The sequence below is a fragment of the Tamandua tetradactyla genome, chromosome 4 (assembly GCF_023851605.1).
Source record: "Tamandua tetradactyla isolate mTamTet1 chromosome 4, mTamTet1.pri, whole genome shotgun sequence".
In the NCBI taxonomy this organism is placed as follows: domain Eukaryota; kingdom Metazoa; phylum Chordata; class Mammalia; order Pilosa; family Myrmecophagidae; genus Tamandua; species Tamandua tetradactyla.
This window is the reverse complement of record NC_135330.1, coordinates 102,750,684-102,822,772: the sequence shown is the minus strand read 5'-3', so window position 1 is coordinate 102,822,772 and position 72,089 is coordinate 102,750,684. Positions and strand designations below refer to the sequence as shown.

Genomic DNA, 72,089 nt, shown 5'->3' with positions numbered 1-72,089 from the left:
TTGCCTTTTGTATATTATATATCATATCTAATTTTCCTTCTTTCTACACTCTTCTCCACACCTCTCTCTTCTGTCTTTTCATATCTGACTCTAGTGCTCCCTTTAGTATTTCTTGCAGAGCTGGTCTCTTGGTCACAAATTCTCTCAGTGACTTTTTGTCTGAAAATGTTTTAATTTCTCCCTCATTTTTAAAGGACAATTTTGCTGGATATAGGAGTCTTGGTTGGCAGTTTTTCTCTTTTAGTAATTTAAATGTATCATCCCACTCTCTTCTAGCTTCCATGGTTTCTGCTGAGAAATCTACACATAGTCTTATTGGGCGTCTCTTGTATGTGATGGATTCTTTTTCTCTTGCAGCTTTCAAGATCCTCTCTTTCTCTTTGACCTCGGACATTCTAATTAGTAAATGTCTCGGAGAATGCCTATTTGGATCTATTCTCTTTGGGGTGTGCTGCACTTCTTGGATCTGTAATTTTAGGTCTTCCATAAGAGTTGGGAAATTTTCAGTGATAATTTCTTCCATTAGTTTTTCTCCTCCTTTTCCCTTCTCTTCTCCTTCTAGGACACCCACAACACGTATATTTGTGCGCTTCATATTATCATTCAATTCCCTGAGCCCCTGCTCAAATTTTTCCATTCTTTTCCCTATAGTTTCTGTTTCTTTTTGGATTTCAGATGTTCCATCCTCCAGTTCACTAATTCTAACCTCTGTCTCTTGAAATCTACCATTGTAGGTTTCCATTGTTTTTTTCATCTCTTCTACTGTATCTTTCAGTCCCATAAGTTCTGTGATTTGTTTTTTCAGACTTTCCATTTCTTCTTTTTGTTCATTCCTTGCCTTCTTCATGTCCTCCCTCAATTTATTGATTTGGTTTTTGAAAAGGTTTTCCATTTCTGTTCGTATATTCAGCATTAGTTGTCTCAGCTCCTGTATCTCATTTGGACTATTGGTTTGTTCCTTTGACTGGGCCATATCTTCAATTTTCCTGGTGTGATTTGTTATTTTTTGCTGGCATCTGGACATTTAATTACCTTAATTAGTTTATTCTGGAGATTGCTTTCACTTATCTTACCTAGGGTTTTCTTGCTAGATGAGTTTGTTGTCTGTCTGTTCATTGACCTTCAGTTCAGTTTTTTCTGGGCCTCTAGCTTAAGTTTTGTTTAACAGAGGGTAAATTTTCAGTTCTTATTTTCTTGTTTCGTGTCCTGCTTGTAAGGTGCCTTTTCCCTCCCTACCCGTAGGAGGGTCTACATAGGTATTACAGACTCCAGCCGGGTTTTCCCAGACTAAGCTGGCCTCCTTTCGGGGGGAAGGAATCACCTGCACCAGTTTTCCCTGAGTGTGAGACCCAGCAGGTTGAAAGACTTTCCTGTGAAGTCTCTGGGCTCTGTTTTTCTTATGCTGCCCAGTATGTGGCGCTTGTCTGTCTGCGGGTCCCCCCAGCAAAAGATGTTGTGGCTCCTTTAACTTTGGAAGGCTCTCCCTGCTGGGGGCATGGTGGAGACAGAGGAAAGGTTGTAGGCTGGTTTTAATGGCTTCAAATTGCAAAGCCCTGGGATCTGAATTCCTTGAGAGAGGGATTTCACCTGAGTTGTGTTTCATCCCTCCCGTGGGGAAGGTTCAGGAGGTTGACAGCCCTGAAAGCAGCCTGTTTCTGCATTTGGGGCAGTTGCAACCTGTGTAATCCCTGCACTGAATCCAGAGGCAACCAAGCCTCTGTAGAAACAGCCGCAGAAGGCTCTGTTTTGTCCCCTTTCCTCTTTTTCAGTTAGCCCATTAGGCGACTTCCGCCTTGATCAGTTTCGCCTGAACTGGGGGCCTATTTTTAATAGTCAGAATTTGTTTGTTAATGCAACTGTTGGTGTTTGGTTGGACTCAGTCCCTGCTACTGTTGGAGACTCTTTCCTTTCCCTCTGGGAAGCCACCTGTGGGGGAGGGGTGCCGGTCGCCAGCCACCGCAGCTTGGGGAACTCGCTGTTCTGAGACTCACAGCTGGTCCGGGAAGCTGCCTGTGGGGGACGGGCGCCGGCCACTGGCCGCCGCAGCTTGGGGAACTCGCTGTTCCGAGACTCGCAGCCGGTCCGGGAAGCCGCCTGTGTGGGAGGGGCACTGGCCGCCTACTCCCGTGGCTTGGAGAACTTCCTGTTCCAAGACTTGCAGCTGGTCCGGGAAGCTGCCTGTAAGGGAGGGGCACCAGCCGCCAGCTGCTGCGGCTTGGGGAAGTGCGTGCAGCTTGGGGAACTCTGTTTCCGAGTCTTGCAGCCAGTCCAGCTGGTCCAGACTGGGGTATGCTGTGTGTCGGGTCTCTGTTGTGGCTCCGGGAGCTGTTCTGTACTGTTTCTGGTTATTTAGTAGTTGTCTGGAGGATGAACTGAAATGTGCGCACCTTACTAAGCCGCCATCTTGGCCCCCTTCCCCATTGGCATTAACTTTTGATTAGAGGGAGTTGTGACTCCACCCATTCCAGATGAGTCTTGATTAGTTTACTGGAATCCTTTAAAGAAGAAACATTTTTGAAAAAACTTCAGAGCCATGAGTGCCAACAGAGCCCATGCAGCCAAAGACCTTTGGAGATGAAGAAGGAAAATGCTGCCTGGGGAGCTTCATTAAACAAGAAGCCTGGAGAGAAAGCTAACAGTTACTGCCATGTTCATCATATGCCTTTCCAGTTGACAGAGAAACCTTGAACATCGTCAGCCTTCTCAAACCAAGGTATCTTTCTCTGGATATCTTAGATTGGACATTTCTATAGCCTTGCTTTCATGTGGACATTTTCATGGCTTTAGAACTGTAAACTTGCAACTTAAACTGTTTAATATGTGATCCATATTTTTCTAAGAGAAAGATTAAATCAAACAGTGTTTCATGAGTAAATATTAAGTGAATAGATATGTGTGTAAGGTGTATTTAATTCAATTTCCAAAACAAATATATGTGATGCAAAATTTTCTAAGAGAAAGTTTCTTTAAACAGTGTTTCATAAATCATGATAAGTACATAGAAGTGAATGAAACATGTTTCACCGAGTTTCCAAAACTAAATAACACATGATTCACAATTATCTAATAGAAAGTTACAATTATACTGTGTTTCACAAGTCAAGATATGTGTGTATTCAACAAGCAAACTCATTGCCCTCCCCGTCTCTACATGGGACATGACCCCCAGGGGTGTAAACTTTCCTGGCAACGTGGGACAGAAATCCTAGAACAAGTTGGGACTCAGCATCAAGGGATTGAGAAAACTTTCTCAACCGAAAGGGGGAAGAGAGAAATGAGACAAAATAAAGGGTCAGTGGCTGAAAGATTTCAAACAGAGTTGAAAGGTTATCCTGGAGTCATGCTTGCACATTGCGTAGATATCCCCTTTTTAGTTTAAAGTGTATTAGGCTGGAAGGAACTGCCTGAAACTGTAGAGCTGTGTTCCAGTAGCCGTGTTTCTTAAAGATGACTGTATAATGATACAGCTTTCACAATGCAACTGTGTGATGTGTAAACTTGTGTCTGATGCTCCTTTTATCTACAGTATGGACAGATGAGCAAAACGTATGGATTAAAAATAAATAAATAATAGGGGGAACAAACGTTAAAATAAATTTAGTAGATTGAAATGCTAGTGATCAATGAAAGGATTGGTAAGGGGTATAAAAAATAACAGGGGAAAGAAAGGCTAAAATATATTGGGTAGATGGAAATACTAGCAGTCAATGAGCAGTCATACCCATAAGGGGTATGGTATGTGTTCTAGTTTGCTAGCTGCCAGAATGCAATATACCAGAAATGGAATGGCTTTTCAAAAGGGGAATTTAATAAGTTGCTCGTTTACAGTTCTAAGGCTGAGAAAATGCCCCAATTAAAACAAGTCTATAGAAATGTCTAATCAAAGGCATCCAGATAAAGATACCTTGGTTCAAGAAGGCCGATGAAGTTCAGGGTTTCTCTCTCAAGTGAGAAGGCACATGGCGAACACAGTCAGGGCTTCTCTCTCGGCTGGACAGGCACATGACGAATACGGTGTCATCTGCTAGCTTGGTCTCCTGGCTTCCTGTTTCATGAAGCTCCCCGGGAGGCGTTTTCCTTCTTCATCTCCAAAGGTCGCTGGCTGGTGGACTCTCTGCTTCATGGTGCTGCAGCATTCTCTGCTCTCTCTGAGTCTCTCTGAATCTCCAAAATGTTTCCTCTTTTATAGGACTTCAGAAACTAATCAAGACCCACTCAAATGGGTGGAGACATGTCATCCCCTAATCCAGTTTAACAGCCATTCTTAACTAAATCACATCAACCAGGGAGATGATCTCATTACAGTTTCAAATATACAGTATTGAATAGGGATTATTCTACCTTTAAGAAATGAGATTTATATTAAAACATGGCTTTTCTTAGGGGGCATACTTCCTTTCAAACCAGCACAGTATGTATGAGTTTTTTTCTTTTTATTTCTCTTTCTGAATTGATGCAAATGTTCTAAGAAATGATCATGGTGATGCATATACAACTATGTGATGATATTGTGAGTTATTGATTGTATACCAAGAATGAAATGATCATATGTTGAGAATATTCATGTTTATATGTTGTTATGCTTAAAAATAAAAATAAATTAAAAACAAAAAAGATATGTGTATAAATTGTTGATACAATAGCATGTATCTCATTTTTTAAACAAAGTAACATTTGATTCACACTTTTCTAAGAGTAAGTTTCTTTTAAACTGTTTAGTAAGTCAAGATAAGTTCATACAGGTGAGTGCAATATGCATTTCACTCAATTTCCAGAAGTAATATGTGTGAGTCACATTTTTCTGGAGAAAGTTCTATTTAAACAGAAGTGTAAGTCAAGAAAAATATGTAAAAGTGAATGAAATGTGGGTTTCTGAAACTAAGCAACATTGTGATTCTCAGATTTCTGAGATAAATTTCCATTTAACCGTATTAAATAACTGAAGATGCGTAAATAGATGTAAGTAAAAGACATGTCTCACTCCTTTTTTGAAAATAAGCAATGTGATTCTCACCTTTATAAGAGAACATCTCATTTAGAAGTTGTTCTGAAGTTAGTTTAATTGCATAGAAGTTAGTGAACATGCATTTCAATTCGTTCTGAAAGTATGTAATGTGATTCACAGATTAGAGAATCTTTCATTTTAAAAGTGCTTTCTAATTCAAGATAAGTCCCTAGAAGAAAGTATAAGACATGTCTCACTAAGTTTTTGAAATTAAGTTTTATGTGTGATTCAAAGCTTTCCAAAATGAAGTTTCACTTAAACAGTGTTTAGTAAGTGAAGTTCAGTGCAAAGAAATAATTGAATACTCATGTTATTCAGTTTTCAAAACTAAGTAAAAACACATGACTCATAGCTTTCTAAGAGAAAGTTTCCTTTAAAAAGTGTTGTCAATATAAGTGCATATAAGTTAGTGAGATATATACTTTATTCAGTTTCTAAGTGTAAGCAATATATGCAATTTACAACTTTCTCATTTAAACAGTGTTTTATAACTCATGCGCATAGAAGTGAGTGAAATATACATCTCAGTTTTCAAAACTAAATAACATGTGACTCATAGTTCTCTAAGTCAAAGTTTCTTTTAAATATTGTTTAGCAAGTTAAGACGTGAATTGAAGTAAATGTAAGATGCTTCTCAATTTTCAAAGTTAATTATTACCTGTATTCACTGCTTTCTAGGAGAAAGTTTCATTCTAAAATGTATAATAAGTGAAGATGAGAGCAGAGAAATAAGTGATGGACACATCTCACACCTTTTTTTTTCTGCATGGATAGGCACCAGGAACCGAACCCAGGTCTCCAGCATGGCAGGCAAGTACTCTGCCTGCTGAGCCACCATGGCCTGCCCTTTCACACCATTTTTGAAACTATATAACATACAAGATTTATGTTTTCAAGGGAAATTTAAAAAAAAATATTGTTATTGTAAACCTTAACAAACAAACATACAAACATTCTATACATGGTGTACAATCAATGGCTCAAAATATCATCACATAGTTGTGTAGTCATCACCATGATCTTTTTTTTTTTAACATTTGCATCTATGCAGCAAAAGAAATTAAAAAGAAAAAGAAAAACTCATACATACCATACCCTTTAACCCTTCCTCTCATTGACCACTAGTATTTCAATTTATTCAATCTATTTTAATCTTTGTTTCCCCTACTGTTTGTTTATTTTTATCCATTTTTTTACTTATCTGTCCATACTGTAGATAAAAGGAGCATCAAACACAAGGTTTTCACAATCACACAGTCAGACTGTAAAAGCTATATCATTACATAATCATCTTCAAGAAACAAGGCTACTGGAACACAGCTCTACAGTGTCAGGTACTTCCCTCTAGCCACACTCATATACCATAAACTGAAAGAAGGTTATCTATATAATGCATAAGGATAACCTCTCCACTCTGTTTGAAATCTCTCAGCCACCGGTACTTTATTTTGTCTCATTTCTCTCTTCCCCCTTTTGGTCGAGAAGATTTTCTCAATCCCTTGATGCTGAGTCCCAGCTCATCCCAGGACTTCCGTTCCATGTTGCGAGGGAGGTTTACACCCCTGGGAGTCATGTCCCATGTACAGAGGGGGAGGGCAGTGAGTTCACTTGCCATGTCAGTTAGAGAGAGAGAGAGAGGCCACATCTGAGCAACAAAAGATGTTCTCTGGTGATGACTTTAGGCCTAATTTTAAGTAGGTTTAGCCTATAGGGGTGAACTCCAAGATCAAGGGCTCAGCCTATTAATTTGGTTGTTCCCACTGCTTGCAAGAATATAAGGAATTCTCCAAATGAGGAAGTTGATTTTCCACCTTTCTCCCCATTCCCCCAAGGAGACTTTGCAACTACTTCTTTATACACTGTTCAAATCATTCTGGAATTTATCTGGGCATCACACTAACCTGGACAAACCAAGAAAATCTCATGCCCTTATGGTGCCATGTACTTATGGTGTTCAAGGTTCCATGTACTTATGGTATTCAATTAAACTGACCATACAAGTTAAATTAGGAAATGCACTAGTCAAAATATAAATTTTGTGCCAAATAAACATTTCCCCTTTTAGTCTCACACAGAAGTTGACCATCTATTTTCAGCACCCTGCAATACTGACATTCCTTTGTTCTTCCTCATGCAAAAGCATTTTTTAATTTGTACATTTAATCACCATCATTATACACTCTAGGCATTCCTAAATTAAACCATCTCACTTCCTATCATCTATCTTTCCTTCTAGTTTCATACATGCCCTCAGCCTTTCTCCCTTTATCATTCTCACATTCAGCTTCATTCAGTGTACTTACATTATTGTGCTACAGTCAGGTAGTATTGTGCTATCCATTTATGAATTTTTGCAGTCAATCCTGCAAAATCTGTATTCCTTCAGCACCAATTACCCAATCTCTACCCTATTTCTATCTCCTGATAACCTGTGTTATTAACTTAAATTCTCCATGTTCACTCGTTAATGTTAGTTCATATCAGTGAGACCATACAGTATTTGTCCTTTTGTTTCTGGCTAATTTCACTCAGCATAATGTCTTCAAGGTCCATCCATGTTGTTACATGTTTCATGGCTTTATTCTGTCTTACAGCTGTGTAATATTCCATTGAATGTCTATATCACAGCTTGTTTAGCCAGTCAGCCATTGATGGGCATTTGGACTGCTTCCATCTCTTGGTAATTGTAAATAGTGCTGCTATAAACATAGGTATGCAAATATCTGTTTTTGTCCTCCAAGGGAAATTTTAATTCACTTACTCAACAAGTGAAGACAGGTACATAGACCAAAGGGAAAGATGTGTCTCAGTTTTCAAATCTAAGAAAAATATGTGATTCATAGCTTTCTAAGGGAAAGTTTCCTTTAAACCTTGTTTAGTAGGTGAAGATACATTCGTAGAAGGATAGCAACTTCCCATTCAGTGTTCTAAATTAAATAACATGTACTTCACAGTTTTATAAGAGAAAGTGCATATGAAAGTGTTTCATAAGTCAAGATGAGTGCATAGAAGTGATTGAAACATGCATTTGACTCAATTTCCCTAAACAAATAGGCACATGTGATTCATAGTGTCCTATCACTCATCATGATGGCCTCAAGATTCATATATATATATTTTCACATGGACAGGCACTGGGAATCCAACCCAGGACTCCAGCATGGCAGGTGAGAACTTACCACTGAGCCACCATTCATGCCCAAGATTCATATATTTTATGGCATGTATCAGGACATTTCTCCTTAAGCCTGAGTAATATTCCATTGTATGTATATATCATCTTTTGTTTATCCACTTGTCTTCTGATGAACATTGGGGTTGTTTCCATCTATGGTCTATCATGAATAATGCTGCTATGAACATTGCTGTATAAATATCTTGTCTTAGTTTCTCCTTTAAATTCTTTTGTGTATGTGCTCAGAAGGATTTCATGAGTCACACTGTAATTCTGTTTAACCTTTTGAGGAACCACCAAACTGTTTTCCACAGTGGTTATACCCTTTTACACTCCCACCAAAAAAAAAGTACAATAGTTTATAATTCTCCATATTCTTGCTAGAAATTATTTTCCATTTTTAAATAATAACTATTGTAATGGATGTAAGGTGATATCTTGTTGTGGTTTTGACTACATTCCCCTGATGAACAACGATGTTGAGAAACTTTTTGTTTATTGCTATATATATATATATATATATATATATATATCTTCTTCAGAAAAAATGTGTACTCAAGTCCTATGTCCATTGTTTTATTTTGTTGCTTGTATTTTTGAGTTGTAGGAGTTCATTATATATTCTGGATATCAACCCTTATCAGATATGTGGTTTCCAAACAGTTTCTCCCATTCTATTTTCACTTTCTGGAAAATGTCCTTTTATGCACAAAAGTTTTTAATATTATGAAGTCCATCTATCATATCTATTTTTTCTTTTGCTCCTTGTGTTTGGTGGAAAGTCTAAAAATCCACTGCCTACTACAATGTCCGGAAGACATTTCCCTATGACTTTTTTATAGGAGCTTTATAGTTTTAGTTCTTAGATTTAGGTCATTGATATATTTTGAGTTTTATTTTATATGGTATGAAGTAGAAATCCAACTTCATTCTTTGCATGTGGATATCAAATTTTTCTAGCACCATTTGTTTAAGAGACTGTTCTTTCCCCACTCAGTGAGAAATGAACTTGCTGCTGGTCTGTCTGGCACTTCACTCAGGAGTGTTTCCAAGTATTCAGAAGAAAGAACAGTCACATCTGTGACCTCAGCGGCTTGGTCCTCAAAGCTGTAAGTGGTTGACTGCACATCAGGAAAGGAATCAAAGTTCTTTGTGTTCTGCAGAGGCTCTTCAGTAGTTGACACTGTGGCCTAAGTGGCTTCATCCTCAAAGATGGAGGTGGTTGGCACCTGTGGCAATTTGAAACTATTATGTACCCCTGAAATGCCATGTTTTAACCCTGACCCAATCTTGTGGGGACAGCCATTACATTTTATATTGATTTAATATTGTAGGACAGAAACTTTTGATTAGATTTTCTCCACTAAGGTATGATGCACCAATTGTGGATGTGGCTTGATTAGATGGAAATGTGACTCCCCACATTCAAAGTGGGTCTTGATTAGTTTATTGGAGTCCTTTCAAAGGGGAAACATTTGGAAGAAACTTCAGGTGAAGATGCTTGGACAACTTTTGCTTCAGAACTGACAGTGACATGTATGCTTGGAGTGCCAAAAGAAAGAGCAGAAACCTAGACACAGGTAGAGCCTAGCAGATGCCACCATGTGCCTTCCTATCAGATGTTAAGCAAGCCAGAACCCAGAGTTGTGTCCCAGAGGAGCTAAGTGAAGGTTCATAGACACTTAGAGAGGAAACCACTGACATCAGAAGCTGGAAGCAATGGAACCAGGAACAAGGACCAGCAGATGCCAGCCACATGCCTTTCCAGTTGATAGAGGTGTTCCAGATGACATCAGCCTTTTTTTGAATGAAGGTGACCTCTTGTTGGTGCCTTAATTGGGACATTTTCATGGACTTAGAACTGTATACTTGTAACTATTAGATTCCCTATTTAAAAGCCATTCCATTTCTGAATATTGCACCCTGGAAGCTTAACAAACTAATGCAGATCCATGTTAGGAAATAAATATGGGCCTTGGGCAGGGAAAGCCACAGCCAGGGCAAACAGTGCAGAGAAAACCAAAGCCTTCCTAAGCATGGTGCCGGGGGGGGGGGGGGGGGGGGGGCAGGAATTGGGTAGAGGGAAGCCAGCAGAGAGCAATTGCTGGAATGTCTAGCATTACTTTTTTTTAATTGTAAAATATAACATACATACACAGCAAAGAAAGAAAAGGCAATAATTTTCAAAGCACACTTCAACAAGTAGTTACAGAACAGATTCCAGAGTTTGTCATGAACTTCCATCCTACCATCTCAGATTTTTCCTTGTAACTGCTCCAAAACACTGGAGGCTAGAAGGACTATTAATATGATTCAGGAGTCATGTCATATTCATCTGTTATATCCTATTTTCTCTGTTCTAACTCTTCCTTCTCCTCTTATCCATCTCAGAATCTATAGGCATCTTTAGGCAATGCCCATTTTACTTTTTCATGTTGAGAATGGATGTCAACACTAAAACATAGGGGGATATAATCAACTGATAATCTTGGAAAGGCTGGTCCTTCTGCGGTTCAGGATTTATCTGACCTAGGAACCTTCTGGAGGTTATAGATTCCAGGAAAGCAAACTTAGTGCATAAAACCTTTATAAAGTCTGTTTGAGCCCTAGGAGTTCTTAACAGGAGTGATGTTGGTTGGCGTTTAGCAAACCATGGCAGTTAGAAGCTTGCATAAGAGTAGCCTCCAGAATAGTCTGACTATTTGCTCTCTCTTGGCCACTGATGCCTTATTTTTAACACTTCTTTTCCCCCTTTTGACCAGAGAGCATTTCCCCCTTTTGGCCAGAGGGCATAGTGCCAGGGCATTATTTGCATTTTACCATCTGTTAGAAGTAAAAAGTTGAGTTTCATACCAAAAAAATACAATATTGCTGGCATTTATAACTACCCACATGGTTACCTTTCTCAGAGATCTTTCTTTATGCCCCCTTGAACCACTGTCTAGTGTCCTTTTCCTTGTAGGTAGGGCTAGTGGTAATGAACCCCCTTAGGTTTTGTTTATCTTGGAACATTTTAATTTCTTCCTCATTTTTAAAAGTCTTGACAGCTATAAAAATGTTGACTGGCAATTGTTTTCTTCAGTACTTTAAGTACTTCAACCCACTGTCTCCTTGCCTCCATGGTTTCTGATGAGAAATTGGTATTTAATCTAATTGGAACTCCCTTGTGCATAACATGTTACTTTTTTTTTTGCAGTTTTCAGAACTCTTTCCTTGCCCTTCGCCTTTGAAAGTTTGGCCAGTATGTTTTAGGGCATATTTCTCTTCATATTTATCCAACAGAGGGATACAGGAGCAGAGACAGTTATGCTACCTAAGTTAATTTGCTATCTTTTTGAACTAGTACATTATATACTCCAGTTATTTATTACAAACCCCAGGATGACCACAAAGAAAGTATTTAAAATATATACAGAAATGGAAATGAGAAAGAGATCAATTAGTTACATTACAAAATATGAATTATATGCAAAAGAAGGCTGAAATATGGGAAAAGACTGATAAAAAGTTATAATGTACAACGTGCAGGCACTGGCTCACAGCCTTGCTCACCAACCTGCAAGTGGACAGCTACCAGGCATGGGTCTGGACATCTGCAATGATGGGAAATTCAGTTACCACAATTGTCTCCAAAAGAGAGAACCTAAAAGATATTAACAATGGATGAAATTGGGAGAGATATCAAAAAGTTACCGTCAGATCCAGATGGTGTAACTGGTTAAAAAGTCCTTCATGAAGAAGAAAGTTCTTAAGCAACATGATGGATTCAGAAGCCATGAAAAGAGGCCAGCAATCATAACATCTTCAAAATATCATATTACAGATGTTTGTGCAATGAAGCCTTACTTGTGTGGCTGCTGTGCAGCTTTCAACAATATAGCTATCACTATTCCTATTCAGAAGGTCCCCTTTCGACAACAGGTATATGGAATCAAAGCCTGGGATGCAATATTTCAGTTGAGGAAGTATGGATTCTGAAACTTGTATCAAAGAATCTTTCCCCCATTAATGCAGAAAACAACTGGCCCTTATGTTTGGTCTGTATGAGGATTTTTACTTGCCTTCTCTGTAAGCACATCAGCACTCCAGAGTTTGTAACTCAGAGCATGACAGTAGTACTTGCAGGGACAAGAGAAGCAATTTTCACTCCATGAATGAGTTCAATCATTGCTTCAAGACCACAAGCATCATGACAAATTTACAAACACTTACCAAGCTTTCAGGTAATTGAAATCCCACGAAATTGGAGAGTATTATTGAGGTTTGGTGACCATTCTTTTCTGTAATGGATTCATCAATGTTCTGTTTTTTGTTTGTTTGTTTTGTTTTGTTTTTTGGTCTTCAAGGTCCCATTAAGGAGTGTTTGCCCACCACAACAACTCACAGTGCTCATTTGGTCAATGATTTTATCGGTGAAAGGGTATTGGGTGCTATGGTGGGATTCTTGTTTTTTCCACTTAATGTGGAAAAGATTCACATGCAGTCTCAGATTGGTGGGGAATTTCAATCTTTCCCCAAGATTTTCCAAAAAATAGGCTAGAATAGGATAGGAAACTGACAAACCTTTTCAGAGGTGCACAACTGAATTACCATCATCATATCTTGGAGTATAATCAATGCAACTTATAAGTTCATGTTAAAAGTTATACGAAAGAATCCTTAGATAGGTGCCATTTATCAACCAAATAGACCTTAAGAAGAATACAGTTCTTGCTGGTCTATAATCAGCCACATACTAGTTGGTATCTTAAGTCCAGGGTACAGTAAACTATGGGCAGTACTGTTTCTTTCAAAACCAAAGAACAACAACATAAAAGGTTTCAATAGGAAGATTAATTTTTTTATTTGTTTAATCATTACCAAGAGCTTTAGGCTAATGGTCTGGTTAATAGTTGTCTATCTGAGGGCTTTTGACAAGAAACCTACTAGTCAAGATGATTCTTTTTCCCAAAACACTCTTATCCCTCTGTACTGAAACATAAGTGGCCCCGAACAGCCAGAGAAAAGGCTTTCAGAGCCCCATGACTTCTTAGGCTTACTTTTGTTACTCCATTTCTTGCTTCTTTACTCTTCAGAAGAGTTACAAAGGATGGTCTTCATTAAACTTGAGCACATACATGTTACAACACAGAAAAACAGCTTTTTAGGTATAGGCTTTTCATGATAAATAGCTTGTATTAGTTTTGAAAATAAGTACCTGTTGAGACATTATCCTGTTTCTATTTAAACATGATAGAATCAAGTAGTTACTGAAAGATCCCATTTCGCTCTCTGAGCTCGAAAGTTTTCTGTTTCATTCTGAATGTGACCTTAACCCCTTCTTATATTGATTTTGTTTATTTTATTGCCAAAAGGTGGGGGACTTAAATTTTGTTATAGGCATTTGGTACTGTTAAGAAATTTTGTATTGATTTTATATAGATCAAACTAGTTAGCTATGTTTCTTTGGATGCCAAGAGGCTTTGGTGATTTTTTTCCCTTGAGTAGTATCCTGTTCCCTTGGATTATTCCTTAAAACAAAAACACTTCTGTATTAGTGAGGGTTCTCTAGAGAAACAGAATCATTAGGAAATATTCATAAATTTAAAATTTATAAAAGTCTCTCATGTAACCATGGGAATGTAGAGTCCAAAATCTGTAGGGGAGGCTGTGAAGCTGATGATTCCGGTGGAGGGTCTGGACGAACTCCACAGGAGAGGCCACCACCAAAGCAGGAGAAGAACCCGTCTCTTCTGAATCCTCCTTACAAGGCTTCCAGTAATTAGATTAAGCATCACTCATTAAAGAAGACACTCCTCTTGGCTGATTACAAATGGAGTCAGCTCTGGATGTAGCTGACATGATCATGACTTAATTCTATGAAATGTTCTCACAGCAAAAGACAGGTGAGCACTTGCCCAGCCAGACAAACAGGGACCACCACTTGGCCAAATTGACACATGAACCTGACCATGACAGTCCACCCTTTGTCAACTTGGCAGTTATACTCATCACCTTAAACCATACCTAATTTCTAAATAGAAAACAATGACACATTTTTTCCCTCACCTAACAATACTGAACTGTCCTGCATATATCAGGAAACACATTAAATCTCTCCAGAATAGGGTGCAAGTCCTTAGGTAATATTAATTCTTAAACTTGATAGTCTACAACTTAAATAGTATAACAGGAACAAACAGCATCACAGTCCTCGTTTCTGTAACTGAACATGTGGTTGTAGTTCATATTTATCACTACCTTCTTCCACTACCCATTCCATGTTCCCTTTACCCTCAGCAAGCACTTCAGCTGGCCGTGGTTCTTTGCCTGGTGGGGTGACCCAACCCTTCATTCCTGAAGTTTCACATCCACTGGTAGTCCTGCCGGGGTTGGGTTGTTGCAGTTTTCCATTGATTTTAATCACAGGGCATGGTAGTACTAAAAGATGCCTTAGGGGATCCCTTATATTCCAGGAAAACTCTTCTTTCCTTCCATTTATGTAGTTGCAGTCCTATTTTCCCCTGATAGTCAGGGTCGTCACCCCAGCCAGTAATGCAATCGCCTTCTTGGCTTGTTGATCTAGGGGCATGAGTAGCCCAAAATGACCAGTTGTCAGTCTTAGATTCCAGTTCAATTGAATCATTGTTGTTTCTCCTGTTGGAAGTACTCCCCTTTTTGGAACTAAAACCTGTAGACCAGAAGAGCTCAGGGTATCAGGGACAAGAAGCAAAAATTTTCCTAGTGGATCACTAGGGTAATAGTGAGTGGTGCCACACCCATTTCCACCCCGTGGTTCCTGGACCCATGGATCGTGGCTATGGGACAAAGAGCACCATATAGTGGATGCTGGTTCAGAGCATACACAGCTTCCTGGAGAACCCTAGCCCTTCAAGGTATTGCCACCTAGTTGGCACCATAATTGAGTTTTCAAAAGGCCATTCCACCCTTCTAGCAATCCAGCTGCTTCTGGGTGATGGGGAACATGGTAAGCCCAGAGAATTCCATGAGCATGTGCCCATTCCTACACTTCATTTGCTGTGAAGTGTGTTCCCTGATCAGAAGCAATGCTGTGTGGAATACCATTACGATGGATAAGGCATTCTGTAAGCCCATGGACAGCAGTTTTGGCAAAAGCATTGCGTGCAGGGAAAGCAAACCCATATCCAGAGTATGTGTCTATTCCAGTTAGAACAAATCACTGCCCCTTCCATGAAGGGAGTGGTCCAATGTAATCAACCTGCCACCATGTAGCCAGCTGGTCACTTTGGGGAATGGTGCCATATTGGGGGTTGGGTGTGGGTCTTTGCTGCTGGAAGAAGCCACTCAGCAGTGGCTGTAGCCACGTCAGCCTTGTGAGCAAAAGTCCATGTTGCTGAGCCCATGCATAACTTCCATCCCTACCACCATGACTACTTTGTTCATGAACCCAATGGGCAATGACAGGAGTTCCTGGGGAAAGAGGCTGACTGGTATCCACAGAATGGGTCATCTTATCCATTGATTATTAAGTCCTTCCTCTGCTGAAGTCACCCTCTGGTACGCATTCACATGGGACACAAATATGTTCATGGTTTTAGCCCACTCAGAAAGGTCTATCCACATACCTCTTTCCCAGACCTCTTTGTCACCAATTTTCCAATTATGGTCTTTCCAAGTCCCTGACCATCCAGCCAAACCATTAGCAACAGCCCATGAGTCAGTATACAAACGCACCTCTGGCCAGTTCGTCTTCCAAGCAAAATGAACAGCCAGGTGCACTGCTCAACGTTCTGCCCACTGGGAGGATTTTCCCTCATCACTGTCCTTCAGGGACATCCTGAATGGGCTGCAGTGTGGCAGCTGTCCACTTTTGGGTTGTACTTGCATATTGTGCAGAACCATCTGTAAACCAGGCCCAAGTTTTCTCTTTCTCAGTCAATTCACTGTAAGGAACTCCCCAGGAGGCCATAGATCTGGACTGGGAAAGAAAAGGTAGTGTGGCAGGAGTGGAGACATTGGGCATTTGGGCCACTTCTTCATGTAATTTACTTGTGCCTTCAGGACCTGCTCTGGCCCTATCTTATATATACCATTTCCATTTTATGATGGAGTGCTGCTGTGCACACCCAACTTTTTGGCTTGGTAAGTCAGATAACACCCAGCTCATGATAGGCAACTCAGGTCTCATGGTGACTTGGTGTCCCAAGATTAAGCATTCAGTCTCTACTAAGGCCCAGTAGCAGGCCAAGAGCTATTTCTCAAAAGGAGAGTAGTTATCTGCAGCAGATGGTAAGGCTTTGCTTCAAAATCCCAAGGGTCTACATTGTGATTCTCCTATAGGGACCTGCCAAATGCTCCAAACAGCATCTGGGTATATCAACTCTCCAGCCCTATATCATAATCTTGTCCATAGCGACCTTGATTCTCTTATAGGGGCCTGTCAAGGGCTCCAAACAGCATCTCCATCTGCCACTGACACTTCCAGCACCATTGGATCTGCTGGATCATATGGTCCACGTGGGAGAGCAGCTTGTACAGCAGCATGGACCTGTTGCAGAGCCTCCTCTTGTTCAGATCCCCACTCAAAATTTACAGGTTTTCTGGTCACTTGATAAATGGGCTGGAGTAGCACACCCAAATGAAGAATATGCTGTTGCCAAAATCCAAAGAGACCAACTAGGTGTTGTACCTTGTTTTTGGTTGTAGGAAGGGCCAGATGCAGTAACTTATCCTTCACCCTACAACACTGGGCATCTAGAAATTTCACCGAGGTGGAAGGCCCCTGTATTTTTGTTGGATTTATCTTCCATCTTCTAACACACCAATGCCTTACTAGTAAGTCTAAAGTAGTTGCTACTTCTTGCTCACTAGGTCCAATCAACATGATATCATCAATATAATGGACCAGTGTGATGTCTTGTGGGAGGGAGAAACGATATACTATACATAACCATGGGAATGTAGAGTCCAAAATCTGTAGGGCAGGCTGTGAAGCTGATGATTCCGATGGAGGGTCTGGACAAACTCCACAGGAGAGTCTCGCCCGCCAAAGCAGGAAGAGAAGCTGTCTCTTCTGAATCCTTCTTAAAAGGCTTCCAGTGATTAGATTAAGCATCATTCATTAAAGAAGACACTCCCCTTGGCTGATTACAAGTGGAATCAGCTGTGGATGTAGAGCCAACGTGATCATGACTTAATTCTGTGAAATGTCCTCATGGCAAAAGATAGGCTAGCACTTGCCCAAGCAAACAAACAGGTACCACCACTCGGCCAAGTTGACACATGAACCTGACATTTGACAACTTCCATAAATTTTTATTTTAGAAGTTTATTAGTAACGTACCAGTGTTGTTAGTTTGGTTTTGCTTTTTCTGGTTTCTAAATGTTATGGGGGTGGGGACACAACTTTGGACAACTGATCATTGAGAAGGGTGGCACATCTACTCAAAGGGGGAAAGAGTAGACTCTTCAATAAATGGCACTGGAAGAACTGGATATCCAACTTCAAAAGAATGAAGGTCAACCACTACTTCACACCAGATACAAAAATTAAAAATGAATCAATGTTTTAAATATAAGAATTAAAACTATAAAAACCCCAGAAAAAAAGAAAAACATAGAGAAATAACTTCAGAGTCTTGTGGTAGGCAGTGGTTTCTTAGACTTTACACACAACACAAGCAATAAAAGAAAAAATAAATAAATAGGTTTCCACCAAAATTTAAAGTTTTTTTCATCAAAGGGCTTTATCAAGAAAGTTAAAAATGTAAGAAAATATTTGGAAACAAAATATCTGATAAGGGTTTAATATCCAGAATAAGGAATTCCTATAATTCAACAAAAGACAACCCAATTAAAAATGGGGGGAGGGCAGTGGCTCAGTGGCAGAATTCTCACCTGCCATACCAGAGACACAGATTCAATTCCCCGAGCCTGCCCATGCAAAAAAAAAAAAGTGGGGGGGGGGAGTGGAATGAAGTAAATCATTAACCACCAGAGAAATACAAATCAAAATCACAAGGACATACCCTCTCACTCCCAATAGAATGGCTATTTTTTTAGTGAAAAATGGTAAGTGTTGATGAAGATGTGAAGAAACAGGAATGCTCATGAATGTTTGGTGGAAATGTAGAATGGAGCAGTCTCTCCAGAAAATACTTTGGCAATTCCTCAGAAAGTATAGGACAGAATTACCATATGTCCTGGCAATCCCACTTCTAGGGATATATCCCAAAAAACTGAGAACAGGGACTCCAACAGGTATTTACACATCAATGTCCATAGTGGCTGTTTTGGTTTGTTTGTGAATCCTGCTAGAATGTAGTATACCAGAAATGGATTGGCTTTTATAAAGGTATTTATTAAGTTACAGGTTACAATACTAATGCCATAAAAATGTGCAAATTAAGCCATCAACAAAGAATACCTTCACTCAAGAAAAACTGATCCTGTCTGGGGTTTCTCTGTCATATGGGTAGGCACATGATGACATCTGCTGGCCCTTTGCTCGTGGGTTTCAGTACTCTCAGCTCCTGATTCCTGTGGTCTCCTCTCTGAACTTCTGTCTCTCTCTAAGCATCGTTTCTTTGTGCCAGCTGTCCAAGCATCTCCAACCATCTTTATCTAGGCATCTGTTTTTTTTTGTTGTCAGCTCTGCTCTTTCTCTCTCAGTGAGCTCTTTTAAGGACTCCAGTAAACTAGTTGAGACCCATCTTGAATGGGCAGGATCACATCTCCATCTTATCGAAAGGTCCCACAAACAACTGGGTGGGTCAGATCTCCATGGAAGCAAACTAATCAAAAGGTCCCACATAAAAAAATAGGTCTGGCTCTACAAGATCGGATTAGGATTAAAGGAACATGGCTTTTCTTGGGTACATAATAGATTCAAACCAGCACAGTAGCATTATTCACAGTTGCTAAAAGATGGAAGCAACTCAATGTCCAAAAGATAAACAAAATATGGTATAGACATACAACAGGTTATTTTTCAACATAAAAACAAACGGAGGGAGGACATTATCAACCTGGTGACAAAACAGCTCCTGAAAACCTCTATCCAGGGATTCAGTGAAAGAAAAGGAAAATTCTCACCTGTTCAGAACTCTGGAGGAAGGTATAGACTGGAGAAGGATCCCACAAATGCTAAATCAAAGAAAAAAATATCAGGTAAAAAACTTCCATGTCAGACCAGCCAATCCTCTCCCCTCCCCCTGGCTCTATCTCATATACCTGGGGAAATGCACAGAGGCAGCAGCTAAGATCCCTCTACTTCCCACCTGGGACACAGACTATAATGTCTCTCACAGCAGTGAGACATCCCCACCAATATCCAGATCCAGAGACCCAAGCACACAGAGACATATGGGAGGATTTAGCTGCTGGGAGGGGAGAATACAAAAAGGTAGCTAGGAGTATTTTCCAAAATGGAGGAATTGGGAGGGAACCATAAAACCTTTCCTAAAAGCAGCAGAAACCCCAGGCAGAAATACCCAAATCAACTGTCTGGGGACCCACGGAACAGGGGAGGACATTTAAAGGCCCAGGTCAGTGTGGGATAAAGAGTTTGAGAAAATATGGACAGACTGTGTTTCCAGCCCTGGGTCCTGGTGTCCAACCCCACCCTTGAGGGAAATTGCAGCCAGAGGCCTGAACCTTGCGTGGGGAATGGCTTCAGCCAGGGGCAGCTAGGGGAACCCTCCACTACAAGTAAAGTGGGGGACACAGGCCCACATTGAGTCAGATTTTGACTGGAAAAGTGAAGGCACAGGAACCGACCATTTCAGTCCTGCCTGGTCAGACACTGTCTGGGCACCTGAAGATAAACAGCTTCTGAGGACAATGTAGTCACCAAACATCACCATCTACTGGGCAGGCCAAAAAGTGCAAGGGAATGACAGGGTCTTTTAGAACCTCTCCAGATCTTATCCCATTGGAGCTGGTTTACACCTTTGGTAAGGGAATCTGGCCCTGTTATGAGAAACATAGAATACCCAAATGTCAAATTAATGCTCTAAAACAAACCCAGATCTTGCTGGCTGGTGAAAAGCCGAGCACTCTTGGGCTGGCTGTTGTCTGGGGAAGGTGAATCTCTCAGTCCCATAGCCCAAGGCCTTTCTACACAGGAGCCTGGGAATCGCCAGACACATTTGCCCACAGGCAAGGTCTTACCAACGTTTACAGTGTCCACCCTTAACCCCAGAGACAGCAGATTCCAAAGCACATGGTCATCTGAGACCTTGTCTGGGTTGTTGCCTGGTTCGGTCCTGGCCCAGCAGGCTGTGGCAGTCAGGGAGAGGTGGGGATGTGGGGAAGAGGTGGCCCAATAGTGTCATCTTCTGGGAAGGTAGGGAAAGAGCAGTCTGGCAAACCGCTCCTCTGCTGAGCCCCTAATGAACTTCAGAAAAGTGTTGCTTCTTCTGTGTGAGGTACAGCCCTGGTTTGGCAGGGAATTATTAGAACATATGGTCAAGCCAAATGGCTGAAAAGCTGAAGGAAACACAGAATTTGGAACAACTAATCAAATATGTTCAAACAAATTGATTAGCTAAAGATAAAAAGTATATCAAGAACACTCGAAGAGAATAAAGAATTTGAAATAATAAATAGATCAAATTTAAATTATGCTAGAGACACAAGAGCAGATTTGAAGAGGTTGAAGAAAGAATAAGTGAACTAAAAGAAATGGCAACTGAATTTGAATGCATAAAAAAACAAATGGTGAAAAGATGGAGAAATTTGAACTAGATCTCAGGGTATTGATGGACAAAGCAAAGTTCATGTCAATCATGGTGTCACAGTAGGACAAGAAAAGAGTAAAGGCCTAAGAAAATTATCTAAGGGAATAATTGGGGAAAACTTCCCCACCATTATAAAATACATAAATACTGAAATCAAAGAAGCCAAATGAGAGGCAAGGCAACATGGTGGCACAGTGAGGTGTGGAATTTAGTTTATCCTCCAGAACAACTAGTAAATAGCCAGGAACGATACAGAACAACTGATGGGGGAACATCAGTGACTAGAAAGACAGTGTATCCCAGTCTAGAATGGATGGAACAGCTGAGCTCCCACACAGAACTGTAAGTCCTATTCGCCATGGAGGCCAGTGCCCCTCCACCACGGGCACAGCAGGCTGGTTCCCGAGGGGAAAGGAAACAGGCTTTACAATTAGCAAGGGCTTAACTCAACCAAGCTCCAATTGTGGGATTAATTAATAAATTCTGACTACTGAAAACAAGTCCCCAGCAAATATAAACCTGGCATAAGCACTAAAAGAACTAGGGGTTTTTCCCCTGGCAGAGAGTGGGCAGGACTTACAGGAAAGGAAAAACAGAGGCTTCTTGAGTTGGACAGCATAAAATAGTGGAAAAGGCTGGGCCCCAAGAAAAGGGGGTACATAGAGCATGGAGACACAAATAGCCAGGTACCAACTCAAGCTCTTGATTGACAACCCTGAGGACTGGAGGTCTCACTCTGAAAAAGCTTTTTTGTTTGTTTGTTTATATCTTAACAGCTCATTAGATAGAACTGGAAGCACTTCAAACTCCAGCATTGGCCCAGGCAAGGGCAGAATGAAAGCTTGTCTGGGAGACAAAGTAACAAATAAGGTGAAATGTGTTAATTCCCTAAAGGGTGTTTCTTTCCCAAGAAAAAAGGGGAGAGGCCCAGCTCAAGTGGAATCCCTCCCTTCAAGGAATTCAGGCCCTGGGACTGGGAAAAAAAAAAGCAGTGAAAGACATCTTACGACATCACTTCAGTCTCAGTCACACCCCTAGGAGGGAGCGGATGCTGAAAGTAAATGCAGCACATCACTTTAAGCTATTGGGAAGCTGTGGGCAAACAGGTGCCACATGCTTGGCAGGATAAGAAAAGCACAGAGTATAGAGGCTTCATAGGAAAGTCTGACAACCTGCTGGGAATCACCCTCAGGGAAAATGGATACTGGCTACTCTCTTCTCCTGTCCCTTGGGTCTGTCTTGTCTGGGAAAATCTGACTGGGCATATAATATGTGAGGAGGCCTTCCTTAAAAAAAGTATCCATATAGGCAGGGCAAGAAACAAGAAAACAAGAACTGAACAGGGCTGATCTGTTAAATAGAACCTATGCTAGAGGTCTAGAATAAGTTGAACTGAATGTCAAAGAACAAATAGAGAACAAATCTATCCAGCGAGAAAATCTTACACAAAAGAGTGGGGAAAAAATCTCCAGAATAAATTAATCAAGGAAATCAAATGTGAAGATGTCAGCAAAAAAATAACAAGTCAACTAGGAAAATCAAAGATCCAGTCAAAGGAACAAATCAACCCTTCATCTGAGTTACAGGAGTTGAAAGAACTAATTCAGAATGTTCAAACAGACATGCAAATTCTCATAAAAATTTTTTCAGGGAGAATGTAAAGAAGAAATTGGATGAACAAAAAGAAGAACTTGAAAGTTTGAAAAAACAAATCACAAAACTTGTGGGGATGAAAGGCACAATAGAAGAGATGAAAAAAATGGAACTCTACAACAATAGATTTGAAAAGGAAGAAAAAGGATTGCTGAACTAGAAGACTGGATATCTGAAATCCAAACACAAAAGAAAATATAAGGAAAAAAATAAAAAAATATGAGCAGGGACTCAGGGAATTGCAAGACAATATGAAGCGCATGAATATACGTGTTGTGGGTGTCCCAGAAGGAGAAGAGAAGGGAAAAGGAGGAGAAAAACTAATGGAGGAAATTATCACTGAAAATTTCCCAACTCTTACGAAAGACTTAAAATTACAGATTCAAAAAGTGCAGTGTACCCCAAAAAGAATAGATCCAAATAGACGTACTCCAAGACATTTACTAATCAGAATGTCAGAGGTCAAAGAGGGAGAATCTTGAAAGCAGCAAGAGAAAAGCAATCCATCACATACAAGGGAAACCCAATAAGACTATGTGTAGATTTCTCAGAAGAAACCATGGAGGTGAGAAGACAGTGGAATGATATATTTAAATTACTAAAAAAGAAAAACTGCCAACCAAGAATTCTATATCCAGCAAAATTGTCCTTTAAAAATGAGGGAGAAATTAAAACATTTTCAGACAAAAAAATCACTGAGAGAATTTGTGACCAAGAGACCAGCTCTGCAAGAAATACTAAAGGGAGCACTAGAGACAGATATGAAAAGACAGAAGAGAGAGGTGTGGAGAAGAGTGTAGAAACGAAGACTATGAGTAAGGGTAAAAAGAAGGAAAATTAGACATGACATATAACATCTAAAAGGCAAAATGGTAGAAGAAGGTTAATGGATTAAACTCCCCAATCAAAAGACATAGACTGGCAGAATGTATTTAAAAACAAGACCCATCTATATGCTGTCTCTACTCAAAGGACATAAGGGCAAGGACACAAATGGACATTTGCACACCAATGTTTATAGCGGCATTATTCACAATTACCAACAGATGGAAACAGCCAAAATGTCCATCAACACACAAGTGGATAAACAAACTGTCGTATATACATACGATGGAATATTATGCAGCTTTTAAGACAGAATAAAGTTATGAAGTATGTAACAACATGAATGGACCTTAAGGACATTATGCTGAGTGAGATTAGCCAAAAATAAAAGGACAAATACTGTAAGGTCTCACTGGTGTGAACTGACATTAGTGAATAAACTTGGACTATTTTGTTGGCAGCAGAGACCATCAGGAGATAGGATAGGGTAAGATATCGGGGAATTGGAGCTGAAGGGATACAGATTGTGCAACAGGACTGAATATAAAAACTCAGAAATGGACATCACAATACTACCTAACTGTAATACAATTATGTTAAAACACTGAATGAAGCTGAATGTGAGAATGATAGAGGGAGGAGGGCTGAGGGCATAAATGAAATCACAAAGAAAGTTAGACGATAAAGATTGAGGTGGTATAATCTAGGAATGCCTAGAGTGTATAATGATAGTGACTAAATGTACAAATTTAAAAATGTTTTTGCATGAGGAAGAACAAAGGAATGTCATTTACTGCAGGGTGCTGAAAATAGATGGTAATTAATAGCTTAAAATTTCAACTTATGTGTGAGACTAAAGCAAAAAATGTTTATTTGGTACAAAGTTTATATTTTGACTAATGCATTTCCTAATATAACTTATGTAAATAGCTTGGTTGAACAACATAAGTACATGGAATGTTGGTTAGGACATAAGATTTTGTTGGTTTGTCCAGAGTGATGCCCCAATGAATCCCAGAGTGATTTGATCAGTGGGTGGAAAAGTATTTGCAAAGTCCCCTTTGGGGAATGGTGAAAACGGGGGAAAATTCAACCTTCTCAAGTTGAATTCTTGATATTCTCACAAGCAGTGTGGACAGCCAAAGCTATAGGCTGAACCCCTGGTCTTGGGGTTTGTTCATATGAAACTTAACCTCACAAAGGATAGATCAAGCCTACTTAAAATTAGGCCTAAGAATCACCCCCAAGAGAACCTCTTTTGTTCTTCAAATGTGGCCTCTCTCTCCAGCCAATACAACAAGCAAACTCACCACCCACCCCTGTCTATGTGGGGCATGACTCCAGGGGTGTGGACCTTCCTGGCAACATGGGACCGAAATCCTGGAATGAGCTGAGGCTCAGAATCAAGGGATTGAGAAAAACCTAGAATGAGCTGAGACTAAGCATCAAGGAGTTGAAAAAACCTTCTCAACCAAAAGAGGGAAGAGTGAAATAAGACAAAGTGTCAATGGCAGAGAGATTCCAAAACAGAGTCAAGAGATTATCCTGGAGGTTACTCTTACGCATTAAGTAGATATCACCTTGTTATTTGAGATATAGTGGAGAGGCTGGAGGGAACTGCCTGAAAATGTACAGCTGTGTTCCAGTCGCCATGTTTCTTGATGATGATTGAATAATGATATAGCTTTCACAATGTGACTGATTGTGAAAACCTTGTGTCTGATGCTCCTTTTATCTACCATGTCAACAGATAAGTAGAACATATGGAATAAAAATAAGGAATAGGGGCAACAAATGTTAAAGTAAATTTAGTTGGAAATGCTAGTGATAAATGAAAGTGAGGGGTAAGGGGTATGGTATGTATAATCTTTTTTTTCTGTTATCGTTTTATTTCTTTTTCGGTTGTCTTTCTATTTCTTTTTCTGAATTGATGCAAATGTTCTAAGAAATGATCATGATGATGAATATGCAACTATGTGATGATATTGTGAATTACTGATTATATATGTAGAACGGAATGATCATATGTTAAGAATTTTTGAGTTTCTTTCTTGCAATATTTTTTAAAATTTTAAAAATTAAAAAAAAACAAAACATAGACTGACAGAATGCCTGGATGCAACCTAGACTATATTAAGCAGATAATCAAAAATATTGGCAAAGTCCCTTGAGGGATGGTAGAAAAAATATGGAACTATTAAAGTTTATCACTAAGGAAACCTCTGATACTGAGTCAAACATTAGGGATACCTAAATCAATAGGCCAAGCCTTGATCTTGTGGCTTACTCTTCTGAAGCTGATGTATGTAGCAGAGAAGCTTAGCCTACCTATAGGTATACCTACGAGTTACTTCTGGAGGACCTCTTTTGTTGCTCAGATGTGGCCTCACTCTCTTTAAGCCCAACTCTGCAAGTGAATTAAGTGTGCTCCCCACTATGTGGGACAGGACATCCACGGTGAAATTCTCCCTGGCAGTGTGGGAGATGACTCCCAGGGATGAGTCCTGCCCTGGCACTGAGGAATCAACAATTCCACCTTGAACAAAAGGGGGAAAGGAAGTATGACAAATAAGCTATCAGTGGCTGAGAGAGTTCAAATAGAGTGGAGAGACTACTTTGGAGGCCACTCTAATGCAAGCTTCCATTAGACATTGTTATCTATTATAACTTGTCAAACACCAACCAGGACCATTCCAGCCAATCCTAAAGAACACCCAGGGCATTATATAAGAATATACAAAGATTCCATGCAATAGGGTAACTTTCCAGAAACCTACAACTTCCAGGTGTGTCCCTGGACCACATAAGTCCTGAAACTGAGAGGGCCCAGCCTCTCCAGAACATCAGATAGTTCCCTCTCCTTACCCCATATTATTGGCAGCCCCTTCCAACATGAAAAACTTAGCACCAGCATAGCCCAAATACCCCTAAAGAGTGGGATAAAAAGATCAAAGGTGATGGTGGAATTATATAGAGAAGATAGGGTTTAACAAATGCATATGATTGCTGAATCATTATATTGATATTTCTTTTAGTCTCCAGAATTTTCAAGCAGCTAGAAGTAAAAACATGAAATTATGGATTTGTAACCCATACCAAACTCTGAAATCTCTTCTACAACTAATTGGTGTGCTGTGCTTTGAAATTTATTGCTTTTTTGTATTAGTTATTTTTTACAAAAAAGAGAAAAAGTCAACTGTGATGACCAAAAAAATGTTTATTCCTTCTAGCTTCCAATTGTCTTGAGCAGCTAGAAGGAGAAATCTGAGATGATGAAATATAGCCCATGACAAACTCTGGGATCTCTCCTGTAACTACTTGTTGAAGGGTACCTTGAAAACTTGCTTTTTTTTTTCTTTCTTCATATATGTATATTATACAATTTAAAAAATTAAACTAAAACGGCTCCATCACCCTCCTTTCAACTTCCCCCAGAAAGCAGTGATAATTCCCAGGACAGTCAGTCTAGTACAAATAATGCAGGTATGGTTTTTTTATTTGTGTGTGTGTGTGTGTGTGTTTAATTATAGTAAGTAAATGTATTTTTCAGGCTTAAATCAACAACCACCTAGTTTCTTCTTAGAAACTCAGTTATTCATTTTAATAGAATTAGCAATTTAAAACCACAAATTAGCTTATCCAAAGCTATAGAATTTAAAATGTTAATGATCAGGTCCTGAGTTACATGGAACCAATTAGTAGATTGAGGAGTGTTTTCATATTTGTGTTTTAATTCTCCCATTAGCCAATAAGAATTTTAACATATGTGTGTATGGGGACAGGGATATCACACATCTTGTTTCAACCTTGAAAATCCAGATGCAGTGGAGATGTAGTTTAGATCTGATACATTTAGAACTATACTGATAATAGGTTGTTATAAATAAGGAAAATATTAGAAGATTAAAATGAATAAAAACCCTTTGTAGTTGGTTCAGAACTAATCAACTGGTAAACATTTAAAACATTCTCAAACTGTCTTAAATTGATTTAATAGGCATGAAAAGTGCTAGGTAAGTATCTATTCACTCTGAACAGTGTCAATTTGATTTCTCTCTTAAGGTACTAGGACCAGTAATGATCAGAAGTCCTTGAAGAATTCATAGTCTCTACCTTGAGAGACAAAGGAAATAGGTTAGCTCTGCTGTAATTAAGTCATTACCTGGTGAGGGCTTTGTGAAATACATTGACTGTTGAGTGAACAAAAATATGTGAAAGTCTCTGCAGTACAGGTTTTCTTAACCAACTCTAGTTTATCAATTTACTTGCTAAATAAAGCTTTCTGTCCTGTTAGGATTGTAGAAGAAATGCCATCATGATGAATTATAATAATCTTAAATATAGATTCTCAATCTTATGTTAGGGTATAACTGCCATTTTGCTTTATTTGGCTTAAAAACAGTTTTCCTAGATTGAAATCATTCTTATTTTCAAAAATAGAATTACACAGGCGTATCCCCTGAGCACTCCTCCCTCTGTACCACCCCTCCCCCCCCCCCATAACACACACCCACAAATCCCTTTTGGGGAACTGATTTACAGCATTGTTGCTAGTCCCCTGAGATTGGTTTGGGCAGAACCACTTCACAATTTCTTACGAAGATGAGAGGTAATGACCAGTACCTGAGCCCCTGTCCTGCTACAGTTTACCTAGTAGCTTTTAGGCTTATCTCGATAGCATATTGATTCTAATCTGCAATTGAAAATCTATGGCTAAATGTACATTTGGTGGTAGTACACCTTTTCAGGCTTTAAAATGTGAAATCCTTAGGCCCCCTTTCAAAAACTTGATGCTGATACCAAGTAACATTGGAAAATTAGAGGTCATTTAGTTGATATACCCAAAGTTGGAATTTGAGTCTTCATGTACCATGTGAATTTGCAAGCATTTCAGTAAGGGTTAGGATAGAGAAATATCTTCCTTTTTTCTTAAGATTAGAAAGAAAATAAACCTTTACAACCATTTGGGGTGTAATCTAATCCTTGAGTGAAGACCCACAAATTTACTGAACTACATTATACTTGGTAATTTTATAATTTTTTGTCAAGGAAAGCCGTCCTCTTTTTTGTTTTTTTAAATGTATCCTGTCATTGGCCTTTTCAGATGTAAGCAGGCATTCTTTGAAGGCTGATATAATTTGGTGAACGTGAATTCTAGAAAAATGTCAAAAGTGACTATCGTCTGGTGTTTTCTATCAATGTGTGTGTCTGTTCAAATTTAACCAACCAGTGCCAGTGTCCACACATATCCAGCAGTTAACAGAAATTATTTTGGAAAAGACTTGATTTTGCCATTTACACAAAATAAAGCTAGAACACATAATAACAGCCAGGTTTATGATTTTCTTTTAGAGGGAACAAGCAAGAGGTGAGAATGGGAGAATGAAACTTAATGTCATTGGGAATATTTTTATTTCCTTAATCTTTTCTTTCCACAATAGTAAAAAAAAAAAAACCTTCATAGGCTATCTGGTAGATAATCTGAAATATGAGAAAGTTTGCTAGTTTTGATTACTTGGTGTTAGGTCGGGGGACTGGGAAGGGAACGTCAACTAGACCTGTAGAGACTGTGTCGCCCCTCCCAACATGGCTTCTGGGACCGCCCCTTCCGGACACGTGACTTCCGGAGAACCGCCCCTTTCGACCACCTGACTTCCGGAGAACCGCCCCTTCTGGACGTTACCTGACCCCCTTGCTTAAAAACTACCTACGCCATCACCCAGGCGCTGACTCACCTCCCTCCATCTTGGATTTGGTGAGTTAAGTCCGGGAGCGCAAAACTAAACCCGCCCGCTGTAAGTTTCCGGGTCTACCGTCCTTTCTCACCCTTTCATCTCCTAAACCTTTCACTTGGATTTCAGAAAACTTAGATTTTACAGAGGACTTGCGCGGTATGCCTGAAAGTGTGAAGAAGCCCACGAATAAGCAAGGAGATAAATCAAAGGAAAATAACAGAAAGATTTTCAGTGGTCCCAAACGAGTAAGTAAAGCACCATCGGTTATTTTTTTATACTTATTATTGGGGAGTACAGCCTTTGCTAATTTTTTTTGGTTTGAAAATTACTACCAAACATTGCAATTAAATGTCTGAGAAGATAACATGTTCCAGTCATTATAATGTGGCCCAGTATAGATAATTCACTCATTTGCTTGAGTTTACGTTTTGGTAAAACATTAATTCTTTACTTAAAATAGCTTGAAACAGTGTTAGATTTGTTTCTGAAAATTGAAGTTGGAGGTAGGCAACCTGTTTTGTTCTTATAGGTTGAACTACTTCTATGCTACTTGAGAATGAGTGTACCCATTGTTTTTGTGGCTGTATTTTTGTTTTTGCGCTGAGTTGCACTCCCCACCCCCCAAGAGAAAACTTGCTAGATGTTGACAGAATAACAGAGGCTTAACTGCTCTGGGACAGGTTAGTGTGGTATAGGCTTCTGATTTATATATAAAAGTTTCTGTCATATATTGATTTCCAGAGCAGCACTTCTCAAAGTGTTCCGGTTCAGGAATGCTTTACACTCTTAAACATTTATTGACATTCCCATATAAGTTTTGTTTATGTGGAATATATCAATACAAAGCAGATTAGAAATTAAAGCACATTTTAAAGATATTAATAATTCACTACAAATAGTGAACCCAATTCATGTTAATATTTAAGAAAAATTATTTTCTAAAACAGATTTGAGTGAGAAGAGTAACGTTGTTTTACATTTTTTGTAAGTCTGTTTAATGCTAGGCTAAATAATGCATAGCTGGAATCTCATATCTGCTTCTGCATTCAATATGCTTTTATTATGTTTTGGTTGAAATAGGTGAGGAAAATCCAGCCTCACACAGATGCGTAATTGTATATCAAATATCCTTTTCAGGAAATTGTGGTATTTTTCTTTGATACTATACCAAAACTTAAATGGGAATTTCTTAAAGATTTACTGCAACTTGGATTTTTAAAACCATGCCAATGGATCTTTCGTACTGTTCTGTTAAAATCTGTTGGTCTGTCTTATATTTTGAATGGATGATTTGCCCGTGTATGTTTGGAAAATAATGGCTCATGAGTTGTGCATATCTTTCAGATGGCAACTCATTTCATTATACAGTATTAAAAAAATCACATTAATGACATCACCAAACTCATCAGGAAAGTCTTTAAGTATTGGTTCAGGGTGCTAGATACAAATTTTTAACTAGTGTCTGGAAGTGAAGAATAATTCTAGTTCTGTTTGGGATCCCTACCTTGATTTGTGCTAAGATGGCAACAGTTTTGTCCACCATTGCTTTTGCACGATCCCTACTAACATCAACACAGTGACAAAGGCAAATAACCTCCTATTGTTATTATGATGATGAAAGTGCTTTTGATTTTGTAGAAACCCTGAAAGAATCTCCTGAGGATTCCCTTGAGCTTACTTTGAGAACTGCTCTTTTAACTCTCCTTTCCTTTCTTCCCTCCCAATTTATGAAAAGGTTGAAATGAATGCAGTGAATACCCATATCCCTCTACCTAGATTAATTTATTGGTTAACACTTTGCTATAATTGCCAAAATTACACACAGTCTTTGTTCTCTCTTTCTGTGTGTGTGTGTATGTTGATTTATGCTGTTTGATTTGAAAGTAAGATTTTTAAATTGCGTGTTTCTCTTATGAAAAATGACAATATTCTACCTGGTTATGTGATCCTATTAAGCACGTTAGTAGTGATCCCTTGATGTAATTTATGTCCAATTTATTTGGTTTTTTAAGGAGTGCACGATATTTGTATTGTAGAATGTTTCACATTTAGAATTTATCTGGTTGTTTCCTCAGTGTCAATTAACTTGTTACTCCAGCGTATTAAAATAGTATTATGTCATAGGACACTGGAAATTAAGTCTAGAAGCTTGGTAAGGTTCAGGTTAACTATTTTGGTGGCAGGAATACTTCAAAGGTGTTATTGCATACTTCATATTCTTCACATCAGAGCTATGTACCATCTGGTTGTTTCAATATTAATGTTGGTTGACCACCTAGCAAAGATTATGATCGTCAGGTCTTTTCAAAATAAGGATGTATTTTCCTCTCTGTAGTTGAATTAGTAAATAAGTTCTTAGGTGCAACTTGTGCATATCATGCTCCCCATTATTGTTTTACATTATCATTTCAGCATCCATTGTTGATCTTTGCCTGTATCAGTTATTAAACTGAGAGCTGTAGAATGGTGAATTTTCTAATTATGTTATTTTTTCCACATTTAATACATGAAATTCTATAAAGAGGAGTTTTCTTCCTCCCACCTCCCTCTTTTGCATGTTACTATAGACTCGGAACTTTTGTTTATTAAATGTTTTACAATGTTTTGGTTTTCTTAAAAAATTATTTGTCTAAGTTATCTTAGATATAGCCATTGTGAACCATTTCGCACTGTTTTTTTTTTTTTTTGGCATAACCCTGACTACTTCCGCTTGCTTTTTTTAATGCAATTTTATTGAGATATATTTACAAATCATCCAAAGTGTACAATCAGTGGTTCATAGTATCATCATATAGTTGTCCATTCATCACCACAATGAATTTTTGAACATTTTCATTACTATCCTCCACAGTGCAAAGATTTAAGATGTCAAATATTTGAATATGACAGTTCCAAATAGCCAAGACATCTCTGGATAACGTTAAAATTGATGAAATTTGGTGGTGCTTTCATCTCTTTCTTGTGGTAGTTTAGGGAGATGGGCTTCTGCAGCACTTCTCCTGGCTTCACTGGTGAGAGTCTCCCCTTGCTTTTTAAACAGTATGATGCCCCAGGCTCATCTTGTACTTTCCATTTTGGATGTGGATGCATCCATTTCTCCAGGGAACCTTGTTTCTTTTTGTGCAAATTAGTGCTTTGAAACCAAGATCTGAGTGCTGGGTATGTTCATTGCTACTCTAGGGTATCACTACTTCTAGGCCTTTTCATTGGACAGAGCTAGGGAATATGTAGAAATGTAAACCATGATTTCAAATTGTTAGTTTCATTTTAGATTTATTATTACAAAATGTATTCTTAAATATATATATATTTTATTAGAGAAGTTGTAGGTGTGCAGAAAATATAAAGCCCATATACTCCACCATTAATCACACTTTGAATTATTGTGGTACCTTTGTTAAAGATGATGAAAGAATATTATGACAATTTTACTATAAACTGTAGTCCATAGTTTACATTAAGGTTCACTATTTGTGGTGTATATTCTGATGGTTCTTTCTTTTTTTGTAAGATTTCTTTCACTCAGCACAATGTTTTTTTTTGTTTCTCTGTTTTGTTTTTTAACATGGGCAGGCACCGGGAATTGAACCCAGGTCCTCTGGCATGGCAGGTAAGCATTCTTGCCTGCCAAGCCACCGTGGCCTGCCCAACACAATGTATTTTTGTATTTGTTTTTTTTTTTTATTAGAGAAGTTGTGGGTTTATAGAATCATCATGCATAAAATATAGTAATTCCCATATACCACCCTATTAACACTATATAGTGGATGTGGTATATTTGTTACAATTGGTAAACGCATTTTTATAACTGTACTTTTTTTTCTGTTTTTTATTAATGGAAAAAAAGAAATTAACCCAACATTTAGAAATCATACCATTCTACATATGCAATCAGTAATTCTTAACATCATCACATAGATGCATGATCATCGTTTCTTAGTACATTTGCATCGGTTTAGAAGAACAAGCAACACAACAAAAAAGATATAGAATGTTAATATAGAGAAGAGAAATAAAAGTAATAATAATAGTAAAAAAAAAAAAAACACCTATACCTCAGATGCAGCTTCATTCAGTGTTTTAACATGATTACTTTACAATTAGGTATTATTGTGCTGTCCATTTTTGAGTTTTTGTATCTAGTCCTGTTGCACAGTCTGTATCCCTTCAGCTCCAATTACCAATTATCTTACCCTGTTTCTAACTCCTGCTGGACTCTGTTACCAATGACATATTCCAAGTTTATTCTCGAATGTCGGTTCACATCAGTGGGACCATACAGTATTTGTCCTTTAGTTTTTGGCTAGACTCACTCAGCATAATGTTCTCTAGGTCCATCCATGTTATTACATGCTTCATAAGTTTATCCTGTCTTAAAGCTGCATAATATTCCATCGTATGTATATACCACAGTTTGTTTAGCCATTCTTCTGTTGATGGACATTTTGGCTGTTTCCATCTCTTTGCAATTGTAAATAACGCTGCTATAAACATTGGTGTGCAAATGTCCGTTTGTGTCTTTGCCCTTAAGTCCTTTGAGTAGATTCCCAGCAATGGTATTGCTGGGTCGTATGGCAATTCTATATTCAGCTTTTTGAGGAACCGCCAAACTGCCTTCCACAGTGCTTGCACCATTTGACATTCCCACCAACAGTGGATAAGTGTGCCTCTTTCTCCGCATCCTCTCCAGCACTTGTCATTTTCTGTTTTGTTGATAATGGCCATTCTGGTGGGTGTGAGATGATATCTCATTGTGGTTTTGATTTGCATTTCTCTAATGGCCAGGGACATTGAGCATCTCTTCATGTGCCTTTTGGCCATTTGTATTTCCTCTTCTGGTAGGTGTCTGTTCAAGTCTTTTTCCCATTTTGTAATTGGGTTGGCTGTCTTTTTGTTGTTGAGTTGAACAATCTCTTTATAAATTCTGGATCCTGGACCTTAATCTGATATGTCGTTTCTAAATATTGTCTCCCATTGTGTAGGCTGTGTTTCTACTTTCTTGATGAAGTTCTTTGATGCACAAAAGTGTTTAATTTTGAGGAGCTCCCATTTATTTCTTTCCTTCTTCAGTGCTCTTGCTTTAGGTTTAAGGTCCATAAAACTGCCTCCAATTGTAAGTTTCATAAGATATCTCCCTACATTTTCATCTAACTGTTTTATGGTCTTAGACCTAATGTTTAGATCTTTGATCCATTTTGAGTTAACTTTTGTATAGGGTGTGAGATATGGGTCTTCTTTCATTCTTTTGCATATGGGTATCCAGTTCTCTAGGCACCATTTATTGAAGAGACTGTTCTGTCCCATGTGAGTTGGCTTGACTGCCTTATCAAAGATCAAATGTCCATAGATGAGAGGGTCTATATCTGAGCACTCTATTCGATTCCATGGGTCGATATATCTATCTTTATGCCAATACCATGCTGTTTTGACCACTGTGGCTTCATAGTATGCCTTAAAGTCAGGCAGCGCGAGACCTCTAGCTTCATTTTTTTTCCTCAAGATGTTTTTAGCAATTCGGGGCACCCTGCCCTTCCAGATAAATTTGCTTATTGGTTTTTCTATTTCTGAAAAATAAGTTGTTCGGATTTTGATTGGTATTGCATTGAATCTGTAAATTAATTTAGGTAGGATTGACATCTTAACTATATTTAGTCTTCCAATCCATGAACACAGTATCCCCTTCCATCTATTTAGGTCTTCTGTGATTTCTTTTAGCAGTTTTTTGTAGTTTTCTTTATATAGGTTTTTTTGTCTCTTTAGTTAAATTTATTCCTAGGTATTTTATTCTTTTAGTTGCAATTGTAAATGGGATTCGTTTCTTGATTTCCCCTCAGCTTGTTCATTACTAGTGTATAGAAATGCTACAGATTTTTGAATGTTGATCTTGTAACCTGCTACCTTGCTGTACTCATTTATTAGCTCTAGTAGTTTTGTTGTGGATTTTTCAGGGTTTTCGACGTATAGTATCATATCATCTGCAAACAGTGATAGTTTTACTTTTTCCTTTCCAATTTTGATGCCTTGTATTTCTTTTTCTTGTCTAATTGCTCTGGCTAGAACCTTCAACACAATGTTGAATAACAGTGGTGATAGTGGGCATCCTTGTTTTGTTCCTGATCTTAGGGGGAAAGTTTTCAATTTTTCTCCATTGAGGATGATATTAGCTGTGGGTTTTTCATATATTCCCTCTATCATTTTAAGGAAGTTCCCTTGTATTCCTATCTTTTGAAGTGTTTTCAACAGGAAAGGATGTTGAATCTTGTCAAATGCCTTCTCTGCATCAATTGAGATGATCATGTGATTTTTCTGCTTTGATTTGTTGATATGGTGTATTACATTAATTGATTTTCTTATGTTGAACCATCCTTGCATACCTGAGATGAATCCTACTTGGTCATGATGTATAATTCTTTTAATGTGTTGTTGGATACGATTTGCTAGAATTTTATTGAGGATTTTTGCATCTATATTCATTAGAGAGATTGGTCTGTAGTTTTCTTTTTTTGTAATATCTTTGCCTGGTTTTGGTATGAGGGTGATGTTGGCTTCATAGAATGAATTAGGTAGTTTTCCCTTCACTTCGATTTTTTTGAAGAGTTTGAGGAGAGTTGGTACTAATTCTTTCTGGAATGTTTGATAGAATTCAGATGTGAAGCCATCTGGTCCTGGACTTTTCTTTTTAGGAAGCTTTTGAATGACTAATTCAATTTCTTTACTTGTGATTGGTTTGTTGAGGTCATCTATTTCTTCTTGAGTCAAAGTTGGTTGTTCATGTCTTTCCAAGAACCTGTCCATTTCATCTAAATTGTTGTATTTATTAGCATAAAGTTGTTCATAGTATCCTGTTATTACCTCCTTTATTTCTGTGAGGTCAGTATCAGTAGTTATGTCTCCTCTTCCATTTCTGATCTTATTTATTTGCATCCTCTCTCTTCTTCTTTTTGTCAATCTTGCTAAGGGCCCATCAATCTTATTGATTTTCTCATAGAACCAACTTCTGGTCTTATTGATTTTCTCTATTGTTTTCATGTTTTCAATTTCATTTATTTCTGCTCTAATCTTTGTTATTTCTTTCTTTTTGCTTGCTTTGGGATTAGTTTGCTGTTCTTTCTCCAGTTCTTCCAAGTGGACAGTTAATTCCTGCATTTTTGCCTTTTCTTCTTTTCTGATATAGGCATTTTAGGGCAATAAATTTCCCTCTTAGCACTGCCTTTGCTGCGTCCCATAAGTTTTGATATGTTGTGTTTTCATTTTCATTTGCCTCTAGGTATTTACTAATTTCTCTTGCAATTTCTTCTTTGACCCACTTGTTGTTTAAGAGTGTGTTGTTGAGCCTCCACGTATTTGTGAATTTTCTGGCACTCCGGCTGTTATTGATTTCCAACTTCATTCCTTTATGATCCGAGAAAGTGTTGTGTATGATTTCAATCTTTTTAAATTTGTTGAGACTTGCTTTGTAACCCAGCATATGGTCTATCTTTGAGAATGATCCATGAGCACTTGAGAAAAAGGTGTATCCTGCTGTTGTGGGATGTAATGTCCTATAAAGTCTGTTAAGTCTAGCTGATTTATAGTAATATTCAGATTCTCTATTTCTTTATTGATCCTCTGTCTAGATGTTCTGTCCATTGATGAGAGTGGTGAATTGAAGTCTCCAACTATTATGGTATATGTGTCTATTTTCCTTTTCAGGGTTTGCAGTGTATTCCTCATGTATTTTGGGGCATTCTGGTTTGGTGCGTAAATATTTATGATTGTTATGTCTTCTTGTTAAATTGTTCCTTTTATTAGTATATAGTGTCCTTCTTTGTCTCTTTAACTGTTTACATTTGAAGTCTAATTTGTTGGATATTAGTATAGCCACTCCTGCTCTTTTCTGGTTGTTATTTGCATGAAATATCTTTTCCCAACCTTTCACTTTCAACCTATGTTTATCTTTGGGTCTAAGATGTGTTTCCTGTAGACAGCATATAGAAGGATCCTGTTTTTTAATCCATTCTGCCAGTCTATGTCTTTTGATTGGGGAATTCAGTCCATTAACATTTAGTGTTATTACTGTTTGGATAATATTTTCCTCTACCATTTTGCCTTTTGTATTATATATATCATATCTGATTTTCCTTCTTTCTACACTCTTCTCCATACCTCTCTCTTCTGTTTTTTCGTTTCTGACTCTAGTGCTCCCTTTAGTATTTCTTGCAGAGCTGGTCTCTTGGTCACAAATTCTCTCAGTGACTTTTTGTCTGAGAATGTTTTAATTTCTCCCTCATTTTTGAAGGACAATTTTGCTGGATATAGGAGTCTTGGTTGGCAGTTTTTCTCTTTTAGTAATTTAAATATATCATCCCACTGTCTTCTGGCTTCTATGATTTCTGCTAAAAAATCAACACATAGTCTTATTGGGTTTCCCTTGTATGTGATGGATTGTTTTTCTCTTGCTTCTTTCAAGATCCTCTCTTTCTCTTTGACCTCTGACATTCTAACTAGTAAGTGTCTTGGAGAATGCCTATTTGGGTCTAATCTCTTTGGGGTGCGCTGCACTTCTTGGATCTGCAAATTTAGGTCTTTCATAAGAGTTGGGAAATTTTAGTGATAATTTATTCCATTAGTTTTTCTTCTCCTTTTCCCTTCTCTTCTCCTTCTGGGACACCCATAACACGTATATTTGTGCGGTTCATATTGTCCTTGAGTTCCCTGATACCCTGTTCAAATTTTTCCATTCTTTTCCCGATAGTTTCTGTTTGTTTTTGGAATTCAGATGTTTCATTCTCCAGATCACTAATTCTATCTTCTGTCTCTTTAAATCTATCATTGTAGGTATCCATTGTTTTTTCCATCTTTTCTACTTTATCCTTCACTTCCATAAGCTCTGTGATTTGTTTTTTCAGTTTTTCTGTTTCTTCTTTTTGTTCAGCCCATGTCATCTTCATGTCTTCCCTCAATTTATCGATTCTGTTTTTGAAGAGGTTTTCCATTTCTGTTCGTATGTTCAGCATTAGTTGTCTCAGCTCCTGTATCTCATTTGAACTATTGGTTTGTTCCTTTAACTGGGCCATATTTTCAATTTTCTGAGCGTGATCCATTATCTTCTGCTGGCGTCTGGACATTTAGTTTAGATTTCCCTGGGAGTTGTACCCAACAGGTTGAAAGATTTTTCTGTGAAATCTCTGGGTTCTGTTTTTCTTATCCTGCCCAGTAGGTGGCACTCGTGGCACACGTTTGTCTGCGGGTCCCACCAGTAAAAGGTGCTGTGGGTCCTTTAACTTTGGAAAACTCTCGCCGTGGGGGAGATTCGCCAGCCAAAGCGGCTTGGAAGAGTGCCAGCCGGCCTGGGGGTCCGAACGCAGGGAGGGTCGCCGGCCGCCACAGCCCAGGAGAGCGCCCGTCCGAATTTCCTAGTCGGCCCAGGGCGCCAAGCTTGGCGGGAGGGTGCCAGCTGCCGCAGCCCGGGAGAGTGCACCGTTCCCAACCGGACCGGGGAGTCACGTGTTTGGAAGGGACCCCCCCCAGTCACCATTCTCTGCGGTCTGGGGATATCCGATCCAATTCTCTCAGTTAGTCTGGGGGGCCTCGCGTGGTGGGGGTGCCAGCTGCTGCGGCTTGAGGGGACCGCCTGCCCAATTCTGCCAGCTGGCCCGTGAAGGAGGAAGGGAGGGACTCCGGCCGCTTGCCGCCCCGCCCGGGAAAGCCGGCGCCCCTCGGCGATCTCACCGGAGGTGGTTCTCCCAGACAGTCAGCCGTTCCTGGATGGGGTATGCTGTCTTTTTGATCTCTGTCATGGCTCTGGGAGCTGTTCTGTATCATTTCTACTCCCCTAGTAGCTGTTCTGGGGGAGGAAAGGTGAGGGTGGCAAGGCTGTTGAGGACAGTGGCGGAGGAGCCGGTGAAGGTGGAAGAGGGCACGGTGGTGGTTGCAGAGCCACTGGAGTAGGAGGAGAAAGGAAAGGATAAGATGGCGGATGGAGCGCCGCCGGAGCAGAAGGGGAAAGAGAAGGGCAAGATGGCGGCGGGAGCGCCACCGGCGGAGAAAGAGGAAGAGGAGGGCTAGATGGCGGCGGGAGCCCCGCCGGCGGAGAATGAGGAAGAGGAGGGCTAGATGGCGGCGGGAGCGCTGGCGGAGAAAGAGGAAGAGAAGGGCTGGATGGCGGCGGGAGCGCTGCCAGTGGAGAGAGAGGACTATAACTGTACTTTTAACTACAATCCTACTATCCATGGTTTAACTTAGAGTTAATTGTTTGTATTGTACAGTTCTGTTTTTTTAAAAAATTTTTATTCTACTAATATATACAAACTAGAATTTCCCCTTTTAACCACATTCAAATGTATAATGCAAAAAAATATTTTACATTTATATAATTCAGTAGTGTTAATTACACTATTGTGCTGCTATCATCACAGTTCCCTAACTGCACTTCAGCCCTGGTAATCTGTATTCTAGTTTCTGTCTATGAATTTGCTTACTCTAATTTTTTTCATAACAATGAGATCATGCTATATTTTTTCTTAATGTCTGGTTTGTTTCGCTCAACAAGCTGTCTTCAGGTTTCATCCATATAGTAGCATACATCAGAATTTCATTCCTTTTTTTTAAATGTTTTTAACCGCTTAATGTAACATATATACAAAGCAAAGAAAGAAAAAAGTAATAATTTCCAAGCACACTTCTCCAAGTAATTAAAGAATAGATCCCAGAATTTGTCATGGGCTACCATTCCATCATCTCAGATTTTTCCTTTTAGCTTCTCCAAAACACTGGAAGTTAGAAGGAATAGTAATATAGTGACTCAACAGCGATACTTGTTTGTTAAATCTCATTTTCTTATATACTCTTCCTTTAATCCTTCTCTCAGTCTATAGGGATCTTCAGACAGTGCCTTTTCTGACTTTTTCATGCTGAGAAGGAGTGTTCACACTAAAGAGTAAGGGGATGTAATTAATTCATAATCCTGGAGAGGCTGGTCCCTCTGAGTTTCAGGGTTTATCTGATCAAGGAACCTGTTGAGCTGTTTTATGACTGAGTAGTATCCCATTGTATAGATATATCACATTTGTTTATCCATTCAACTGTTGAACACAGATTCCTTCCACTTTTTCGTGCTTGTGAATAATGCTGCTGTGGACATTGGTGTACAAATATGTGTTTGAGTTCCTGCTTTCAGTTCTTTTGGGTATATACCCAGAAGTGGGAATCCCAGGTCATGTGGTAATTCCGTAGTTAACTTTCTGAGGATCACTCAAACTGTTTTGCATAGTGGCTGCACCATTTTACCTTCCCACCCATGATGAACTGGTGTTCTCTTTAACCACATTGACTCTAACATACTTAGTTTTCCTTTTTTATTTTTTTAATTGTAGCCATTCTAGTGAATGAGTAATGGTATTCATTGTGATTTAAATTTGCATTTTCCTGGTAGTTAATGATTTTCAGCATCTTTTTGTGTGCTTTCTGGCCATTTGAATATCTTCTTTAGAGAGATGTCTGTTTTAGCCTTTTGGCTATTTTGTAATTGGATTGTTGGTGTCATTAAGTTGATGAATTTCTTTATGTATTCTCCGTATTAAACCTTTATAGGGTATGTGATTTCCAAATATTGTAGTTTTCAATTGTATTTCTGTAGTGGCTAATGATGTTGCACATCTTCACATGTCCTCTTTGGCTATTTGTATATCTTCTTTGGGAAATGTGTCTTCAGGTTTTTTACCCATTTGAAAGTCTTTTTGTTCTTGAGTTGTAGGATTTCTTTTTCTTTATTTCTTTTTTTTGTTTGCATTTCTTTATATATTCTGGTTATTAAAACCTTGTCAAACATGTGGTTTCCAAATATTTTCTCCCATTCTTTAGGATGTTGTTCTACTTTAATGATAAAGTCCTTTGATGTACAAAAGTTTCAAATTTTGATGGGAGACCCATTTATCTAATTTTTCTTTTGTTGCTGGTGCTTTTGGCATACAGTCTAAGAAATCATTGCCTGATGTAAGGTCCTAAAGATGCTTCCCTGTGTCTTCTAAGAAATATATAATTTGGATTCTTATATTTAGGCCTTCAGTCCATTTTGAAGTAATTTTTGTATATGAGGCAAGAGTCCACCTTTCTTCATTGCATATGGATATGCAATTTTTTAGCACCATTTGTTGAAGAGACTATTCTTTCCCAGTTGAATGGATTTGGCACCCTTGTCAAAATCAGTTGACCATAGTTGTAAGTTTTTATTTCTGAACACTCAATATGATTCCATGGTCAACATATTTGTTCTTGTGCTAGTACCCTGCTGCTGTGATTACTGTAGCTTTGTAATGAGTTAATAAATCAGGAAGTTTGAGTCCCCCATATTTATTCTTCTTTTACAAAATGATTTTGACTATCCAGAACCTCTTACCCGTTTAAGAGATTTTGTACTTTTATCTTTTGTTTGTATTTTTTCACTGAAAATCTTGATGTTCCTAATGGTATATTTGCTTATTTGCTTTATCCTACTGTTTACATTAAGTAATTTTTAAGTTATAAAATCAATATTACTATGGACAATAAAAATACTGACTGAAGGTTAAGATTTCTTTGCAGTTCTTTTTCTCCTTAGTTTATATCTCACTAAGAATGAGTAGTCATAATTGTGTCAAAGGTTTCTTGAAGTGGTAATTGGTTTATTATTAATTCGATAATCATTTGAGTTCATTTGTATGTATTTGCATTGTTTTTAAATTCAGTTTTAAAGTTAACATTGGAGTCATTTTTTTTTCCAGCTATTAACATAGCTTAGAAGGCAGCAAAACACATGTACTTGACCTGATTATGAAGGAATCTCTCTGGCCTACAGTAAATTAGGTCGTAGCAGACTGGTAGGCCTCAGACCTGTTTACTGCTGATGGATGTAACATGATGATGCCATTAGTATTATGAGAGGAAAATTTAGGGAACTTTTTCCAGTTTATAAAGTCGAAAGAAATATGAGATCAAACTCATTTGAAAGATGTGCTAGGTAAAGCCCTGTCTTAAAATAGTATTCTTAGCATTTATTAACCTGAAGAGACTAAATCAGTAAATCTTTTAGTTTCCCTTTTTACCTCATTTCGCTCATTGTTTCAAATATTTTATTTGCCAGAAGCTTTATTATTAGTGGCATTGTGTCAGAAATTCTTCACTTGATGTTAAATCAGCATGTTGATATCCCTAAACCATCGCATCATAAAGAGATGCCATATTGCTTTCTAGTTGCCATCTAACTTGGTGTATGAAATCATTGGAGTAAACAAGTTCATAGAGTCAGAAACTAGAATACAGGTTACCAGGGAGTGGAGTGGGTGTAGGGCATGGGTAGTTAATGCTTTCATTGGTACAGACTTTCTGTATGGGGTAATGAAAAAGCTCTGGTATTCGATGGTGGTGATGATAGCACAACACTGTGAATGTAACTAATGGAAAGTGTTCATAATAGGGAAAACTGTATGTAGGCAGGAGTAGATGGAAACTGTTTTCTGCAGGACTTTTAGGTAAACCTACAACTTCTCTAATTAAAAAAAAGAACAATTAACGTAGGGCTTTATTATAATATTTAAGTTCTATACTCCAATATTAAAATAAAATATGTAGGCTTGAAAGGAAAGCAATAAAAATTAATTAGAGAATGGGAAACCAGCCCTTTGAGGAAATGTGTTAGGAAGTCAGTCATTTGGATTAACAAAAAGGGTAAGAGACCATTTTTATATATATACACACCAAACCTCACAGGAATGTTGGTATGTACTTACTATCCTCTATTTGCATAGAGATCTCATTAGGAACTAAGCCAGAGGAATTTAGAATTTATTTTTTTAATTATGACTAGGAATCTGGAGAAAGCAACATATTAGCAAGAGGGGTTGCAAATCACCTTTGCTAAAATAGTCTTCTGTTTAAAAAAGTGAGAAACTGTATGTCTTAGAAACTGAAATATATATATCTTTTCCCCCATCGTTTGGGTTTGAAACCTTGGCTTTCAAAGGCAAAATCCATACAAGACTCAAATGATCAAATATTGACGTATTGTTATCTGGGATAACTTTTTTTTGTTCCATAGTGTTCACTGGTAAGACATTTTGATCTTTGCTCTAACCGGCCTCTTATTTCATTCAGGTATTGGAAACAGTACTGGAAGTGATCTGCAAGTGCAAATAATAATGCAGAAAACGACTCTCTTTTCCTGTTGAGATTCCAAAGACTGCAATGTAAGAAAAAGCATGTGGACTGAAATTTATGGTGTTTGTTTTAAAGTTTGCTGTTAAATCAGCATGTTGATATCCCCAAACCATCGCTTCATAAAGAGATGCCATATTGCTTTCTGGTTGCCGTCTAACTTGTTGTCATTGGAGTCAAATGCAAACCAGGGCTTATTGTTCAAAATAGGTTTTCCTGGGTATTTTCCAGAACAAATTTTCAGTTCAAACTGTTGCTTTGCCTTTTCCTTCTCCACAAATGGTGAGCATGTTTCCAGGGATCTATTAGGGTTTTAATTTCATGTATCTGGTCATTTTTAGCCATATTCTCTTTTTCTTGGTCATTTTATCTTTCATTGTAATTCAGCAATTTGCATATTTTAGTGCGCATGAAAATCACCAAGGATCTTTTGAAAATGTTTTTCCTGGGTTGTACTCCCTGAAATATGACTCAGGAAACCTGGCATGGGGTCCTAACAATGTCCCCAATGATTCTAATTCAGATGTTCTGTGGGACCATGCTATGAGGAACAATGCAAGAGTGTATAGCTTGGGGAGGAATCTCTTTACCCAAAGCAATGGAATCTGGTAGTCAATATTTTGTTAAAATGTTGAAGAAATTCCTAAGATTACAGGCTTTTTCTGAAGCAATAAGAAGGCTTTCTTCATGGGTCTAAGAAATATAATCTTTTAACGTTCTTCTCAGACTTTTATCATTGGTTCTCCTGCTGTCTCTCCAACACTATTTTCCTTTCTCTTCTTTTTGGCTCCCCCCCAAACTGAGGGCATTCACCCAGGCCTGACCCTGAGTTTCCCATTCTTGGTTGTGCTCATCCAGTCCCTGCTTTAAATCGTCATTTGTTCTTTCATTCATCCACAGATACTTATGCGCCTAGTGTCTGGCAATATGGCAGATGCAGGGAGCTACAACATGCAGTCCAACAACTCAAATCCAACATTTGTCAATCCAGATTTATCAAGAGAGTTTATTTATCCTCTGCTTCTGCAAATGACACCAGCATTCTCTCACTCAGGCCTTAACATGCGGTGTTATCTTTGATTCTCTCTTCACCTTGGCCCTCTAAATCCATGTAGTCATCAATTCTGTTGATTATGACTTTGAAATCTCTCTTTGCTGTCTTCTTTCCTTTCTATTCTCAGTGCCCCTCCCTGGCCAGGGCCTCATCTGTTCATGCATAGATTTCTACAGTGGTCTTCTTACTTTCTGTTTCTCCTTATACAGTGCAATTTATGAAGTCCTACAGTATACATCCTGAAATAGTTTCATTGTGAAAAAACTATAATACAGCACAGAAGACAAAACTACACGCCTGTGGACAAAGCTGGTTAACATCTTTGGCTCATTGTTCTCATCTATAAAATAAACACCTTAAGTGCTGTGAGGATTAAATGAGATAATATATGTGAAGTTGCTTTGTGACTAATAAAACACTAAATAAAAGTTTTACGTGGCGGTTAGCAAGTTACTTTGCCACAGAGGAAATGCACCACCATATTCCTTGGCAACTTCATGCTTATTTTCCTGGCCCTTGAGATCTTAAGACTTGGTCTTATCGTGGCTGAGCTTATCTACATCGGTAACTTGACCTGCAGACTCCATTCCAAGTAAACTGGTCCCCTCTGACCCTTGGAACACAACATTCTATTCTGTTACGTGTTTTTTATGTTTTCCCTTCCTGTCTGGATTGGATTCTGTTTTATGTGCTGCTCTTTATTTACACAAATCCTTCCATGCCTTGCTCAATTCCTACCTCCTCTGTGAAGCTTTCTCATCCTACATCTTTCCAGCAATGTTCAACATCACACTAGATCTCTGTCATATAGATTAGCACTTAATTGGATGTCATTCCATTATTGTTTGTATGTGTACAGTGCTTTGAAGGCATTGACTGTGTCTGTGTTTATTTTTCAATATTTTTCATAGTGCTCAACACAGACCTTTTACATGATGGGTGCCATTATTATGTGGTATGAACAAATAACAAAGAAATACCTAATATAACTTCAAAGTTGTTTATTCCAGAAACTTGACCTATCTTTGGTCACCCCAGCAGCCTTCCATGAGCAGGGCCTATGATTCCATTCAACAAACACAAGGTTTTGATAAAACCTGATCAATTTTGCATTGCTTTTTTTTTTTTTTGCATGGGCAGGCACCAGGAATCAAACCCAGGTCTCCGGCATGGCAGGCAAGAACTCTGCCTGCTGAGCCACTGTGGCCTGCCCTGCATTGCTTTTTGAATGCCAAAAAGCAGCTTTGAAATAGAGCTTCTTAGCATATTCTCAAAAGAGGCCCCAATATATGAAAATTAGGTCACAAACTCAGCATTAATATTTACTTGGTTAAAACTAATAGAAAATTAAATACTGTTTTTTAATAGTGTTGTGCCATAACCCCAAAATGCTGACCTTTTAAAAATTTAAACAACAGTGTTACAACTTTACAGAAACAATGGTTGACATTTATTTATACACATAGTGATGGGGCTATAAGATCAAGACCAGTTGATAAACATAGGAAGCCTAGATAAGTGAAAATTTACTTCAGTGTTATATTTATTTATCATCTGGTCACCAGCTAGGTTTAATAGAGTTCCATATGTTCTTTCACAGAGATTTCATGACCCTGAAAGAGACAACATAACATTTGATCTACTCAACTGTCCAATTCTGTATGATGACATAAAAGTCAAATTTCTCTCTTCTTCAGTGAGTAACCAAGAAACAACCTCTGCCATTATGCTTGTCTAGTCTTGAATAATTTTCGTTTGGGATTTCCTTTTCTACAGTTCCCAACATGAGAGCTAAAAGGAGAGAGTCAACCCCAAACCTGGGAGGGGAAGGAAAACAGTAAGTTAGATCTACAAATTTTTTTTAAAAGAACATATGTGACTTATTTTTTATTTTTGTTCATTTGCTTTTTCTAAATGCTGTACAATTGGTATGTACTAAATTTTAAAATAAGAAAAAATATAAAAACCTAAAGTTTAAAAACATAGGTACATTTTTTACTGCAAAGCGGTGATCCACATTTATGTTTTGTATCTTTAAAACACATTATTCTACATAGTGTATAAAATATTCTAATGTGAGGGAGATTTTACTTTCCTCTGAATTGATATATAATACATTACAAATAGTATTTAATTCGATATTTCATTTATGACAAATAGGTCCTTCATTGTCATTACTCTGAATGAGTGTTATTTATATTGACAAGGCATATGAAAAGTATGTCTGTTACTCTGTATTCAACAAATTTCTAAGCCTCATTAGTTTCATTTTCCTATCAGAACTGCCAACAAATAAGTACTGATCAATGTAAAGTTTATTTCCTGTGCCCTCCTTCATCCCCATCTTACTCCCTTTTGGGATACAATCTGTCCGAGTAGTGAAATGGTAAATGTGTTAGAGCAAGTGACCTGGATAATTCCTATACTGGACAGATGCTACCTGAATTTGGAGCCTCATCTAATTCTATCTTTAGCAGGGGACTCCAAGCAGAAACCCTGGTGTAGAGTGCCTTCCTGGGGGGCCTTGGTAATATCCAGAATTTACTATTGTCAAGAATCATGAGATGGGAACATTTTTTTAAATTTTAGTATTTTTATCATTATTATCATTAATAATGATGGTTAATATTCAATGTACCTGCTCCTTATAGAAATGGATAATATGTATGGGTATAAAAAGGCATTAGGTCCTTAGTAAATTCTGCTTAGCACTAATCTAAACTATTTTAAAAGACCAGTCTCTAAATTTATAAATATGGAAAAATTATTTTTCTAATTTTCTCTTAAAAACTCTTTTGTGCTTTGTGTGTATTGTTATAGACTACATGTAGAATGCTGCATATTTAATAACTACAATTGATTAATAAATACGTAAATGCTCAAAAAAGAAATTTAATCCCTTTGGAATGTTACAAAATGTCTTTGTATCAGTTTTACTATGAAAAAATAACCTTTTTCTTTTCTTTTCCTATTTTTTAGAATATTCCTAAATACTATGATGGCTGCCCATTTTTCTTTTGGTTCCATACATCTTTCATTCAAGATAACAGGTATGGCTATAATATAATTCAACAGAAGCAGTTAATCTTCAATATATGAGTATATGGTGTAATGGCAAGTCTTTTACTGATTGTTGTAAACTCAATTTATAGAAACAAAAAAATCCCCAAGTCACCATTCTTCATTGCTTTGTTCTTCTTAATCTAGTTTTTTAAAAAAAATAACTATTCTAGAGACGCACTGTCACATTATCCTCAAGGTCCATGCCACGTACTCTGTTACAAATTAAAAAGTATTACAGTCAAATCTTGGGCGCAGTTATAAATCCCTCCCATGGAAGTTTAACTTAAATCTGCTCAGTGTCTAGCATACAGGAGGCACTCAGTAAATATTGGTTAACAGGTAAGCAAAAACCACTAAATCCTATTTTAAAATAAGGTATGGTCTAGAGATGCTCTAGCTAGTTTAAAAGCTGATCGATACACTTATATCTAGGGCAGAAGTTATAAGGCACAAGTGTACATGAGAACAGCTAAAAATCATTAATTTAATAGTCACCATTTAAAAATGATTTTGACTGAAGTGGGAAGTCTTTTGTAGTTAAAAAAAAAAGTAATTATTAGTTGGATTGGAAGATTATTATTCCAAAGAACCTTTTACCATATCTGGAAATACATTCCAGACAATGCAGTCCACCTTAAGGGATATTTGTTCTACAGCTGTAAAAAATTGAGTTTGCATTCCTGTTTCGTAAATTATTCATTTAGATTTGAAGAAGTGATTGTGATAGTTGTGGTATGAACTGATAGTTCTCATTACAATCCTAGCCTTTTCTTCCAATCTGAACTGGATCTAATAACACTTCAAGCCCAGTAAGGCCACAGTAAATTTAACATCTGATCTACTTAAAATGCACACACATTAAATGTATTTTGATATAGTGAACGTGGGACTTGATGGAAAATTTTTACCAATTTTTTTTTGAATGTATATGAATAATCAACTTTGACCCATAACATGAGTAAAGTATCTCAAATAGTGATGTCTGGGTGAAACTTCAATTGGTGCTACTCAAGAGTGGTCATTAAGGACATTTTTCTTCCCTTTACACCACCATGTTCATATTGGAGAAGCAAAAACTTAGATCACGCTTATACTCTCTTATAGCTTTAAAAACTTCCTTAACATTTTAATTTCCAAACTACTTGGACAAGCTGTTTTTATTAGTTATGAGATTGTGGTTTAGCCAAACTTCATCATTTAAAAGGCTATCCGTATCTTACTCTGTGTTTAAATATATATCCAGTCTCTTCGGGTTAATTTCTGTCACATATAGGGATTTAGATTGCTTCATTAAATACAAATATTCTCATAAAAGGCAATGTTAAAAGAATCAGTTAACCTTGTTTGCTGAATGTTTGTTACTGAGATTATTTTGCAACTTACTAGAGAGATATACAAGCCAATTAAAAAAAAAACAGAAAAGAAGCGGAGACTCTAATCATGGCAAACAAATATTTATTTTTTAAAGCTCTAACAAGGGTGCCTCTGCATGACTTATCTTTCAGCCCTAAAATAAACTTTTATTTTCTATTTTTAGGCTTTATCTTTCCAGAAATGAACTGGATAATCCCCATAAACAAAAAACATGGAAAATTTACCGTGAAGATTTTGCAGTGGAGGTATATTTTGATGAGGCATAATCTAGAGTTTATACTGATGGCTAGTAACTGAACTATCAGTTTTCCACCTAGCAAAGTATCATATTTTCCCCATTCCCTGCTACACATTTAGTTCCTTATCTATTTCCTTGCTAATACACAAATATTTATGTGTACATACAAATGTACTGGAGTATTCTATTAAAAACAGATAAATAAAATGTCAATACTGTTTTATTTTATTTTTAAAAGAATATTCTTCATATAAAGTTTTTACCTTGTTATTCCGATAAATTTGGAACAGAGTACACAGGAACATTGGGTACCACTTTATCACTTTGAAAAACTTTGAAAGAGATTTTTCATATTAAAAAACTGATATGTAAAAATTGGGACCCCTCCAGTCCCAATATATTTTAAAAATTTCATTTTTTAAATATATTTAATGGACATGTATATATGCCTTGATTTCACATCGTAATTTCAGATTATAAAGCTCATCTCTATTTTCTTCCTCCACTTGATTTACAAACCATGAGTTAACAAACATCAGAGGGACAGCAAAGACTAAGTTTTAAAATTAAAGAAATGAGATACATTTCACATGAACTGTTACCTCCCTCCCCATCTGTATGGAGCTCCAAACACCACATGAACTGACAAGCCCAGTCTTCTTGAATTACACATGTATTCCCCTGTAAGGTAAAAGGATCTCAGTAAACATGAATGATAGAGAAACTTCAGTAAATTCTGCTTTTGTATAACATTATAACTAAGAGGAATATTTGCTTTTAGTGTAATTTACTATGTTAAAATCCACCATCCTCAGCCCCAGTAGAATGAACTGTTCACAACCAACCTCATCTCAGGTTTGGGGATACAGTGGAGGAAGATCACCTTTTCATTACAAACACTGGTCAGTTTCACGTGCATGGGGAATTTTCTCTCTGCTACTGGGTGCCATTTTAAGTACCCCACCACTATATTTTACGGCCAAACTGTTCTATTTTGGTTTTTTGAAATTATCCTCATTTGAATGCTTTTCCTTGTATTGGCAAGGCTCTCAGCAATCTAGATGATGTTGAATTCATCAGGAAATAAAAGGTATCAACATAAAAGAACCAGCATCTCTGCTAAAATGAAGCACTCATTCCAGAAAAAACCTTGCACTCTGCAAAAAAACACATTGTAAAAGAAAATAGTCAGTGGGAAAATGAAAGGGGGAGGGTGTTTGGGCCAGGCCACTCCAACTAAGCCATTTTGTAATTTATACACCAACAAAAGCCGCCTGGACCACCAGTTTGGAAGCTCAGAATGTCAGGAGATTGCCACAGTGGGTATTTAAAAAGAAATGGGAATATAGCAAAACTTCAGTAGAGAAGGACTGGAGGGTATGCAGCCACGCAGGTGGAAGCTGAGCTCTGGGCCATTGGGGCTGCCATCATCCTATTGGGCACCTGCCCCAAGTATGCCTAGGCCACAAAGCTGGGAGCTGCCATGCTCAGGTGGGCATTTTGTTGTGCTTTTTAAAAACATAGCCCAAAAAAGTATTCCAGCGGCCAGTGCAGCAGCCAAGTTAAATGTTTTTTCCTTTTCTGGCAAAAGTTATAAAAAAGTATATAAAGTTATATACTTTTCTTTTACTGACTCTCTTGGAGGAAAAGATCATATAGAACATGCTTTCAAGTTACGCATTATAAACAACCTTATTCTCTGTAATTTCTTATAGAAACATGTATTATGACAGAGCAAGTTGTAGTGTCATTTCAAATTCATTCAGCAATAGATTTAGAAGACAGAGTATGTGAGGCTTTGGTGAACCAAGAAAGTATTTAGCTGGCTCAGTGAAGGGTAGGATCTGTTTTAATAGTGGAAATAAAAAGGAAAGAAAACCTCAATTTTTATCTTAAGCATTTTGATTTTTGAAATAGGAAAGGTTACAGTTGGGGTTTCTTTCCTAACCCTCCAACATGCATTAGACTTTCTGGCAATTATAAGTTGACACACTCTTCTGTTTTTGCTCATAAAATGTTTCAGAGCCTCTTAGGGGTGTTGCATTCTTTGAATCCAATGTGACTAGTTGTGTGAACAACTCTGAAACATCCTAATATATGAGAATGATACTGGTTTTCTTAAGTAGAACTTAGCAACCTGGGGTAGAATTAGCTGAAGCTTAATATTCACTATTTTTTAAAAATAGGATGGCTTCCTGTCCAGTCACATCCCACCCACAGCCTGGCAGAGGTGGAGAGCAACTGCAGGAGGCCAAGTTCATGACAGCAGAGGGGATAAACACCATGTCTATTTGTCAGCTTACCAGCAATGAAATTATTTTATATCAGGAATCTTGCTGGTGAAAACTAATGCTTGTTTGTAATAAAGTCACCACCTTTAATATTACTATACTTAATAAACATTCCTAATAGTGGGTGCGTAACAGGGACGTAAGCACTTAAACAACTCATAATATACTCTATTAGGTAAATGATAGAATACCCAAATTCCTTTCATTCCATTTCAAGTGACCATATTTTTGTTCTGAAATATAGATCTGAAATGGTGCAAATTATACTCCAGTATTAAACACAAATCAAGCAAATGAATGACAAAAAACAAAAACAAAAAACACCTCCCAACTTAAATCCTTTCCACTCATTCTCTTCCTCTCCTACTCACTCTTACATGCCTGAAATTATTTCAAGATACCTGGTTAAATCTTTAACAGACAATGTGGAAGCAAAAGTTCTGTTAACAAAGGCGGAGGTTGGCCATAGGCCTGTGCAGGGTACCGTGGACTCAGTGCCTGGCCATTTTCTACTGTTTTAATCCATTCGGCTCAGATGAAGCAGCACTTGGGAGGTACTGACCATTTGAGTATGGAAAGACAAGTAAAATAGGAAGCTGTTTTCTTTTAGACAGAAATCAAATGGAAGGCCAGCCCACAGCTCTGGAGCACCTCAGGTACCAGGCTGAGCATCCCCTCCAGAATGTCCACACGTCATGTCCATGTGTCTGCAGCAGCTTGCTTCTCTGACCCTCTTGCTTCTGTCACTGTGGGCATAGCTACCAAAGAGGCCTCACGGAAGGCAAAAAGGTTTAGGGAAACTGGAGGTCTGCGACAAACTGGCAGTGACAGACACATGTGGTATGGCTTGTATTAATTGTTGGCCCTGCTGTTATGAACACTTTTTACTGAGAGACTCTGCTGGTCTTAGAGCAGCATGGAATGACGACGCTTACTTTAGTGGGATGACAAGAACAACCCACGGCCAAAAAAACAGCTATCCATCCCCAAGTCTGTGGGGTTTTTGTGTCAGTACACATATGCATACATATGGGAAAGTTTAAAAGAATTGCTTTTCTTTTGTTTTGTTACTTATCAAGTCACACCCTGTATAAAATCACCATTAAAATTCACTGACTTCCAGTATCCAATTTTAGAAGGTTCCAGCATGGCAAAGAATTAAGGACCTCAAGGTACATTTTAGGATGGACTAACCCTGACATTCCTCACTGCCTAACACAAGCCCTAAGGTCTATTTACTCCTATCTGAGAGGAGAGGACTTCATCTACAAGTACTGTCACTCCATAACTAAACAGGGAACAAAGACTTCTCGTGAAGGTTTTGGCACTTTCCCAGGAAGGGTTTATGATTGGTAGAGGCAGTGAGGATAGAGAGTGGTCCAGGGTAGCTCCATGACTCCTAGATGGGCCATCAGGAACCAGAAGCTAAAAGCTGCCATCAGTCATTGGGTCTGCATCCCAGCAGAGCATCATGGCCCCTCCCCTAAACTCCCGCTGCGATCTAAAGCCCCAGCAGAGGAGAGGTTCTCTGGGAGAGGTGAGAGAGGAAGCCGACATGGGTAAGGGTCATGCTGCTCCCCAGAGGCCGGATGCTTTAGGCCACACCTAAGAACACAGGCCGAGTGAGGAAGACGACCCCACTTAGGAACTAAATGGGCACTATTCCAGTAAGAGTGGGAAATCTTGGGAAAAATAAGATGCCTACCCCAAGACTTTAATTCAAGAATATGGAAGCCACAACAGTAGACAGGCATACATCCCCTCTTAAAAATATAGATGCCTATTTTGGTTCACAAGCTCTACATAAAAACTTTTAAAGCCTTAGCTGCTTAGTACAGTACACACGTTAATTAGCCTTGAAAAGAGACCCTACATCTTAAATGGGATAAGCAATCATTTATAACTATCTTCACAGAACATGGTCAATACTGGGTTTTTCTGTGATATCTGAGGTTAAACATGGTACCAAATTGTACGTTTCACTCAACACAAAACCAAAATGCAAGTATGTCCATAGGTTTATGCAAAAGCCCTGATATGGCTATTTTTGACCCTTCAGAGAAGGTACTTAGGGCCACTGGCTCAGCCTGTATATTCCAAAAGGACAAAAGCAGCAACTTTTCTATTTCAGTAAAAATACGGGCAGAAATCACATGATGTGAAACGGAGGTCCTTCCATAAAGTTTAAGAAGCAAGACAAAAACATAAAATTCCCATGAACCCAAAATAACTGCATATTGGTCTTGAACTCTGTGAAACCCTGAGATGAATGTAGCCCCTAAACGTGTACTCGAAGCCAGGTTCACCAAGGCACTTCAGTATGCTTCGAACTGACTCATCATCAACTTCCTGCTGTATTCATAGGCCAAAAACAGAGCCCCATTGGCCGGGAATGCACGAACCATAGTCGGCTTCAGTCCAGAATACAGGGCTGCTATTCCTGCAAGACAGAAGGGTGACCAAAGACTGTAACTCGCACCTCCTTGGAGACTCCCTATGCAGCTGCATGGGGTATTTGTATTTTTACACTTACAAGTCCAGACAACGGCATTAAGAACCAATAAGCATAGACGGATTTATCTCTAGGTTTCTCTAAGTACACTAATGCAAATAAGGACAATGTCAGCTCCCCTGATGCTCAGATAACAGGCACTAAAGTCCACGCCTTGTTGACTCTTGGTGAAATGGATGGAGCAGAGCGGAGGCCTTACATAGCCACATGGAGGCAAGCCTGGAGCTGAGGTGGCAAGCTTGACAGCTTCACTACTTCACTGGGGATTGAGGCCCACAGGGCATCACGAGCCTGGAAAGAGGTCTTTTCCTAATATTAGCATTGGATTAGCATTAAGTGGAGAAAATACCTGGATAGGGTTGTTCTGAAGATTACATTAGATCATGAAAGTATAGGAAAAATTATAAAGTGTCATGCAAACTGAAAGTGCATGTAATTTCAGTTAGTAATTTACAAGATGTCTGCGTTCTACTTGGGACATCAATTAAACACAGTTTCTCTATACTATTACCATCCTCTAAAACCAAAACAGAGTCCACATCTCAGGTTTTAAGATGTGCAGTGGGTGCTGGAAGGACTTAGAGAAACCCCATCCTCAGTATTACTCTGAAAATTGGCAAAATCTTCAGAAATTGCTTAGCCCACTTAGAATTCCCCAAGCCCTAGCATTACAGATGTTGTACCTTCCTGCACTGGTACTATTTAGAGATTATCTTCTGATAATATCTATATTATGTGAAGCAGTCCAGGCTAACCTCAAACTGTTTGCTCCCCTAGACAAAGGCCATATTTTAAAACTTCCCTCCAGAATATTTAGAGCAAAGCATGCCAACAGGCGCCTGACCCAGGAGGTAGGAATAAGAACTTTATGAGAATAATGAAGGTAAGCTAACGAAAGGGGTTCAGAAAGGCAAATTCACAAATGCAGGTATAAATATGATTATACACACACATATACACTGCTAAGAAACCAACATGAAGTGGGGGAAGAGAGCAGCCACACATCGCATTAAACCATGACGAGAGGAACAGCGAAACCACCCCCGCCCCACATGCAGTCAGTTCTGCAATCAGCACACTCACCTTCATTCTTCACAACACTCACAAAGGTTCCAAGAAACCCTGACTGTTTGCCAGCCATGGAAAGAACCTGAATTCTGGATTTGATACAATCCACTGGGTATACGACCAGCCAGAGGCAAATTCCACCAACTCCACCGCTCAGCATCAAAGGGACAGGGCCTAGAGAAGAAAAACAGCAAATGGTATTTTGTCTCAAGAACAGATAACGTGACATTTCCCAATGGCAACCTGGTAATGGCTGCAGATGGGTGAAAATTAAATGGCTAACACTAAGAAATGCAATTCTTTAAGGAAACTGTCAAAAGCCCTTACTACTGAGAGCTAAGAACACAGCCAGGTTAGACTGGGTAGTCCATGTCCACCTCTGGGTCTCACCAGGACAAGGAGCCCTAGTGAGTGCCCCCCACCCCCTAAGAGGACTGGCCACCCCGGAACCCATGACCCACAGCAGGCTGGCTACGCCCAGGGGGATGAGAAGAGAGGCACTGAAAGGCCATGTCAGAGCGTGGCCACATCTTTTTTCTACATTCTCAACTCTATGTATTTTAATATTTTAAGCACCCATAGTCCCCTCTCTTCCTTACAGGTGAAAAATCAAAATTCTCTTTTTAAACAAAACAGTTAGGTCTAGGAACTTAACTCACTCCCTGAATAGATTAAAAACATGGAAAGATATTTAAGAAAAAAGCAACAACTTACATGAGCCAAGCACTGCATTACAGTTGTGTCAAACAGCTGAACAGCATTGGCTGGCGAGAACAGTACTTTTCACTGTTCTCACTCTATGAAGATTAACTACCAAGTCGTTAAGCTTATTGCAAGGTCATTTATAGGTGATTTTCCCTAAGGGGAAAATAACTTCTGTATTTCTTCTTCCCCCAAAATGGATCCTGAACAAATTAAAAAATGCAATTCCAAGACACTTGGGATACACTGCCTCAGTCCCAGTCTAAAGAAATGATAAAGCCTGGGGGAAGGGCCATCACTTGCCTACTACCACATGACTTTCCTACATCCAGAAACTAGACCCCGTGCAGGCCCCCACCCCCCAGAATGGGGCACACAGACCAGAGGAGGGGCAGCCACCGTACCCAGTCAGAAACGGGCAACTTCAGAGCCAACTGCTATCACCCAAGTGCATTTACCTAATTCATCTTTTGATCTCCCTGATGCAAAAAATGACCGACTCAATTCGTAGCCACCAAAGAAGCAGAAATAGCCCGGTACTTCTCGTAGTAAAGTGCTGGAGAGACCCTGGTAGAAGCCAAGGGGGCCATCCTTTGTGAGGATGCTCTTCACGACAGACCCAACTGTACTGGGAGGAGACACAAGGAGAGACAGCTGTGACTGGCAGGGAAGGAGTAGAGGACAACAACCCATCCTGGGGAGCATGGGAGGAGAGTGAGTCAAAGAGGGGAACAAAGGGAATCCTTCTGTGGGAAAGAAATACTTCCAAGAGCTATGGATACTTACACCAAGGTTTGTCAACTATATTATTCTATGGCAAACAAATTTTATTAAAATGGATGCATATATTGCTAGAAGTCACCAAAGATGTTTCAGCAGGGAATAAGCAAAAACTTAGAATTGAAGGAAGGAGCTCTTGGAATGCAGCAAGAATTAAATAGTATCCACCCCCTACATGGGACATGACTCCCAGGGGTGTTTAAATCTCCCTGGCAACGTGAGACAGGATCCTGGGATGAGCTGGGACCCAGCATCATGGGATTGAGAATGCCTTCCTGATCAAAAGGGGGAAGAGAAAAATGAGACAAAGTTTCAGTGGCTGAGAGATTGCAGAGTTGAGAGGTTATCCTGGAGGTTATTCTCATGCATTATATTGATATCCGTTTTAAGTTTATGGTGTAGTGGAGTGGCTGGAGGGAAGTACCTGAAACTGTTGAGCTGTATGTATTCCAGAAGCCTTGATTCTTGAAGATGACTGTATAATGAATAGCTTTTACAGTGTGACTGTGTGATTGTGAAAACCTTGTGTCTGATGTTCCTTTTATCCAGGGTATGGCCAGATGAGTAAAAAATATGGATAAAAAATGAACAAATAATAGGTGGGATAAGAGATAAAAGTAGATTGAAATACTAGTGGTCAATGGAAGGGAGAGAGGGAGGGTTAAGTAGTATGGGTTGTATGAGTTTTTTATTTCTTTTTCTGGAGTGATGCAATTGTTCTCAAAATGATCATGATGATGAATACACAACAATGTGATGATATTGTGAGCCACTGATTGTACACCATGTATGGACTGTATGTGTGTGAAGATTTGTCAATAACAATGTTTTTTAAAAAGCGAATTAAATGGTATTGTATTTGCTCAGTCACGTTCCTTCTTCAATTCCTATCTCCTTAATCTTTCTTTTGATCTGCTAGATTTGGGGGGGAATTTGTTCAGGTGTTTAGGGTGTATTTTGTATTAGTGCAGAGAAGCGAAGCGAGCAAAAGAGTACACCTTACATGAAGGCAAGACAAAAGAGATGCAAAGAACTGAGTTACAACTCCTGCAATGCAAAAACACACCAAGAGGTTAGTTCTTAGAGACCAGAACTGCAACTTGGTGAGTGCCTCACTCCTCACTTTGTTCTCAGAGAGTGCAGGGACAATGAAGGCTCAAAGGTGAGGGGAGAAAGACCACATGCTTTCATGATCATCTTCCTTCTGAGGACCTCAGAGGCTCCCTAGGCTTTATCTGTCTGCCAGGTGCTTCCTACAACCCAGCTTCCATCGTATAATGTGGAATCCAGCAAAGTAATCCCACTCAGCACCATCAGTCAGGTCCAAGTCTTAACCCCAAGGCTATCAGAAAGCCCTGGGTGGGGCACAACCGTGCCTAAAACGCAAAGTCAGACTTGGTATATCCTACCTTCTTGCAAGCTGTCAATATGCCTCAGCCCTTTGGATTTTTATCCAAATTATCCAAAATTATCCAAAAATAATTATTATTTTTTTAAAATACCTTAAATGACTTGGAAGGGGCATGAGGAAACTTTCTGGGTGCCATTTATGTTCTATTTTTTAATCTAAGAATTAGATTACATACGGATGTTTATCTTCAAATATTTACAAAGCTGCAAACTTATGATTTCTGTCTATATTCACGTTACCATATATATTTCAGTAAAAAATTGTATAAATTTAACTTTTGGACTTCTAGGCTATGAATGAGAGATTCAAGTTGGTATTAATGAAATCTCCAGGGTGTACAAAATAGGTCACTATGACAAACACTCACTGAATGCAAACTGATACCTCCAGGAATCATTCAGTTATCTACTGGTCCCCCACCCCCACCCCCCAGATTCAAAAGGCTTTCAGTTAACCATAGCGATACCCAAGACCAGAACACACCCAAAGTCAAGGTAAAAAAGCAAGTTTGAGATTAATAAGGGTAATAAATTGCTTTTCAGTGATCAAATACAGTACACTGGGTTCGACACATACATGTCCCACAGGGTAACCAGAATCCGGTTCCAAGACTGAGTTAGAGAGTAGTTTGATCACTGGGGAGTAGCTATGTTTACAAGAGTTTAGGTGAATGTTTTCGGAACTTGGGGCTGAAAACTCCTCTGCAGGGACTGCAGGAAGGAAGTTTCCACTAGGATCTTGGGTGCTTGCAGAACCCTTATGTGGAACCTTGGAATGGCCATCAGACATTCACCTCAGAATGCAAACGACACTTCATGTTGGCTCAGCTCCCAGACACAGGCTGGCGACACTTAGGAGACAAAGTTCAAAGCTCCCTGCTATGAGCCTCCAAATAGAGTCAGGGACCAGGCCTGATCACCCAGGGGCAAGATGGGTACAAGCTGCTGGCTTCTCCACTTTTGGGGCCGCAAAGATTCGCCTGAGGCATTCGAAGTGGTTGTGAGAGCAACCACCACATACGGTCCTCTTAGAAAACTGCCTTCTGAGAAACAATATTTGGGGAGAAATCGCCGTCCGTATATGCCGCTTAATTTTCATATAATGGAAAATTGAAAAGAATATACCAAGGCCTAATACACACTGCGACGTAAACATCTGTGCCTGAGCGTGCTTACTTGTGGCTCCTGGAGATCTTCCCCGAAGCCTCCATCTCGTACATGGTCTGCAGGCGGCACTTCACGAGCTCAGTCGGGCAGAGTACCAGTGCGGCAAAGGCCGAGGCGAAGGAGCCGGCGGTGGCATTCTGCAGGTCGCTGCAAGGGACACATGCAAAAAAGCCCAACTCCCCGTCAGCCAGTCACGCAGTCGGCACCCGCCACGCAGAAAGCATGCGGAAGACAAAAAGAGTAAGGAGAAAAGGAGGGAAACACTTCCTGGGCACCCACCACACACCAGGAACTTGTGCACACTTGCTCTTCCATCTAATATCCTGTGACTCTGTGAGGCAGACAGAAGTATCCTGATTCTCATGTGGGGAAAGTGACACTATGTGCCTAAGACACAGTAAGAGGAAGTGCTATGATTCAAATGCAGACTGCTCTGGCTGCTGCAAGATCTACACTCTTTTTACTAAACACAGTAGCATACAAAACAACAACAACAACAACAAAGAAGCACAAAAGAAAAGGGGGAGAAAGTACTCACAGCTCCACCACCCCAAAACAAGTACTTAACATACTTAGGTGTATTTGCCTCTAAGCTTTAAATATCACTGGCTCCTGAAGCTGTCTCTACAGGCCCCAAACGCAACTTGGAGCAACCAGGACGAGACCCAGGATAAATGTTTAACCAAAAAGTTGCTACACGACAAACAGATTTCCCGACAGCCTCCTCAGCCTCAGTAAGACAGGAGGCAGGAGGAGGGTCAGAGGTATGGATGGGAGAGGGTGAGGCCAGCACACATCAGGAACTCAATGCTCTAAGTAAAATGGCTAACGTGGAAATCCAAACTAAACAGAGGGATAAATGACACAAGCACAAAACTGGCAGTGTCCCCCAGTCTCTCATGGCAATATCCGACACAACAGTGAGGCTGAAACCCTGGAATCCAACTGGAGTAAAGAATATGAGGGGAAATAAATTGCCAGGAAGGTTTCTTCGAAGGCTCAAGGGCATTAGAAAAGGAAATCCCTTGCCAAACTACTGGCATTATTGCGATTATTGCGAAGAGGGGAGGGGGTGATTCCTTGCTGTGCAGGAAGGACTGGGGGGCTCACAGTGGGACAATCAGCCCCGTCCACACCAATCCCACTCTACTGTGACAACCAGGGACATCCTCACAGACTTCCATGCTGAACGTGGGAAGACACTGACTAGAGGACCCTGGAACAATTTTCTCCAACTATGAGCAAAAGTGTGAATGGCAGCCCTATCCCTTCAATGATCTCAAAGTTACCTCCGTGCTGAAACTAACACAAAATCTGGGCCACTTCCAATCCTGTCCCCGCTGTCCCATGCCTCCATGGTCTAGCCTTATCCACCGAGGGAGAGAAGGCAGGTCTCTGGTGCCCAGCAGCTTCTCGCACCCAACCCTCTCAGAACAGTTGGCTTGGAGTGAGGTTTTTTTTCAGGAACAAGACCTTGCCTGAAGTCTTCCCTTGGATTTTAGAGAAGTAGCCATAAGACTAACGTAGAGAGCCAGAGCGGCAAGTGTATTTACAATGCCTTGCATCTCTTAGAAATTCTGTCCTATGCCATTCAGTCCACCCCTTCCTCTCCACTTCGCTGCTATTTAGCTCGTTTGTTAAAACCAAAGCTTGGCCTAATTTTCAACATCTTCTGGCCAGCCTGCAAATCCAGGCTAGGTTTCCCTTGGGGTTTCTCCATCAGCCCTGCTAATAGGCAACAGTCAATGGGGTCATTAAGCAGCGTTTGCAGAGTTTGCTGGAAGGAAGTTGGCAGTCCATAAAATATAGATGTCCATTAGCCCTAAGACACTCTGGGGACTGGCTAGGGCATCTGAATGAACTCCAAGCAAAGCTATTTCCATGCAACAGTGAGGCCAAATCAGATCCGCTGTGGACTTTGATTTTCTAATAGCTCATCTACCAGTGTGCTAACTAGGCATATGGGCCCCAAGTTCTGCCTGAGCACAAATGCTTAGAACTGGAATCCAAACAGCGATAGGCATAGGGCGGGATTTTGTAAGAATCAGCTGTTTGTCACCTATTTGACCAACGCACCCACATGCTCCTGCTTTCTAAAACCTTGAACAGCCAAAGGCCAAACCCTGGAGAACGTCTGAAACAGGAACAGACAAATATTTACAATTTTATTGCAGAAGTTCACCAGAGCCTCACAGCAGTTCTTTCCTTTCACCACTCCTGCTTAATCTTTCATCTGGATCTGACCCCTACAAAAAAGTTTCCAGACCCTCAACTGTGGTTTGATGGAAAGAATATAAGGCAGGGGCTCAAAAGACATGGATTTGGTTTCCAGGGCTCTCACTTGTTCCCCAGGTGACCTGGAGCATGTAGGCATCTGAGCCTCAGTTTCCCCATGCGTGAAACAGAGTTAGTTAGCATCACCTGCTCTGCTCACCTCACGGGACACGGTGAGGGCTTGAAGACATGACATACATACATACAAAGTTCATACATACACGTCAGAGCTTTGTGAACACCGAGGCAGCATTTCACCAAGCAGGTAACCAGCAATAACTGTCCTGCAGCATGAAAAACAAGTCCCCATACTCAAGAGATGAGAGCACTCTCTTAGACAAAGGTAAGCAGGGTGGTTTCTTTACTGCAGGACTTCTGAGTGCCTTTAACAACCTAAAGAGCATGTGCACTAAATAAAATAAATGAAATGTATACAGAGTGATTCTCAGGAGAGGCACACCATGAAGAGCTGCCAACCCTTTGGCAGGGACGCCAGTTTGGTGATCTGAAGACAGTGTCGGGAAATGTAGCTGAAGGTATAACACTGTTCCCCCGAGACAAGCGTATACTTTTACTTTTCTCCATTCCATTCACAGCCTTACAGAGCCAAGAGAGGGGAGGGCAGGCAGAAGTCACTGCTCTGCTCAGAGGGGAGGAAACGACTTTGTCTCCAGCATCTCACCATCTCCCACCTTCTCACCTATGCCCTCCTTCTCTGAGGATGATGTAAGCAAAAGACAGTGGCTCCTGCAAGCCGGCAGAAAATGACAGCTGTCTCCAGCTCTGCTTGTTTGGTCTCCACTGTGGGATGCCAAGTGGCTGGTCCCTGCATGCGTCTTTACTTCCCTTCCTCCTGATCAATGCGTGCCGGGTGGGGGGGATGCTAGTCCCTAGCACCCAAGCCCTCTCCTCTACCCGCACGTTTGCCCTGGCTGACCTCACCCAGCCCCATGCCTATGAACTACAAACTTCATTATCATCCATCATGACAGAATCCCTGCCTAGAATTGGCCATAACTTTAGATCTCTGGGCATTCCGGGAGAACATTTCTGTACAAAAGGAACCGCTTTTCATCCTACAGAACCAGTAGCTGCAAGATGATTTCGTATTCCTACCAAAATCACTGGCAAGGCTGATCTCTGCAGCCATGGAGCAGATGTGATCATTTGAAATGATTTAAAAATAAATCAATGTTCAAAAATAAATAAATAAATAAACAAACAAATGCCCGAAGGAGGGATAAACAAACAGCATACCAGCGGTTTCTGAATTCTTCATCTCAGAGTAATATGTACCTAAGGAGGCCCAAGTTAGACCAAGTCTGATGCTTGGGGCAGACTCAGCCAAAGATACAGTGTCAAACCTGCATCTCCTCAGATGCTGCTGACCCTTTCTCCTCACACTCACGTGGCTCAGACAACTTACCCAATACTCTGCGTGCAGATAATGTTCGTGGAACTCAAACTCTGGGTCTCAAGCTATGACTTTGTCCAGCACTTCTGCCCACAACAGGCAGACCCCTGAGGACACTGGGAAAGCATTCTCCTAAGAATATCAAAACTGTCACACAGTTCACTTGCAGTGGTGAATTATGAACGGTTTTCCTTTTGTGGAATGCATGTGTTTTCCAAGATTAATACATTGTCAGTGCATGATTTCATAATCATAGAGAGCACACTTATCTTTAAACAGAAAATGATCTGGGACTCAGCATCAAGGGATTGAGAAAACCTTCTCAACCAAAAGGGGGAAGAGAGAAATGAGACAAAATAAAGTGTCAGTGGCTGAGAGATTCCGAACCGAGTCAAGAGGCTATCCCGGAGGTTATTCTTACACACTTTATAGATACCCCCGTTTTAGTTTATGGTGTATTAAAGTGGCTATAGGGAAGTACCTGAAACTGTAGCGCTGTGTTCCAGTAGCCATGTTTCTTGAACATGACAGTATAATGATATAGCTTTCACAATGTGACTGTGTGATTGTGAAAACCTTGTGTCTGATGCTCTTTTTATCTACGGTATGGACAAATGAGTAAAAAATATGGATAAAAAAATAAATAACAGGTTAAAATAAATTGAGTAGGTTGAAATACTAGTGGTCAATGAAAGGGAATGGCAAGGGGTATGGCACATGTGAGTTTTTTCTTTTTCTTTCTTTTGCTGGAGAGATGCAAATGTTCAAAAAAATGATCATGGTGATAAATACACAACTGTGTGACAATATTGTGAGCCACTGATGGTAACCATGTCAAGAATGTTTGTATGTCAAGAATGTTTATATGTCTGTTGTTGTTTACAATAAAAATATTTAAAAAAAAAAGAAAGAAAACAATCGTCCTCATAAGGTATCACTAACAGCATGATGTCGGGGACTGAATCCTATCCTCCACACAAAAGACATGTTCAAGTTTTAATCCATGCGCCTATGGGTGTGAACCCATTTGTGAACAGAACCTTTGAACATGGTATTAGTTAAGGTGTGAACTCACCTGATGAAGACAATCTTAGAAGACCCTTTTTAGAGGAGGCTCATTTTGAGTCTCCGTGTCACATTCTAACTAAGGTATGCACATTGCTTTTTAGACATAATGCTATCGCACATGCAGTAGACTATAGTACAGGGTAAACATAACTGTTAAATGCACTGGGAAACCAAAAACCTCGTGGGACTCACTTTATCACAGGGGTCTGGAATCGAACCCATGATATCTCCAGGGCATGCCTGTGTGCGCAGACAGGCCTGAGAGGAGGAGAAGCCAAAAGGACAGGCACAGGACAGAGGCAAAGGTCCAACCCAAGGAACCCCAAGGACTGCAGCATGCCAGCAAGGGGCCTTGAAAAAAATTGGCCTTCAAGCCCCCAAAACCTCAGAGAGAGAAGAAATTCCCTTCCTTGAAGCCAGACCCACCGGGTGGTACTCGGTCGCAGCTGCCCGGACAAACTAAGACACTGCACACCTTCTTTTCCCAAACCAACACGTGCGGGTGTTCTCGACTCACCTCAGCTTTGCCTGCCTGTCCAACCCGGCTGCCTTCCTCACCACCTGCTGGCAGAAGCCGTAGCACATGAAGAGGACGGAGTTCTCAGCGATGTTGGCAATGAGAGCGGGGCTGGTTCCCTTGTAGAAGCCCCGGAAGCCCACCTGGGAGTAGGTCTTGAGGCAGCAGTCGGTGAGCCCCCGGTACAGGTCGGGAAATGTCTGCATCTTCACTTTCATCGTGTCGAAGGGCTGCCCAGTCAGCACGCATGCTGTGCCCCCTGCCGCCAGGACAACAGAGGACAAGACCTGAAGCCACCCCAACCCTCCCCAGGACAGCCAGAGACAAGCCTTTGTTTCTGGGCACAGCCTCCATGAGCCACGGAAATGAGGAGGGGCAGCCTGCCCCAGGGCTTGCCTCTGCCTTGGTTTGACCCCTTCCCCCCCGCCCCCCAAATCTAGGGGAGGGCAGTAAATGACTCATGGCAGGCTCCTTCATGCTAAGCACCCAACCCCAGCCCCGAGGCGCTCACGCTCAGTAGGGGAGGCAGACACGCTACATAGTTCCAGGGAAGCACAGGTCTGCCGTGGTTGGGGTCAGCAATGGGGGCAGAGGCCTGGGTCTGCAGGCGACTGTGAGACCCCAGACAAGTGCCGTGACTTCCGATTCTCGTGCACACCTTAGAGGGTTGATGTGAGGGTTAAATAAGATGACCTGGAAGGGCTTAGCACGATGCCTATGACAGGCTAATAAATAGTCCTTATCGTTTTTGTGACACAGGCCACATAAAAAGGGAAGAGGAAAGGCTGCAAAGAGCTAATCATTCTTCTCTGCCTAAGCAAAATGCCCACAGTACCGAAAAATAACAGATGAAGAAAAACAAGGAGCCTGGCTAATTAATCCCCAAGAGCTAAATATTTGACCCTCTGAAAAAAAACTAATTTGGCCTCCAACCAATTAGTGATTTTTGCTTAGACAAGGGACAGACTGAAATCTGCCTTTGCTTCCTCTGAATTCTACATCTATATGATTTTATACAACGAGAGTAAGTAAGTGCAGCAAAATCTAAACTGCATTCACGCCAATAAAAATCTTGAATTGTAGGAAAGGAATGAACCCCACCAAGCCGATGACACCCCTGGACCCTGGGGGAGTCGGCACTTCAAGAACCGGCTCTGGGCGACACTTGACTGTCCTACCTCAGCCCTTTCCTGTCTGCATCAGGAAACACAATAACTGTTTAAATGAGGTTATCAGAGTCACCAAAATTTAAGGGGAGACTTATCCTCTCCCCAAAAGTGAGATGATACAATACTCAGGAAATACAATTTCATGACTTTGACATGACACACAATTACTCCAAAGTGAAGATGCCAAAAGTAGAGATCACATGTTGGCAACTTCTCAGGGTCTGTCAGGGTGTGAGGGAGGGGGAGGCATGCAGGGAGTGGGGGGCTGCCCCGGCCCCCCCCCCCCCCACCTGGAGGCTGTGCTCGTTGCCAGGCACAGCTTGTCAGTCCTCGCCCTGCCTCATTATCTTACCTTGGCAGACCTTTGCCTCATGGAGAAATACTTTGTTCTTCAACAACGGTTTCTTTTTAAAAATCAAGTGAATGATAGGATGAGGGGTGGGGCAGTTGATCTGCTGACCCAGGAGGTCCCCTGGGATAAGAGGAGGTCGGGAAACAGCAGGCTGACCGCTCCACCTCTGGGTGGCTGCACCTAGCGTAAGTATTAGGGTGGAGGGGAGGGAGAGGAGGGGTGACCCTGGTTTTCATGGGTGAAATGGGGGCTTTCCTGCCTTCCTCCGTCCTCAATGTAGGACAGGAATCCAAAGGATGTGACTGTCACCCGTGCCTTTCCAATGCTGTCATTTTGCCTGCGGTTGAGGCTCCTGCCACTTTAAAGGTGATCTTTCTTTCTTAAGACTGTCTGGCCTCTGAGCCCGGCAGGCCAGTGCTGGGCGGAGCTGCTGTCTGCCCTTGAGCCCTGGCCCCAAGGCTCTGGATGACAAGACAAGGTCTAGAATCAGTTTCATTTCCCAAAGACACTTCTGAAGAGCATCCTCCTTCCTTTCCCAGGCAGTACTACAACAGTAAAGGGCATTTACCTGGAGACATGGCATGGTGTGATTTCTGTACTACCAGGACCCTGAAGACAGCCAGACTTGGACTGGCCCCCCGTGTCGCCCACAGAGCCCAGCCCTGCGACAGCGGACTAGTGACCTCACTTCTTCTCCGAGCTGAGATGTCCAGCTGTCCCAGCGGCCACCCTCCCCCACTCATCTAGTTTTAGATTAATAGTTACTGCTCTACTTTCTGCGATGCCCCGAACAAACTACTACACTTCCATTAAACAGACTCGTGCTGGGGTCATAACCTATCATTTCTTGGCTGACGAAAGTAATAATTTCACACCGTGTTCACCAGATCAGGCAACTAAGCGACACAGAGGCCTGGGTTTTCCCTGACATTACCTGCGGCCCCTGCTGTGAGGTCGATGGCAGCTTGGATAGCAGGATTGGACTTCATGTTCCCCCACGCATCTGCAGGTTTCCGTGGAAGAAGACTCTGGAGCTTATGGTGGACACCTCATATCCCTGGGGGCAGTACGGGTTCACGGTGAGTAGGCTCTCTGCAGCCTCCCTGCTCCCAGCCTGCTGCCAATGACTAAATGACTGGCCACTGCTCTTCTGAGAGCAGAGCTGCCCCCTCCACACTGCTCCAGAGGAAAAGGGCCCCAAGATGATGAAGGGGAGGATAGCTCCACCACCTCTTCTCCTACCCACCACCTCCCTGCCAAAAGCCATGTCAAAAACCTTGCCTGAGTGTCACTTGAACCAGCCTTTCTGAAAGCATTAGAAACAAGCGCCAAATTAGTAACCCCAACCACACATGTGCCACACCGTACGGCATGAGTTTTTTTCAGAGGCCTAAGCTGAACAACCAGCCCACTGGGCAAATTCTCCCTTCAGACAGTAGGCTGTGCAGGGCACCTAAGAGAGAGCCACCAAAGGGTGCGTGTGGAAAGGGGCTCACGGGCAGCAGGGCACAGGGTCAGAAGCTACGCCACCAGCAGGGCTCCAGAAGCTAGGGGCTCTCACCTGTACAGGCAAACATCAAGAATATTCTGGTTTTTTATACGAAGGCAATCACCAACAAATGCATGGGCTTATGATGACGCTGAATCATGAACACGCATGTAAAGCAATCAGAACAAGGTCCGGCGTGGAGTATGGAATGCTAATTAAGCTCACCGCAGACTAGTCTAGCATTTCTCAAGCATAAACTTGCACACAAATCACCTGGGGATCTTGTTAAAGTGCAGATTCCCATTCTCAGGCCACCTGTGGCGCCTGAGCGGGTCTCCCGAGCTCCCAGGTGCTGCCCATGCTGCTGCCTTCACTTTGTGAAAATACATCTGGTCCACGGCGTCCCAAATCTGCTTGGCCAGGATCTCCTGGGGCACTTGTTAAACGTTCAAATTACCAGGCCTCTCTCTCCAGGCCTAGGAAGTTTGGGAAAACTAGACTCTATTTTCCTACGTTTAGACAAAAATCAACTATTTCTGGGGCATGTATCTAAAACATGTTGACTAAGGAAAAAGTGACTCATTAACATAGGAGAGTACAATAACCAATTCAGTATGTTTTTCTAATTATGCAGCTGCTTTCTCCCTGATTAGCAAGCAATAATTTCTGTTCCTCATAAAAGTGTTCCAGGCTCACCACGTTGTGGGAGTGGGATGGGGGGGGGACAGATCTAAGCTGAGCACCAATGTCCAAAGTCATACCAAATGCCAGCAGAAAATTATTTCAGCCACCAAGAAGTCTGTTTAATAACCAGATTCCAAGAATCCTCCCTCTCTATGAATAAAAAAAAAAAAAAGTTTAAACCAGCAACAGCACTTGATCCAGCAAGTAAAAAGTACAAGACACCAAGTTTTACATTAGGGGTCAGCTTGGAGAGGCAGAACCAAGGACTAAAGCAATAAAGTATGGACATCCAGCACTCACTTAGAAAAAGATATGTGAATCCTAATCCAGCCTCCTTTTTCAGATGAGGAAAAGCAGTTATCCAAGGTCACACAAGGCCACACCACAAAAGAGTGGCAGACAGAGAATTCAAACAAGTCCTATCTTTTAGGTCTGTTCCTAAACAACCTACCTCCAGAAAATATTCCAACCCCGCCCAAAAGAAAAATCACACACCCCTGCATTTCAGGGGTAAAGGGAGACAAATGAGGAGGAGAGGCACAAAATAAGGCACATCAAGTGTGGACTCTCTGAAAAAACCTCAACACGTTCATTTCTTTATGTTTCAAAACTTCTTTCCTTAACTTAGCAGGAAATAAAGGCATAATGGCACATGTGATCGTACTATACCATCAATGCAAATTCAATCCCTTTAAGAAAGGCAAACTCAAAACACATCAAATTCTACAAATAACTATTCAGAGAACTAGTAGAAGAGAACAGTGATGGGTATTAACAGAAAACTGCAACTTTTTAAAAAATTTTTTATTAATTAAAAAAATTACAAGAAACACAAACATTCCCAACACATACACTCAGCAATTCACAATTATCATCACATAGTTGCATATTCATCATCATGATCATTTCCCAGAACATTAGCATCAATTCAGAAAGAGAAATAAAAAGACAACAGAAAAATATAATAAACAGGAAAAAAAAGTTTACAGGTCATACCCCTTACTAATCCCTTTCATTGATCACTAGCATTTCAAACTAAATCTATTTTAACATTTGTTCGCCCTATTATTTATTTTTATTCCATATGTTCCTCTCATCTGTTGACAAGGTAGATAAAAGAAGCATCAGACTCACGGTTTTCACAATCACACAGTCACATTTGGAAAGCTGTATCATTATACAATCATCATCAAGAAACATGGCGACTGGAACACAGCACTACATTTTCAGGCAATTCCCTCCAGCCTCTCCATTACATCTTGGATAACAAGGTGATATCTACTTAATGCATAAGAATAACCTCCAGGATAACCTCTCGACTCTGTTTGGAATCTCTCAGCCATTGACACTTTGTCTCATTTCACTTTCCCCCTTTTGGTCGAGAAGGTTCTCTCAATCCCTTGATGCTGAATCTCAGTTCATTCTGGGAGAAAACTGCATCTTTTAAGCACCGTTTTGCCCCTCATTCAAATTATACCAGGGTCTAGCTTCAGAAATGACAGAAACAACGCCTTTCTCGTTCTTTGGGAAAATTAATTTCTCGGCTGGGGGAAGCAGAAGAGACCACGTTTTTCCACCAGGGAAACGCGACCTGCTCCGGGAAGCTTCCAGTTGGAATCCAAAGCGGGAGCGGTGGGAGGCCGCCGCCCTCCGAGCGGCCGGTGCTGGGCGAGGGAAGCGCAGCGACGCGAACCAGCTCAGCGCCAGGGCAGCCCGGCAAGGCGCTTCTCCAGGGCCTCAGTTTCCCCCGCACAGCACACAGCTTTCAGGAGCACCGTCAACTTTCTCTTCCCAACTCCGGGCTCGTGCCGTGGCCCCAGGGGCCCGCCCGCAGGCAGCCTGGAGGAGTCTCCCTCTCCTAAGAGCCTCGTCCTGCCCCGCGTGGGGCGCAGCGGGCGCAGAGCCCAGAGGCCGGATGACAGGACTCGGGCCAAAGGAGACCCGCGTTTCCCAGCCCAGGATCCCGCGGGCTCCGACGAGCCCCAGCCGGCAGCCGCGGGGGATCGCGCGCGCGGCTAGAGGGCCAGCGGGTCTCAGGACACTTGCGGTTCAGGGCGGGCCTCGGGGACCAACGTCTTCCACCCCCACCCCCACCCCCCGCCCGCCGCCCGGGATGCCTGGGAAGGTCGCGCCGCCCGGGAGCTGCGGCCAAGCCGGCTCCCGAGCTCCTACCTCGCGGCCGGCTCCCGTCCGGCCCGCGGGCGCCTTGGCCGCCGCGCCGAGAGCCAAGGGTGGCCGCGTCCAGCTCGGCGCCGCCGTCTCCGCTCGGCTTTGACTCCCCGGCCCGGGAGGCCGCTCAGCCCACAGGTCCACAGAGGGCCGCCCTCCGCCCCGCCCTCCCCGCCCAGGAGCGCCCTGCGGCCGGGGGCGGGGACGCGGGGGCCCCCGCCGCCCGCCGGGGAAGCGGAAGTGCGCCCCGCAAGCCGTACCCCGCCGCGGAGTTGGGGGCGCTGCGTGCGCCTCCGGGCGGCTGGGCTCGCTCTGGCTTCCCCAAGGCCGGCTCCCAGCGCAGGCTCCAGTTAAACCCTCACTGGGTGAGGTCTTTAGATGGGTTAACCGGGCTGGGACTCGGGGCTCAAGACCTTGCTCTTAGGTTTTCATTGAGCACGAAAGTCATGAAAAACTAAATGTGCGTATTCCCGTTAAAAAACATTTCCTAACCCTTTACTCACCGCCAGCCCCACTACCCACCCCCCAGGAAATCCATCCCCACTGGTGAAAACTGTTAACTCCGGGTCGGCCCCTCTGATCTTTGAGTTCCTAATGAATTATAAATTCTATCTGGCATTTTTAAAAGACTAAAAGTATTCAAGGACTCTTGCATTCCAGGAATAACTGTTATTTCCTTTAGTTTTCCAAGATTAAAGCTGACAAGGCTTGCTCAGTGGGAGCGGCCTCTGTCCGCACGCACAGGCTGGATTCAGTCCTCCCTCCCTGCATTTCTCATTTTCTACAGTTTTCTTCTTTAAGACCCTTTGTCAGTACCCTTACAGAGTGGGAGAAAGATCAAATGTGATGGTGGAGTTGTGCAGAGAAGTTAGGGTTTAACAAATGAGGATGATTGCTAAATCATTATATTGATATTTCTTTCAATCTCCAGTATCTTAGAGCATTTGAATTGTGTGATGGTAGCCCATACCAAACTCTGAAATCTGCTCTAGGACTAATCGTTGCAATGTGCTTTGAAATTTATTGCTTTTTTGTATATATGTCATTTTTCACAAAAAGTAAAAAAGAAAGTCAATTGTGATGATAAATGCTATATGATGATATTGTGAACCACTGATTATACACTTTGAATAATTACATGGTGTATGAATATATAATATATATCAATAAAAATAAAAATATTTAAAAAGTTTTTAAAAAGGTGTCATTTTGTTTTGCAACTTTTTGCCCTTTTTTGGATGTGGTTTTGGATTATCACAATGTAATTTGGGTCAATGATTTAAATATTTGATATGCTTTGTGTTTCATGCTTAACCTGAGTGCAGGACTGATTAGACTTTCCTAACTGTAGTAGATGCCATAATGTGTCAAATCTCAACAGTTCCTCATCCAGACAGGACATGACTCTCTTTTTACGGAATCAGAATGTTAGAACCCAGGCTTCTGGGGTGTCATTTAATGGCAGAAACAAGCCAGTGAGTTTGGACAACTTGCCTAAAATGATGTGTCCCATAACCAGACAGACGCAAACCCAGGAGCAGAACTAACTGTTAAAGTGCACAGAGGATGAAAGGTCTTTCAATATCACCTGGTCCAGTGACTTTGTTTTCTTTAACATTTTTTATTGTGAAATACAATGTATATACAAAAAAGCAATAAATTTCAAAGTGCATATTAACAAGTACTTATAGAGCAAATTTCAAAGTATGGTATGGATTACGGTTCCACAATTTCAGGTGTTGCCTTCTTAGCTGCTCTGAGACCCGGGAGACTAAAAAGAAATAGCCATGTAATGATTCAGTAGTCATACTCATTTGTTAACTCCTGTGTTCTCTGTAACAATTCCTCCTCCTTTGATCCTTCCCCCAATCTTTAGGGATATTTGGGCAATGACCATTCTAAGCTCGTCATGTTGAAAAGGGGTGTCAGCATTATAGAGTAGGGGATGCAACTGGATAATGTTCTTGGAGAGACTGCTACCTCTGGGTTTCTGGACTTATCTGGCCTAAGAGCCATTTGGAGGTTTTAGGT

At 40.4% G+C, this 72,089-nt stretch overlaps 1 protein-coding gene, 1 long non-coding RNA gene and 1 pseudogene across 8 annotated transcripts; 2 read left to right on the top strand and 1 right to left on the bottom strand.

Moving 5' to 3' along the window:
• Positions 1-11,912: 11,912 nt before the first annotated feature.
• On the top strand, positions 11,913-12,843 carry LOC143680450 (mitochondrial nicotinamide adenine dinucleotide transporter SLC25A51-like; annotated as a pseudogene).
• Positions 12,844-29,018: 16,175 nt separating this feature from the next.
• Positions 29,019-49,220, top strand: LOC143681240 (uncharacterized). Of its 2 annotated transcripts, XR_013174484.1 has the most exons (7): positions 29,019-29,114; positions 29,221-29,339; positions 43,204-43,295; positions 45,918-46,013; positions 46,094-46,154; positions 47,297-47,367; positions 48,918-49,220. It is a non-coding gene; the product is annotated as an uncharacterized LOC143681240 (long non-coding RNA). The 2 variants fall into 2 exon arrangements; XR_013174483.1 differs by having other exon boundaries at positions 45,918-46,154.
• LOC143681238 (mitochondrial ornithine transporter 1) lies at positions 46,455-70,129 on the bottom strand. Of its 6 annotated transcripts, none has more exons than XM_077158084.1 (7): positions 70,062-70,129; positions 66,651-66,773; positions 64,196-64,454; positions 58,932-59,069; positions 56,024-56,193; positions 54,879-55,037; positions 51,468-53,723 (listed from the first exon to the last, which is right to left on the bottom strand). In XM_077158084.1, exons 2-7 carry the CDS (start codon positions 66,703-66,705, stop codon positions 53,599-53,601), a joined length of 906 nt encoding a protein of 301 aa, XP_077014199.1. In that variant the 5' UTR covers positions 66,706-66,773; positions 70,062-70,129; the 3' UTR covers positions 51,468-53,598. The 6 variants fall into 6 exon arrangements, with proteins under 6 accessions (XP_077014202.1, XP_077014199.1, XP_077014200.1 ...); XM_077158085.1 differs by lacking the exon at positions 70,062-70,129 and adding an exon at positions 69,481-69,624; XM_077158086.1 differs by lacking the exon at positions 70,062-70,129 and adding an exon at positions 67,479-68,660.
• Between the last annotated feature and the right edge of the window lie 1,960 nt (positions 70,130-72,089).

Coding starts and splice junctions, on each gene's coding strand:
- LOC143681238 (XM_077158084.1), bottom strand. CDS start 66,705: ATGAAGTCCAATCCTGCTATCCAAGCTGCCATCGACCTCACAGCAGGG. Junction 56,194..58,931: donor AAGATCTCCAGGAGCCACAA/GTAAGCACGCTC, acceptor GTCTCCTCCCAG/TACAGTTGGGTCTGTCGTGA. Junction 55,038..56,023: donor GAGATCAAAAGATGAATTAG/GTAAATGCACTT, acceptor TTTCTTCTCTAG/GCCCTGTCCCTTTGATGCTG.